Below are 72,089 nucleotides of genomic sequence, written 5' to 3' on the forward strand. Positions count from 1 at the left end.
TTGTTTTCTCCTGTGTGGTTCGGCGTGGCTCTGCATGCCCTGTTATGAACTGGGCCATGGGTGACCCACACCTACACAAGGAACTATATTACAACACCGTGTGGCCTCCCTGGCCTTCACGTGCACGGGAGCGGCAAAACCTGGAAGAGCAGCGTTTTGGTACGCATGTGCGTTCTGGCACCCAAACATCCAGTTTCCAGCACAGGCATGCATGCGCCCGATGAACAGCTGGCCATTGCGCATGAGTGTGACACACTGCTCTTCCAGGTTTCAGCCCTCTTGCGCACATGAAGGCCAGCTGACCAGTGCACGTGTGTTCACAGGAACATGAAGAGGAGCCAGTGGGGCTGTGCATCTACTGGCTCTGTGTGTTGCTTCTGGCACGCATGCCATAAATTCGCCACCATGGGTGTTCTAAAATATGTGAACTCACCTACAGGATATTTTGGCAGGAGAGAAACACTTGCTGGTTTATTCCACAAGCTCGGGAGATCATTCCACTCCCTCTGATTTTCAAGAAAAATCAATACAGTCCATCTACCATGCATTGAAAACTTCTCCCTCCTTTCCTTTTGCAAAGGACCTTCAGACCTCCTGTGGGGTAGGGGGGAGATTCCCCAACCTGGAATCCTTCAGATCTGTTGTTACATCGATTGTCCTTATCCAATGAGGTTGACAAAGGTTGATTACCATGGACAGGTAAGGTTCCAATTTATTTTCTTTTTTTCCCCCTGAGTCACCCTTTCCCTGTTTTCTTCCTCTGCCCTACTGTTGCAATAATCACAAAAAAATGTGTGCACACACATGGCAAGGATCAGACATACCTGCCACACCACTGGTTCATGGTTTTTTTTCCCTTTTTACCCTCTCCTTGTAAGTCTCCACACAGGTATTCTTGAAAAACTGGAATGACATCAAAGATCAACAACACAAAGCCGCAATTATTCTTTTACCAGCTTGCCTGGAAAAGCAAAAATGGAATAAGGACTGCCTGCCTGAGATAACATTGAATGGAACAGATAATTTACTGTCTTAGGGCTGAATGGTAAAGGCCTCCTTTTATGTACAGAGTCAAGAGTTTCTTATGTCACCGCATGGGGAATGAGGGCCTTCCCCATAGCTGAAATGAATCGCCTCCACCCATTCCTGAGTCAGCAGAAAACTATATTGACATGAAATTTACTGACCCCGCTTACTTTACTGGTAAGACTACATTTAGAATACTGCATTCAATTTTGGTCACCACAATACAAAAAAAAATATATATGCTGAGAGCAGGGAAGAATAGCAAGGAGGATTAGGGAACTGGAGCAGAGGTGGGTTCCTACCAGTTTGCACCAGTTCGGTAGAACCGGTTCATCAAATCTACCGAACCGGTTAGAAGAGGTTCCACCAGTGGACCCGGGAAGCAGGCCACACCTACAGAAGAGGTTCCAAAAATTTTTGAAACCCACCACTGACACACACACACACATGCACACATACACAGACTCACACAGAGAGAGAAAGAGAAAGAAAGGAAGAAATAAATAAAGAAAGAAAGAAAGAAAGAAAAAGTGAGAGATGAAAGAAAAAAAGGAAAAAGGGACAGAGAGACAAAAGGAAGGAGAGAGAGAGAGAGAGAGAGAGAAAACACATGACCGGCAAGCCACTCCCACCAGGTCACATGGCCAGCAAGCCACTCCCACAAAGGAGGCCACACCCACAGAGTAGGTTCGAAAATTTTTTGAAACCCACCACTGAACTGGAGGCTAAATTATGCAATGAATCGTTGTGAGAACTAGGGATCTCTAGTCCAGGAGTTGGCAACCTAAACACTCAAAGAGCTATTTGGACCCCTTTCCCACAGAAAAGAAAACACCGGGAGCCACAAAACCCTTCAGATGCCTGACTATTTCCGGAGTGTCCATAAAACTAGCATATGTAGTTGAATTAAATGTTGTTTTCTTCTGAAACTTTTCTTTTCTCGGATTTATCTATGGTTGGCCTACTGGGGGGTCGAAAAGCTCAATGAATCGCATGCCAGCAGGTGTTGCACATTGGAGGTTGTGATGCATATTTTGAGTGACAGGGAGCCGCAGCAGAGGGATGAAAGAGCCACGTGCAGCTCCAGAGTTGCGGGTTGCTGACCCCTGCTCTAGTCTGACACAGAGAAGGACTAGGAATAAGATGATAGCATTCTTCCAATATTGGAGGGGCTGCCACAAAAAGGGGGTCAACCTGTTCTCCAAAGCACCTGGGGAAAGGATGAGAAATAATGGATGGAAGCTTAACAAAGAAAGATCCAACCTGGAATTAAGAAGTTTTCCTGACAGAACAATTTACCAGTGGAATAGCTTGCCTCCAGAAGTTGTGGGTGCTCCATCACTGGAGGTTTTTATGAAGAGTTTAGACAACCATTTGTCTGAAATGGTATAAGGTTCCCTGCTTGAGCAAGGATTGGACTAGAAGACCTCCAAGGCCTCTTCCAAATCTTTAATTCTGATTTGTATCGTGCCTCTGTAGACTCTGTTTTAAATAACCATGATCAACCTACATTCCCTCCAGGGTAATGGATGAAAAAAGCTAACCGAATTCCATTTCTTACTCCTCTTCAGTGGAAAAATACTGTTCCAACACTGGTGTAAGGATTACTTCACCCATAGTCTAGAGAAGAGGTGAAGTCATCATCATGGAACACAACAGAACAAAAGAGATGAAGGTGCAGGAGTGATACAGACAGACAGACAGACAGACAGACAGATTAGATAGATTATAGATATAGATATAGATGATATAGATATAGATATAGATATAGATATATACATGATATAGATATAGATAGATAGATAGATAGATAGATAGATAGATAGATAGAAAAAAAGAAATAGATAGAAATAGAAAGATATATATATATGTGTGTGTGTGTGTGTGTGTGTGTTTGTTTGTGTGTGTGTGTTTGTGTGTGTGTGTTTGTGTGTTTGTGTGTGTGTGTGTGTTTTCTGAGGTTTTCGCGGGTGTTAGTATGTAGATCAAGACCTCCAATTTTACGCGGGAGAAAACCCGAATAACCAAAGACTATATATATATGTATGTATGTATGTATGTATGTATGTATGTATGTGTATGTGTGTGTATGTATGTATGTATATATATATATATAGATAGATAGATAGAGAGAGAGAGAGAGAGAGAAGATGATAGATACAAAGATAGAGAGATAGAGATAGAGATATAGAGATATAGATATAGATATAGAGATAGAGATAGAGATATATAGAGATAGAGATAGAGATAGAGATAGAGATAGAGATAGAGATAGATAGATAGATAGATAGATAGATAGATAGATAGATAGATAGAGAGAGATATAGATGATATAGATATAGATATAGATAGATGATAGACCGATAAATGATCTTAAAAAACTATATACTGGATAAATGTCTAGAAGCAAAAGCAAATGAGTTTAATACATTTATTATCACATTAACTTTCATAGATCAGATACAATGAACATAGTATAGTTCAGGGGTGTCAAATTCAAGGCCTGGAGGCCGGATCTGGCCTGCGGGGTGCTTAGATTCGGCCCACAGGGCAACTCTGGAAACAGCGAAAGACTGGTCCAGGGTGCCTCTGCCAGGAAAAATGGAGCTCTGGAGGGCCGCATACAGCTCTCGCAAGCTCCATTTTCACTGGCAGTGGATTGCAGGAGGCTGCTGCAGCCAAAAACGGATCTCGGAAGCCCGTTTTTTGCTGACAGAACACTTGGGCCACCACAGGCATCCCCCGACATGAGTGACATTGAGCTGAGACATTGAACCCTAATGTAGCCCTCAATGAAACCGAGTACATACTTTGGAGAAAATGTCTGAAAAACTAAAGCAAAATGGTACTTGGTGGATCTCCTAAGATAAGGCATTCCAGACTGTGTGGGCTATGTCATAAATGAGTTACCTTCACTTTATGGACAGAATATTGAGTTTGTACATATAGAAGAAAGAGGAGAAGGAGGAAAAGGAAGTGGAAGAGGAAGAGGAGAAGGAAGAAGAGGAGGTAGAAAATAGAACACATTTTTTTTAAAAAAAACCTGTGCCCGTTATTTTGTTCATTTCTGACTGAAAGCATATATATGTTTGCCTACAATAAACAATTCTCAGGGCAGCTTGCAAGGGGATTCACTTTTCTCTCTCTCTCAACAACAGTCTAATGAAATGCATCACATTTAATACAGTAAAGAATGAAAATATGCCTCCTAAAAAGTCAAGATGCAAAGAATAAAACTATGAGGCTAAAAATCAAATAAAAGGCTAAGAGAGGTTGAAATGCCAAAGGAGAAAAGGAAAGGAGATTGCCTGCTGTCAGAAAGAAAAGAAAGCAGATGACAAGTAAACCTCTACGGAGAAGGTATTTTGAGAACACAAGTCTTATCACCTAAAAGCTCTTTCCAATCAGCCTGCAAGGACACCCGAAAAAGGAAAAGCTATTTATGAAAGATCTCAAAGCCCAAATTGATAGATTCCACAGCCCATGAAGTTGTTTGTATCTCATCTGGTTAAGTCCCACTTATTTTGGTCATGTCACGCAGGGGAAGTCATTGGAAAAACAATTATGTTTGGAAGAGTTAGCAGTAAAAGGAAACCAGACTGCCAAAGGATCTGGTGCAGGGGTGGGTTTCAACCGGTTCGTGGCGCGGCAGTGGCGCAGCGGTTAGAATGCAATACTGCAGGCTACTTCTGCTGACTGCCCGACTGACTGCAGTTTGGCAGTTCGAATCTCACCAGGCTCAAGCTTGACTCAGCCTTCCATCCTTCTGAAGTCAGAAAATTGAGGACCCAGATTGTTGGGGGCAACATGCTGACTCTGTAAACCGCTTAGCGAGGGCTGTAAAAGCACTGTGAAGCAATATATAAGTCTAAGCGCTATTGCTATTAGCTTCATTTGGGAATTTGTCTTATTTCCTTTGCAAGCTGTTCCACACTGTTACTATTAGGTAATTGGTAGTAACATGGAATAACCGTATGTCAATTAAAAATATTACCTTCTGCCTGTCCTGCATCCATTCCCTTCCTTTATTAGCTAATTGTACTCGTACAGGCTTTGCCTTTTGTTACCATTGAGCAATGGTCCAAATTACTATATACAGTATATTAATATAAAGTCTACAGTTGATTGCTCTCCTAGTTTGGCTTTTTTTTAAAAAAACTAACCGAAAGATTTGTACATCTTGTTAGGTTGTAAAGGGAAGAAAAACCATTGACTTTAACAGCTGGAAATTATATTTCTAGAAATGGAGAATTTATAGTCATTCACCTGTTTTTACTTCCCAGCGGGCACAGAGAGAACCTTCGTCACAACATAACTCTACTCTGCATTTGTTAAAAATACAATGTGCATCTCCCAAGTCATTTATTATTCTGTCCAGCTGTGTAGGTTGATGAAGAGATAGTGCCAAGGTCAGTCACAATTTCTCCCCTTCCTCTCTTTTCCCCATTCTTTCCGATCTCTGATTCATGAAACTCAAAAAGGTGCAGTGAAGTTACATATGGTATTTGGGATGGACCAAAGTATTGTCTGTATGAATTTTGGATTTCTTCTCTATCGTGACCCGTCAAAACCGCGGTCGACAAAAGCGCGCTCGGCGAAAGCGCGTACGTGACGTCATCACAGCGCGATGAAAAAAATTAAAAATTGAAATAAAAATAAAATTAAAGCAAGCCGATTCACATAAAGGTAAGGGTTAGGTTTAGGGTTAGGTTTAGGGTTACGTTAAGTATGTTTAGCGTTAGGTTAAGGGTTAGCGTTAAGTTTAGCGTTAGGTTAAGGGTTAGGTTTAGGGTTAGGTTTAGGGTTAGGTTTAGGGTTAGGTTTTGGGGGGTTATGGTAAGGTTTTCGCTTTAATTTTACATTTACTGATCACAGCGCGATGTTTTCGTCGTGCTGTGATGACGTCACGTACGCGCTTTCTTGAGCGCGCTTTTGTCTACCGCGGTTTTGTGGTGGAACCCTTCCCTATAATCAACACAACTATTTTATGGCTTTGGAATAAGGCTGAATTTCTCCTAGCTTTTAGTATCCCTTGATGAGGTATGATTTTTGTTTGCTTAACAAAATGTACCACCAACTGCCAAAGTCAACAAAATGGTGATAGGGAGTCCCGGTTAGTATTTAATCATGTAAATCTCCTGCAATGAGCTATTTCAATGCCGTCCCATGATTAATTGTGGTTTTTATGCTTAAGATCATTTTCTGTTTCTTACAAGATAGTGTTAATGTTTCAGATGGCTTCGAGATTTTACTGCTGCTATCAATGTTTTAATGTTGTTTTATTTGTGTATCACTTCACTGGTGGCTTTCTAGATCAGTGTTTCTCAACCTTGGCAGTGTTGAGAAACACTGTTTTAGATAATGCCAAAGAAACAACAGCAATAATAATAATACAAATGGCATTATTTCTCTCTCCCATCCCATCCCAATCTGAAACAACACAGTCCAAGACTAAGTCTCACTTGGGTAAGAATTAAACCCAAGCTCTAAGCAAAGCTTAACAACAAATCTCCAAGATTTCCTCCTCTTCCACCATTGCTACATTTTCCTCTGCATCAAAATATTTTACACAAAATCCACCCAAAACTGGCAGGACATTCATACAGGACAGTGATGGCTAAGCTTTTTTGGTGTGCCCGCACACCCATAATGCAATGCACATGCAAGATCAAGGAAAAGCCCAAACCACATACGTAGGTTTCAGGAAGGTGTCTTGCATGCTAGCCTGGAGATTAATGCAGACTCCTGGAAGCTGTAAGAAAACATTTCCCAACCTCGTTTATAGCAAGGTCATTAAGGTGGAGTCTCTTTGAATGAATTAAAATGTTTCCTCCCACTTGGCTCAGTTGTCCTTACGAAATAATCTGTCAAGTGACTCATCTTGATTGTTTATGTCTTACTCTCCCTTTCCTTCCCTTTCCCAGCTACCATCTCTGATCCTGCAGCTGCAGAAGCTGCCTCGCTGCTCCTCCTATTCAGCCCACACTTTCAATCTGTGCAGGAGAAAAATGCAGGATTGACAGCTGGAGGAATGGAATGAGTGGAAGTGGGCTCAAGAAATTGCCAGTGGGCAGGGAACAAAATAATGGAGGGGCCTAAGAGAAGAGCCCTCTAGGAAATGCCTAGACAACCCCTTAAGTAGATCCAGCACTCCCTGATGCCTCTAGGTACCTTGTAAGCAATATCAAGCATTATCATTATCATTATTATTATCATTGTCATTGTTATTGTTATATACTTTATTCATTAAACATGAAACTCAGCCAAATGAACATTCAAAAATGCATTACAAATACCAGTGACTGGTGCTAACGGTTGATACGGTTTGCTGCCAGCATCCTAGGTATCAACCAAGTACCTTATTAAAATATAAGATGTTCCGAGTAGCACGGTTTTTTGCAGTTCCTCTGGTGTTATTGCAGGAAGCTGCAATTTGTGGATGTATCTTGTAAAATTCTTGGACATGGTGCCAAGTACCCCGATGACAATGGGTATCACTGTTACATGCTTCATCCATAGCTGTGTAATTTCGATGGCCAGGTCATGATATTTCATGATTTTTTCTAGTTGTTTTTCTTCAACTGGCATCTCCAGGAACAGCGATATCAATAAACCGTACACTTCGGCCCTCTACAACCGTGATATCTGGCATGTTGTGCTTCAAATGACGAACCGTTTGTAATCAGATGATTGAATACTGAATTTGCCAGTATCCTTGTACAAAGTTTGAACGTTGTTGGCAGACAAGTAAGTGGGCGATAGTTGCTTGCTTCTGTGCCTTTTTCTGGATCTTTCACTATCAAGTATGTTCAGCCAGCTGTTAACCGTTCTTCGCTTGTTGCATTTTGAAGCATTTGATCAAATTGAGTGGCCATGCGATGATGGAGGCTTGTCAGGTGTTTTAGCCAGTATCCATGTAGTTCATCCAGGCCAGGTACACTCCAGTTCTTGACCTTCTTTGCTTGTTTTGACACCATGTCAGTTTTTATTACAATATTTTACATCTTGTTTTGTGTGGTTTGTTGTCGAATATCTTTGATCAAGGAGGCAATGTTGTTGTGTTCCACTGGGTTTTCCCACAGTTCTTTCCAAAAGTTCAAAGTTTTTTCTTTACATGGGTGAATATTAGTTTGAATTCTATTTTCATCAAGGGACTGGTAGAAGAGGTGTTGTTGTTGTTGTTGTCGTCGTTATTATTATTATACAATTGTATCACAGCGGCCAGTTGTTTCGCCGGATTTGGCATTGGTTACTAGTCGGGCCCCACCCAGGGGCCTAGGACGTCGTAACGTATTTTCGTAAGATGCATGCAGATCCAAGCAGTGCGGCTTTTTGCATTTGACTGATGGTGATTTTGTCAATTTTTAACTGTTTTAAATGTAATTCCAGTGCTTTTGGAATGGCAGCCAGTGTGCCAATTACCACTGGAATTACCACTGCTGGTTTGTGCCATAGTCGCTGAATTTCGATTTTTAAGTCCTGGTATTTTGCAATTATTATTATACAATTGTATCACAGCGGCCAGTTGTTTCGCCGGATTTGGCATTGGTTACTAGTCGGGCCCCACCCAGGGGCCTAGGATATTATCATCATCATCATCATCATCATCATCATCATCATCATCATCAGCATCAGCATCAGCATCAGCATCATACATGATTTTTGGAAAGATTCCGGTAAAGGGTTGCACAGCCTTCTGCATGATCCTCATCCCAGAAAGGTCCTTGTAAGGACCCCATTGAGACATTCTTGCATCACACAGCTGGATATACAGTAGTTGGATAGCAACATATTATCACCTCTCCAGATGTTGATGCTTTCCGTTAGTCATTAGTTTGTGAGAATAATTAGACATTCCCACTTGCCTGTGTCGCTGTGCTCGGCTCCTAGCAACTGCAGTTACAATCCTATTTAAGTATTTTTTTTTCTTTTAAAAAAAAAAAAGAAATGTAATAGAGTAGCTAAGATTGGTAATGTTGCTGATTTAACAGGAGATTAGATGAGTTAAGATTCATAGAGCTTTTGGTTAATGAGAGCGATTTTTTCCCCTTTGTCTTCTAAGGAGGTTTTTGTTACCCAGCAAGGGAAGGAAAATCACATCCTTTTCTTCCGTTGGCAACGTAAGGATCAAAAAGTGAAATCTGTCTTCTAGCCTTGGCATTCAAAAAGGCAAGGCTAATGTATAATAAACACATCTAGCAAAGGTTTTAAGAGCTCCACAGGACACATTTAATTAGCAGCCATTATTCTCTGATCCAGATAGCCATTTCCTGTTTATTCTTCTGTTAATCTTTTACAATGCAACGCGATTTTGAAATGCCACCTTATCTCCACCAAAGAGATCTCCTTTAGGGAGACTTATCAGAGTTGAGGCCATGCCATTGGTGGGCTTCTCACAGTGTACAAGAATGCAGGTAAAAACCTACAATGGAAACTATACGGTCCCGTTCTCAACTTTGAAGATTTGTAACCCAACCCTGCCATTTTTTGATGGCTATTCTCAAATGCCAGAAGATTGAGGATTATTTCCATAATAAAGGTACAATAAAGGTTTCCCTTGTCCAGTTGTGTCCGACTCTAAGGGTTGATGCTCGTCTCCATTTCTTAGCCAAGAAAGCCAGAATTGTCTGAAGTATTAGAAATTCTTAGAAATATAGTCCTAAAAGAACAGACAGTGCACAATCCACATGTGCTTTTCTGCTTAACTGCAACATGGAAGCAGGAAAGCACATGTGGACTGTGCACTGTCTATTCCATAGGGCTATATACAGAATAGCCCTATGGAAGCATACAGATTATGACCCCCGTCATAACTAGCTACAGCAAATAAGTGCAAGATACAGCAACAGAAAGAAGACTGCAACAGAATAGAGGGAAATGGCCAGTAATATAGCTGCAATAAAGCTTTCATTTGAAAATCTAACACAAAGGATTTTCCGTGGTCATGTGGCTGGCATAACTATATGCCAAGGCAAATGGAATGCTGTTGCTTTCCCATCGAAATGTATCTATTTATCTACTCACATTTTCATTCTTTTGAATTGCTAAGTGAGCAGGAGCTAGAGCAAGTAACATGAGCTTACCCTGTTGCAGGGTGCTTGGGTCTCGAACCTAGGCGGTCAGCTTTCCAATGGACAAGCTCAGCTTCTTCAACCGCTGAGCCATCCTGCCCCATTATAATGATAATCTTTCCATATTACCTTTTAAAAACAGAAATCTATTATCAAATATTACTACATTGAGCTTCTGTTTCTTCTTCTTTCCTTGTTTTAATTCTGCTTTGTGGAGTCAGTGGTTTTCTCTTCCAGAACTCTGGCTAGATTAGCTATTATTGAAGACCTTTTCAAGTCTTGTTTTTACATTTCCTGGCAAGAGCCTACAGTACTTGAGAAAGTACTACAGAACTTCCCTTTATTTTTGTAATATTCCCGACTTACTTCAGAATCTGATGTAACAGGTTGCCAAATGCAGCTCTACCTCTTTCAAAGCAAAGCTACCAAAGCTACTGAAAACAACACTTATTTTTCATCAAGTATTAACTGCCTCTTTCAAAGAAATGTATCTACTTGATGCTTCCCATCTGCACTGGTATTGAAGATTTTACATCTCAAAGACATTACTCCTAGGGCGTTGATGGCTCACCTTTTTGGTGCCGAGTGCCCAAAGTGCAGGCGCACACCTTCCCAAAATGCAATGCGAGCACCTCCGTGCATGTGCCACACACATCCCTCTTGCATTTTTGGCTTCCAGGATGGCGCAGGTGGGCTTCCAGGCCCAAGATGGGGTGCAGGGGGAACACATGCACAAACCCCAAAAATGCAATGCGACCTTCCCCTGCACAGTCTCCCTCCTGTGCATGCACGGACACATCCCCCACATGCATCCCACCCCCGTGCATGTGTGTCACAGACCCGAAGACCCACTGGTCAGTGGGAGGCATGCGTGCATGTGCAGTGAAGCTGGGCTGGGGTGACAGCTGGCGTGCCCACAGAGAGGACTCTGCATGCCCCCTGTGGCACGCGTGCCATAGGCGTGCCATCATGGTTCTATAGTGTTTTTAGCACCTGTATAACCAGCTAATTTAGGTACAAGAACATAACATCTGGGAAATCAAGCCCCAATCCCATTTTCACAAGACCCATACAGCTAGTCTCCGTCTTACGATCACAACTGGGACCAGAATCTCTGTTGCTAAGCGAGGCGATTGTTAAGTGCGTCATGCCCAGCTTTACGACCTTTTTGCCATGCTCATCAAGCAAATCACAGTTCTTAAGTGAATCACGTGGTCGTTAAGTGAATCTGGCTTCCTCCATGGATTTTGCATGTCAGAAGCAACTTGGGAAGGTCACTGCAACGGTTGGTAAATATGGTACATGCTGGTTGCCAGGTGTCTGAATTTTGATCATGTGACCATGGGGCTACTGAGACAGTTGTAAGTGTGAGGAGTGGTTATAATAAATCCCTTTCCCCCCACTGCCACTGTAACTACAAATGGTCACTAAAAGAATGATTGCAAGTTGAGGAGTACTTGTAATCATTTCAGTCTCACTCACTCTCTTCCGCTAAAGCAGGACTGTCAAACTCACGTCGTCACGTGACGTATCACAATTCCCCGCCCGCTTTACTAAACCAGGTGTGGGCGTGGCCAGCAGGTGACGCATCCGGCCCACAGGCCGCAAATTTGACAGCCCTGAGCTAAAGTAACAGTGATAAAGTAAATAAAGCAAAAGTAAGCTTTTCTTAAAGGAGTCCCTGTGGATTTTACTCCGCTAGTTGTTGCCGGCTATAGGGGGCGCTGCTCATCTCCATTTCAAGGCCACAGAGCCAGCGCTGTCCGGAGACATTTCTGTGGTCATGTGGCCAGCATGACATCACAGAGCACTGTTACCTTCCCACCAAAGTGGCACCTATTTAACTATCTGCATTTGCATTTACTTGTTTTTGAACTGCTACATTGGCAGGAGCTGGGGCGAGGACGGGAGCTCACCCCATAGTGTGGTACTGGGGTCTTGAACCTGGGCTGCTGGCTTTTCAGCTGACAAGTCCAGCATCTTAACCGATGAGCCACTGTACAACCCCTATCTATGTATTTTGTCAACATTTACTTGAATGTTCATTCTCTGTATTCATACATCATACTAGGAGCAAAGGCTGATGTGATGTGATTTGGATTTTGACTTTGCATTCCACATCTCTGCTGTCTCAAAGAAATGGTTGGTTAAATAGAAATAAGTGTTCATCTCTGCAGTAGCAAATGTCTCAGAGCCGAGGTGGCGCAGTGGTTAGAGTGCAGCACTGCAGGCTACTTCAGCCGACTGTTAGCTGCAGTTCGGCTGTTCAAATCTCACCGGCTCAGGGTTGACTCAGCCTTCCATCCTTCCGAGGTGGGTAAAATGAGGACCCAGATTGTTGGGGGCGATATGTTGACTCTGTAAACCACTTAGAGAGGGCTGAAAGCCCTATGAAGCGGTATATAAGTCTAACTGCTATTGCTATTGCTATAGGGTTTTCTTGAAAGATGGCTGTAAATAAAATGTTTACTCGTGGCTTAAAATCATGCCAAGTCAACGACAGGGCTCATATAATTTATTTCACTTATTTATTTATTTATTGAATTTATATTGCCGCCTATTCGCCCAAGGCTACTTAAGGCGGCTTACAGAATATAAACATAATATAAAAATATTATATTTCCCAGGATAAGAAATGGAGAAACACGTTTTTTACTCACTCTTAATAGCCCCTACCCTCCTCAACAGCCCACAGCACTTAAGAGACCAGCTAGGTCTATTCATAAGCAAATACTCTCACCCAAGATCCAACAAAGGTAGGATTAGCCCTCTACCCATCTACCAACAGAACTCACCACATGGCACCTGGGAAGATTACATCAGTGTTCTCAACCTTGGCAACCACATGGCACCTGGGAAGATTACATCAGTGTTTCTCAACCTTGGCAACTTAAAGATGTCCGGACTTCAACTCCCAGAATTCCCCAGCCAGCATTCGCTGGCTGGGGAATTCTGGGAGTTGAAGTCCAGACATCTTCAAGTTGCCAAGGTTGAGAAACACTGGATTACATCACCCAGCAAAGCTCAACTGTCTACTGTGGACCTCACCCCTTTCCTAAGAGGTCCTCAGGACGGTGCATAAGCCCGCCTGTCCTACTGCCCCCACTTATTTGTATCCATTCCCTGTATTCCTAATCTTGTTTATACTTATATCTGTTATCTCCTACATGCTTGACAAATTGAATTAAATGAAAGAACTCCCAGAACCGCTGGGAAGCCTCTTCCGTCAGACTGGGGAAAGGTCACCCTAGGACAGTGTTTCTCAACCTTGGCGACTTTCAGTCCTGTGGACTTCAACTCCCAGAATTCCCCCAGCCTGGGGGAATTCTGGGAGTTGAAGTCCAAAGGACTGAAAGTCGCCAAGGTTGAGAAACACTGCCCTAGGAGACCCTCCAGACAGCACGCCAAACACATCCAGAGATGGCCTTCACACGCCTGCCTCCCTTAATATAACCAGAGCAAGATGCAACCCGGGAGATTATCCGCCCCTCTTCCTTCTCCTCCTCCTCCTCCTCGTTCCCGGGGCTCGCCCAATTCCCACATGCTCCTTTGCCCTGGCTTTTTTTTTTTTTTTTAATTTTTTTTTGCACGCAAGCAAAGCCCGGGAGCAGCCAGGCGCGGCTGGGCCTCCCCGCACCCGCGTTTGCACAGCCTCTTCAGCTGCAGGAGGAGACGCCGGTGCCGCCGCGCCAGCCAGCGGGCAAAGCCAAGCCTGAGCCGCCGCCGCTGCTTCCCATCCCCCGCAAGCCTCGCCGGCACAACCTTGAGAGCTCATTTTTGCTCGGCTGGCCACCTCCGCCTGCCAGAGATTGATTTCCCCCCCCCTTTCCCCCCCCTCCTTTGCTCAGTCATTCAGACTTGGAAAGTCAATAACAAGCTGACATCATCAGTGCCTTGTGTATTATTACACTGCTACTTGCAAAAAAAAAAAAGGAAAGAAAATACCCATCGTCCTGGAAGAGAGGCGCACTGGCGGCGCCAAGCGCCTAAGAGAAGCGCAGGAGGATTTTGGAAGCCTTGCTGGGAGAGAAAGCGGGAGGGGAGGGGGGGGGGCGAAGCGACGTTTTCCCAATGCTTTCCTTCCCCCCCCCTATTTTCCACCGGGCTATGGATGACCAAACTCCCTCGTGGCGTTTGGAAGATCACAGCGTTCCCACCGTTTTTAAAGAGGCTTTGCTTGCTTTTATTTTTATTTTTTTGTGATTCAAGGGAGAACCTGCTAAGATCTCAGATCTCAGTTCAGTTTTTCTCTCCCCACCCCCCACCCCGGCCGTAACATGCAGGAGCAATAGCAATAGCAATAGCAGTTAGACTTATATACCGCTTCATAGGGCTTTCAGCCCTCTCTAAGCGGTTTACAGAGTCAGCATATTGCCCCCAACAACAATCTGGGTCCTCATTTTACCCACCTGGGAAGGATGGAAGGCTGAGTCAACCCTGAGCCGGTGAGATTTGAACCGCTGAACTGCAGAACTGCAGTCAGCTGAAGTAGCCTGCAGTGCTGCATTTAACCACTGCACCACCTCGGCACGTGCATAAGTGCAACAGCGTGCCTAACGTCCTAATGTCCCCATTTATTTGTCCCCATTTCCTGTGGGGGTCTTCATGTTTTATTCTTAGTCCTGTTGTTATCTTGTACGCGAGGGACAAACTAAGTAACTTAACTAAATACAAATACATTCCCGCCCCCCAACACTGGTGTGTGACTGCGCCCGCTTATCTGGTGTTCAAATTAATCTTCACACCAAATTTTCTTTCGTTATTGAGAAATAACTAAAAATAAAACGCCTCTCTTCTTGCGAAGCGTCGGAGGCTTTGTGGTTTTTCAGGGCTGATACATATCTCACTTTTTAAAATTTAATTTTCTGAAAGGAAAAGAAAGAGAACAAAACAGTTCTCGCTTAAAAGTGGGGGAACCTGTTTGCACAAGCAGTTTTTAAGGGCATATCAGAACAAAGGTACATCTCATTATCCGAGCCCTATTATCTGACTCTTCATTGCTTTATTCGTGTTCCACAGGTATTCCTCATCTGAATGTAGCTGATGAATCAAAATGTTTTACACCTTGTAAATACATTTAGTTAGAACATTTACATGGCCGCCCAACTCACTCACAGTGACTCCAGGTGGCTAAAACCTCGAATACGAGGCCCAATAAACCTCCATTCCTTTCCTGCATGTATGAAAGCTTCACATTTCACTTTGTACTACATAGATATAAATGATCGGATCAGCCAGAAAGGAAATTGTAGTAAAGTAAATACTGGTAGTGCACTTTGTAACACCATTTAATCCAGCCGTGTCCATGTCTCTCTCTCTCTTTTCTGTGTGTGTATATGACAAAAAAGTAAGATAACAGCTCCAAGAATGCTACTCTTGATAAACTTGTTTATTGAATCAACCGATGTGTTCTCTTTACATCTACATCAAAACTATTGATGATCGGGCGGGCATTATATGAATAATAAAACCCTAACTTTCCTAATGCAACAGGCACAAATTTGCTATTAATATATGCGAATGACCCCCGAGCCAATGATTTTGAATTTGATTTGAAATCTTACATGTTGTTAATTAAAAGGGCTCCCTCTCTCTCTTACACCCCTCTATCAATTTTCGTTTGCATTCACCTATCCTTGAAGCTCTCGTGCAGTTTATTCTAATTTTTATTTATTTAATTTATTAGATTTGTTTGCCTATTTGTGGCAACAATAAAAGTCACTAAAACCATGAAGATTAAAATCTCCAAGGGATGGGATGGCAATGAATACCATTGCTGTGACTGACTTCTTCAAAACTTGCCTTACTGGCTGGGGAAAATCGTGGTCAGCTTCATATTTATTGCTCCTTCCACTTGGGTATTGTGGTTAGCACTTTGCTGTTGTTATTGTTGTTATTTCTTCCTTTTTTGGGTAGATTGCTTGCAAACACCTCTGCGGAGGTGAGCAAAGTTGTGCAGCTGCTCCATGATCACAACACTATGAGTTATGGAGGCTTGACACCTTAAGCTAGGCTGTTATGACAATTGTTGGAAGAAATGTCCTTCTGGGTTCAGCTCAAAGTGAGGAAAAAGACACTGGAAACATGGAGGCTGCTTGGAAAGATGGTTTTAATGGTGGACAGGACCACATGGTTTGAGGTCTTGTGGGAAAAAGGTGATCACATGCCTCAAGATGTTGGGTGAAGAAGAAAAGAGAGTGAGATATTGAAAGTTGCTGGTTTTATGCCCTCTCTGGGCTTTGATCTTGATCTTGTATTCTGATTGGTTGTCAGACTCCCATGGGCCCATGGAGGGACAACTCTCTAGACTATGTTTTGAGTCAAAGTTTGGTTGAGCATTGCTTCTTCCCAGGTGCCCTGTGGGTGAGATGGGTAAAGGGCTAATACTATCATGCCTTAATCCCATCACCCTGGAGCTGAAGGAGGGATACCTTTGTTATGTAGAATAGACTGGCCTAGGCTTTTTAAATGGCCCATTAAAAGGTGGGGTTATTAAGAGTGAGTCTGCTTCCTGCCTAAAAACATGTTTTCCATTTCTGATCCAGGGAAATATAATATTCTGTCTTCATAATATTTCCCAAAATATTTCATTTTTTTCTAGCAGAAGGTTTTTTTAAACTTCCTTCACTTTTTCCCTACTTTTGCAAGCAGGCTATGAATTATGAAGATGAGCTTCGGGGTTGGGTGACCGTTCAACTATCTGTATCTATGCACCCACCTGCCTGACGCTGAATGAATCTGACCAATGCCACCACCTCCATATCCCTTTATGGAGCTCTAATGGTTTTATTTGTTCCCCAAAGTATTTAATTGACTTTGGCTTGACAACAGTGCTATAGGATAGGCTTGAGTAGATTGAATGAGGCTGTCCTATTTCCACATTCATCTACCTGGACTGTTTAGCATATGCTATTACAGGCTTTGGCAAACAGTTCCAGAGAAAGGGAGTTGATAGTTGTACTGTTTTCCCACAAGTGGTTTAGATAGGACAAGGCTCCAACTTCCTGAAGGTGGCTTGATGAAAGCTAAATCAGAATTCTGACAAATGTCCAAGACTTTCAGGGTGTGCCTTTGTGAAATAGCTGCTCTATGCCCACCCCAGCTGTCTTTCTGGGAGAAGGCTGGGCATGCAAACCTTGGGGTGTCCCCAGACTGTGGGGTGGGAATAGTTTTGAAAGCAAATTTCAGGGGTATGGCATTTGATTCCCCCAATGTTGGATGCAGGCAAGCTTTGTCAAGGTAGTGGCTCTAGGCACAACTGTGCACAATTTGCGGCTACTCGGATTCCTTCCCTTTCTAGCAATAAGTCCTTTACAGAGCCCCAACCCACTTCTGTCCCACACAGGAAATTCGGCATGCTTTTGTAGCCTTATTTCCTCCTCATCCAAAAGTGACTCTTCCCAAGGTTCTTCTCTGTTGGGGAGGGGGGGAACAGTATTTTTCAGAGTATAAGACGCACCAAGATTTTGAAGAGGTAAATGTAAATTGTTTTTGCTTTCTGCAGACTTCCCAAACTCTCTGTATGCCTCATTTTTTGTGAAAAATGGCATGCAGAGAGTTTGAGAGGCCTGTAAAGTAGCCTTTAGGAGGCTTGTAGAGTGTTCCTGGAGGCTGGGGGGGGGGGGGGGGCAAAAAAAAGCAAAAACCGGCCCATTTTCCCCTCATTTTTGCCCTTCCCAGCCCCCAGGAGCAATTTGCCTCCCAAACCCTCTGCACGTCCATTTTTGTCAAGGCGCGGGATTTTGGGAGGCCAAAAATGCTGTATTCAGTCTATAAGATGCACCCAGATTTTCACCCTCTTTTTGGTATTTCATGCTAGGCCCTGGCACTCAGTCTGTTGTAGGAAGTTAGCACCCACCCCTCGCCTAAGGAAATGAAATATTTTAGGAAATATTAAAAGGACAGAATATTTCCCCTAAAAGGGGAGACAGAAACTCACCCCCCCCCCCCCCCCGTTCCACCTTTGTCAATGGGCCATTAAGGCCTGGTCAGTCTATTCTGCATAACAAAGATCTGCCTCCTTCAGGCAGAGCCATAGTAGGAATTGCCCAAAAGCCCTTTCATTACATCATCGCCCAGCAAGAGTCAACCAAGCCTGGGATTCAGGACAGCCTGCAGAGTTGCCCCATGGGAGTCTGACAACCAATCAGAATACAAGCTCAAATTCAAAAGTCCAGGGAGGGCATAAAATCCAGGCACTCTCACCATCTCTTCCCCTTTTTTGCTTCGCACAAGATCTTGAAGCATGTGATCTTGTCCACCATTAATCCTTCTTTCCAAGCAACCACCATTGTTTCTAGTGTCTTTTTCCCCACTTGGAACTGAACCCAAATGGGCATATCTTCCAACATTGTGCACCTACACCAGTCATCCTGAGCATTGTCATTGAAGTTTCACTGATCTGGAAGAAGCAGAAGAGATGCAGGATTTGGGCTGTCCTAAGCAAGTTGTGTAAATCCAGTCCTCCTCCTCTTTTGAGGGTCACCTAAACTCTGGATTTCCCGTCAACGTCCTCCCAAGCTTAACCCTGCTTAGCATTTTGAGCTCAACACAGGACAGCCACCAAACTCCACCCCCTCACCAGATATAATCAATACATTTATCTGAGAGACCTTTCTGTCCTTGCTAAAACGCTATCCTCCACCTCCAATGCTTTGTTGGAAGAAATGTCCATCTGGGTTCAGCTTCAAGTGGGGAAAAAGACACTGGATTCATGGAAGTTGCTTGGAAAGAAGGTTTATTGATGAACATGATCCCATGGCTTGAGATCCTGGGTAAAAAAAAGGGAAGAGATGCCGAGAGTCCAGTGGTGGGATTCAGCCGGTTCGCACCTATTCGGGAGAACCGGTTGGTAACTTTCTAAGTAGTTCAGAGAACCGATTGTTGGAAGAAAACTTCTTTTGTTTTTTCCCCACTTTACAGGACTAATCCTGTAAGGAAGGCAGGAAGGAAACATTCTGGTGTTGTTTCTAGCCTAATCTTTATTGCTCTGCTTACAGAAACTGCCATTACATTGTAACAGCTAAGGCGAAGCGTCCATCAACCTGAGTGACTTTGAGTTGGCCACGCCTACCCCATCACATGACCACCGAGCCCCACCTACCCAGATGGTCATTAGGGCAGAGAACCGGTTGTTAAATTATTTGAATCCCACCACTGTGAGAGTCCCTGGGTTTTATGCCCTCTCGGGGCTTTTGAATTTGAGCTTGTATTCTGATTGGTTGTCATGGGGCCCTGCAGGAGCAACTTTGTAAGTTGTCTGTGTCCCAGGCTTGGTTGAGCTGCTTCATTACATCATCACCCAGCTGGGTGATGATGTAATGAAGCGGATTTGGGCAATTCCTATTATGGCTCTGGTTGAAGGAGGTAGATCTTTGTTATGTAGAATAGACTGGCCCAGGCCTTAATGGCCCATTGACAAAGGTGTGTGTGGGGGGGGGATGAGTTTTTTTCCTCCCTTTTAGGGGAAATATTCTGCCCTTTTAATATTTCCTAAATATTTCATTTTTCCTAGGAGAGGGGTGGGTGCTGACTTCCTACAGTTTCATACAAATATGAAGTATTTACAGATCTGGCTCTCCCCTCTTCCTCCTCATGTTTTCTCAAGGGAGATGGCTTCCTCAAGACATAAGGATAAGTTCCAACTTGCTTCCTTTGATGGAAAGAAGCCAGGCTTGCACGGAGCTCCGTGTCCTTCCTCCATATATGGCCGTGAGGTTCTACATTTAACCTTCAAAGCTAGAAACCTGCTTACAATAAATCAAGCAAAACCTATGTACTCATTTGGGTCTATGGAGACATAGAATACGAAACCCAGGTTTGGTTTTAGTGGTGGGGAGTGACGTTGAGGCACTTTTTGACTCCTAGCAACTGCCCGGACAGTCCCTGTGGTTTTCTTGACAAGGTTTCTCTCTCTCTCTCTCTGTGTGTGTTGTTTTCTTGCTAGGACTGAGAGTAAATGGCCCCAGGCCACAGAGTTGGTTTGTGCACAAAACAGCACTAGAACTGATGGTGTCCTGGTTTCTACTAGGCCATTAGGAAATAGCACACAGAGCACACAGAGCCATCTAGTGGTTGTGTTGTGTTGCCACAAGAGGCTACCCAGGTCGGTTCAAAATCTTGATGTTTAGGTTTCGTTTTTTTTTTTTTTAATTAGGTTTCGTTTTATTTATATGCCGCCCTACTCCCAGCGGGACTCAGGGCGGCGCACAAACCCAAGGTGGGGAAGGGAAACACAAAAACTACAAATACAAGCATTTAAAAAATAACCAACAGCCACACAAATCGAGAGGGGAAGGGAACTCATCAACCCCAGGCCTGCTGACACAGCCAGGTTTTAACGGCTTTTCGGAGAGAGGTTTAGGGCCAGTTGAAAGGGAAGCGGGTGATATTCACTTACTTTCCCTAATGTGAGCGCCCCCCACATCCACGCATGCGTACACCCCGGTCCATTCATGCACTCGGCATTCTGCACATGTGCTTTGTTCACACATGTGGCTTGCACGCATGTGCGAGGTTTGAAAACATGCCTAAATAGGATAGCATAGAACTGGGGCGGGTGGGGGTGAGTGGGCAGGAGCGGCGGGCCCACCCATAATTTCCACTACTGGTTCAGGCAAACCGGTCCGAACTGGCTTAATATCACCTCTGAAGGGGAGCTATAGTGTTTCTCAAGCTTGGCAACTTGATGTTATGTGGACTTCAAGTCCCAGAATTTTTCCAGCCATCATAGCTTCAAGTTACCAAACATTGCTGCAGAGGCTGTATTTGACAAGCGTTAATGGAGATTAAGGGCGAATAATAAACTGAACATCGCACGAATGCCATGAGAAATGCAGAACAAGCATGTGAGGAGGCTGGGAAGGATCCTCTTTGAGCAGAAGGTGTGAATTCATGCAGAGACAAAGCACATCTTAATCAGTCCCAAAGGGTCAGGTGAGCCAAAGGGAAGGAACTTAATTTATGGAAGTTTCCATGAAGGACATTATACGTACTAAAACTGTGAGAAATGACAACATCTGAATTTTTGGAGCCCATTCAGATTGTGACATCCTAAGCTGGCATTTCTCAATTTTGGCAGCTTTGAAGGCTGCCTGTGGGTTTCTGGGAATTGAAGTCCACGCATCTTCAAGTAGCCAAGTTTGAAAAACACTTCCCTAAGCTCTAAGCTGTAGTCTAAATAATGCCTAAATCCAATTCGGCTCAAAGTGGCAAGTGTACAAGCTTGGCTAATTTAAACCTAAATTGGTTTTTTTTTGTGTGACTTTAATATATTCTTCATAGCCTGTCAGTATGAAACCTATTATCTTCCAAGGGGTGATGTGATTAGGTTCACGAAAGATGCATACTAGCTCTGGTAAATAGACTGCATAACCATTGACACAATGTGTTAAACTTGGGGGGCATTAAACTTGGTTAGCTTTTTTTTTTTGCAGTGTAGTGAGTTGTTTTGACCCTGAACATTTGCTAATGGTTAAATGCATTGTGCAAACTGCTTCATTGAGTAATCAGAATAAAAGTCTGTTGTGTAATTATTACATCCTGTCCCTTTGCAACCAGCCAGTAGGACAACCAGTAGCAACTTTGGCCTGTAACGTAAATAGCATTTTTAATCAGAAACATATAAGAATATATCATCTCACTAATCCTATTGCTATATGCAATGGTATCTTTGTAAAATTCAACTCCCCATGATGACCAAGGCTTTGCTGTTAAGTTTAAAATATCATCTTGTAAAATATAGATCACTTTTATTTTCCCCATGTTGAATATTGGAATGAGGTTCTCTGAGTCATTTCAGTAACTCTTACTGTTGGGCTATGATGCGTTGTGATATTATCTATCCTTAGCATTTGCCGAGCTACATTTCTTTTCAGTGGGGGTGGGTGGGTGTTAAAATACACAGGAGAATATTTAAGTCACACAAATACAACAGACACTAATAGAAAAGTGTGACTATTAAAAACAAAAGACTAAAATGTTGAAAAAGAATAACTTGATAACAACTATGGGGAAGAGACAAACTACCCAATATTATAGAATAGAATAGAATAGAATAGAATTCTTTATTGGCCAAGTGTGATTGGACACACAAGTAATTTCTCTTTGGTGCATATGATCTCAGTATACATAAAAAGACAAGATACATTAGAATCATAAGGTCCAACACTTAATGATAGCCGTAGGGTACAAATAAGCAATCAGGAAACAATCAATATCTATAAATTGTAAGGATACAAGCAACAGTCCTGCAGTCATAAGTGGGAGGAGATAGGTGATAGGAACGATGAGAAGACTAATAATGTAAAATCTCAACAGAATAACTGTTGGGCTGAGCTAGTACATGGATTGAATATGTAGTGGTATGTGCAAATGATCTTGGGAGACAGGATGCAGGATGTAATAATGATGCAGCCTTAGTGAATTGTTTGATAGTGGTGAGGGAATTATTTGTTTAGCAGAGTGATGGTGTTCAGGGAAAAACTGTCCTTGTGTCTAGTTGTTCTGATGTGCGGTGCTCTGTAGCGTTGTTTTGAGGGTAGGAGTTGAAACAATTTATGTTCAGGATACGAGGGGTCTGTAAATATTTTCATGTCCCTCTTTTGATTCATACAGTGTACAGGTCCTCAAGAAAACTCGGGAGGTCCCTTCTGAAACATTTCCAATCATCCCCTTCTTCTGTGGACTGAGATATCTTTTGCACGACAGTGATCTGATCGGCGGCTCTTCCTTCTGTCTCCCAAGATCATTTGCACATACCACTACATATTCAATCCATGTACTAGCTCAGCCCAACAGTTATTCTGTTGAGATTTTTCCTAGCTGGAAAAACCCTAGAGCTGAGCAGATCTTGGTTACCTGGTTATATCTATCTCTTCCCACTTATGACTTATAACCATGTTGCTGTATCTTTCAACTTATATTGTTTTTATTTGTTTCCTAGTATAATTTGATAGCTTATTAGTAACTATCTAGTAGTAGTAACTTGACTAGCACTAAGTATTGTATCTTTTATTCTTGATGAATGCATTCTATTCTCCTTAAGTACACTGAGAGCATATACACCAAAGACATTCCTTGTGTGGCCAATAAAGAATTCTCTTCCCTTCCCATCCCTTCTCTCCTATTCCTATTCCTATTCCTATTCCTATTCCTATTCCTATTCCTATTCCTATTCCTATTCCTATTCCTATTCCTATTCCTATTCCTATTCCTATTCCTATTCCTATTCCTATTCTATTCTTGCACATTTCTGGCAGCATTATAAGAAATAGTTTGCTTGTTCTACTATATCTTTTGACTTCCTGTCTACCCTAAAGCCCAGGACTCCTGAACATTCTCCCATCTCGCTATTCAAGAGGTCCAAAGCTGCTTAACTTCTGTATAAAGACAATATTGACTAGAGGCTGCCATCTGCTGATATGCTTTTCAAGTTCAAAAGAAGGAATTTAAGTATGAGGAAGGCTAGCTGGCCAATATGGCTACTGATAGTTACTGTGTTGCTTTTACTTTAGAGATGGATGAACTTTTTTGACAACAAAACCATCCTTATCCTCAAGTCAATGGTGGTTGGTTTTTCTTTTTCTTTTTGCAAATTGCTTTATAGTATTTATCACGGTAACACAATTTAGAATTACACAACTTTCCAAAGCTACTGCTTGTTTTATTAGAATTGCCAAACAGACTATTTGCTTATCATTGTGTGGCACAAATTCAACCAGAATGTAAGTGCCATTGCAGAGCCTGGAGCCTCTCCTAGGTAAGAAAAAAAAAAATGGTGTGTGCTTTCTAAAGTTGCCTAAAATTGTAATTTTCTGCCCAAGCTTTTTAATAATCTCATTCTACCGTTGATTTTCCAGACCTCTGTTCCTAGATAACCAAGATCCAGACTGACTAAAAAAAATAACTATAAAATTATAAATGGAGACCAATATCGGGATCGGTAACATAAATTTGATACAAAGTACCAAATGTCAATCAAACATTGAGCAAACCAATAGTTTACAAGCTATTTAAGTTAATACAGTCTTCCTCAATATCAACAACCAACTGAACTGGAAGATTAAGGAGGTGAGTGTAACGTTTATTCATTTGTAAATACTGAAAACACAAACCTACAAAGCCACCAACAATTAGCGATTGTCTTGATGAATTTAAAGCAAGCTTTTTATTTAAGCTAAAGAGATAGAGTAATCCAGAATGCAGCCGCGCGAGCGATTGTGGGTGCACCTCGGTACACCCATGTTACACCTATCCTCCGCAAGCTGCACTGGCTACCGATCGGTCTCCGGATACGCTTCAAAGTGCTAGTCGTAACTTATAAAGCCCTTCATGGTATTGGACCTGGGTACTTGAGAGACCGCCTGCTGCCAATTACCTCCCAAAGACCCGTCAGATCTCACAGAGTCGGCCTCCTCTGGGTTCCGTCCACCAGCCAATGCCATCTGGCTACTACCCAGGGGAGGGCCTTCTCTGTAGCAGCTCCGGCCCTTTGGAATGAACTCCCCGCGGAGATCTGGACCCTCACCTCTCTCCAGGCCTTCCGGAAAGCCGTCAAAACCTGGCTGTGCCGGCAGGCCTGGGGTTGATGAGTTCCCCTCCCCACTCGACTGGTATGGCTGTGTGATTTTCGTGTATTTTAATTATGTGTACTGTTGTTTATGTTCCCTTTCCCCCTGAGTTGTTCGCCGCCCTGAGTCCCTCCTGGAGAAGGGCGGCATACAAATAAACCAAATACAATACAATACAATACAATAATTTCCTAGGGATGGATCCTTTTTTTAATCCTTAAATCAGAGGTGGTATTCTGCAGGCTTGCCCCAGTTCGGGCGAACCGGTAGTGGCTGTGGTGGTGGGAGGTTCCACCGACCAAACCCAGACGTCATCATGGATGCTCTGCACATGCACAGAAGGTTCTGCGCATGTGCAGAAGCACCATGCGTGAACAAACCAAGTATGAGCACATACATGATCCCTGTTCCAAACCAGTAGCGAAGGTAAGAGAAAACCATTACTGCCTTGATAGTATTAAACTGAAAGTTCTCACACTGGGAACTTGAATTGGCTCTCAGCCTCAGCAACTGTATCAAAAGACCATGATTCGACTAGCCCCTTAACCATTATTCTGTTGTTGTTTTTTATGATGCTGTTTTCCCTTTAGAAGGTGAAAAAGAAGGACATGCTGATTATTTTAGGGTAGATTTTTTTAAAAAATTGTAAGCCATCTGAGTCACCTGTGTATGAGTCAGGAAGCTATATAGATGTGTTTAATAAATAATGTGGTGGCTCAGTGGCTAAAACGTTGAGCTTGTTGATCAGAAAGATTGGCAGTTTGGTGGTTCGAATCCCTAGTGCCACGTAACGGAGTGAGCTGCCATTACTTGTCACAGCTTCTGCCAACCTAGCAGTTCGAAAGCATGTAAAAATGCAAGTAGAAAAATAGGGACCACTTTGGTGGGAAAGTAAGTGTTTCGTGCGCCTTTGGCGTTTAATCATGCTGGCCGCAAGAACACAAAGACATCTTCGGACAGCACTGGCTCTTTGGCTTTGAAACAGAGATGAGCACCACCCCCTAGAGTTGGGAATAACTAGCACATTTGTGCGAGAGGAACCTTTACCATTAATAAATACATAATGATATAAAGAAAAGGCAGGTTTTTTTTAATGAGATTGTTTACCTGAAGGCTTCATGTGGTTCCCGGCCAACTTAGATGTACTATCGTATTATTATGGGAAAAGAGTGCAAAAATGTAGTTAGCAAACACACAGAGGCATTAGGAACAGAAAGCTATCAGATCAAGGCAATCAATCAATCAATTACTATCCAAATAAGCCACTTAATAACAACCACTAAGAACTTTCTGTGTCTCTCTACTGCCATGGAGTGGATGTCTAAATTTTTGCCACCCAGATCTGGCAACCATAATTTCATTTCTTTCTGTTGTCACTCATGTTTTGTACTCATCCCAGGAAATTTTGAAGCTGCAGCTCTAGCACATGTACTAGAAATCTCACTGAATGTTCAGTAACGCTGAATTTTAGGAAGCGCCCTTTAGGAAGTGCTTTGTGTTTTGAAGGAAGTTAGCACCCACCTCTCTACTCGCAAAATGAAATATCCTAAGGAATATTGTATTTCCCTGGATGAGAAAAGGAGAACGTTTTAAAGGCAAAGCAGCTTCCTGCAGCTCCCTGTCGTTGTCCCCTCCCCTCAGCTCCAGGGTGATGGGATTAAGGCATGGCCCTCAGGCAGGGTTGGGCTTCAAAATTTTTAGCAAGGGGTTCTCTGCCCGGTTGCTGGGTGGGTGTGGCCATGTGGGTGTGGCCTAGACGGCCTCCTTCACCATGGGGGTTGTTTTTGCTCTCCCTGGGCTCTGGAGGCATTTTACAAACCTCTGGGAGGGTGAAAACGGCCTCCCGGGGCTCTGGAGGTCTTCTGGAGGCAAGAAATGGACCCATTTTCAGCCTTCCCAAGCTTCCAGTAGGACTGTTTTTCAACTTCCCCAAGCCTCCGCACATGCCCTGCATTTTCCTGCATCCAAAATGGGCCGTGTGGGGACTCCTGGGAGGGAAGGAGTGGGCGTGGCCAGCCAGAAGTGGGATTTGGGGGAGGGTTCTTTGAACTGCATAGACTCTTATCTAGAGGTTCTGCGAACCCCCAGCAGTCCACCCTTGCCCTCAGGATGTGATAGAATTAGCACTCTACCCATCTACCAACGGATTTCACCACATGGCTCCTGAGGAGATAGCATGACCCAAGCCTGGGACACAGATAGCCTGCAAAGTTAGCTATGACCCCCACCCCTTGGGAGTCTGACAGCCAATGGGATACATTTCTTGGACAGGAACAGGAAACTCTAAGGTGGGCCTAAGAGAGGGTATAAAGCTCAGGCTCTCTCAGCATCTCTCCCTTTTTTTCTCTTCAAGGCATGTGACCCCCTTTCCCCCCAGGACCTCAAACCAGGGGTGGGTTCCGGCAGGCACTGCTGCCGGTTTGCATGCGTTCATGTGCATGCGCAGTGCAATTAAAATTGTTCTGCGCATGCACAGAAGCAAAAAAACAAGATGGCGCCACCTGTGCCACCACCCAGAGAACCAGTTTGGTTCCGGCAGGCCAACCCAGGATGTGGCAGGCCTGGGTTGCTGCCGGTTCCAGCGACCCAGACTGCCAAACTACTACCAGTTCGGCTGACCCGGTCCGAACTGGTAGGAACCCACCACTGCTTCAAACCATGTGGTCCTGTCCACCATCAATAAACCATCACTAAACCTTCTTTCCAAGCAACTTCCATGAATCCAGAGTCTTTTTCCCCACTTGGAACTGAACCCAGAAAGATACTTTTTCCAACAGTTTGCTAACATTGTCAGACAAAAATCACAGTGGCATGGCTTTTTGAAGTTTAAGCACATGAAAGGATTTCTTCTTCCCTCCCCCATACTTCAAATACAGCCACCTCATTTCTTGTAGGGTTGGCACAGTCCCTTGCGTGACATGAGCAAAGCCAAATCGAAGGAAAACAGACATGTCTGGGGAAGTTCTAGAAATATAAACAAAAGAATTCCTCTCTTCCATGTTATCAGTTATATAAAAAGCTCAGATCCTTTTCCTCAGCCAAGAGGTTATATCAGAGGGTGACAAAATTGATGGCAAAGGTTTTGGGAGGAGGGTGCAGTCGGGGAAAACCCAGTTTATCTTCCTGTTGGGTTATGAAGTTCAGAAACCAGTTTCCTCCTTCTAAGGAATTCCTTTGATGGCTTTGTTATTGCTACATGATTAGTAACTAGCTTTGTCCAAATTTTTTTTTCCAAGAAAAAAGTTTCTCTCTCTCTCTTCTCTTTCTTTCTTTCTTCCTTTCTTCCTTCCTTCCTTCCACCCTCCCTCTCTCCTTTCTCTCTCTTTTTCTTTCTTTCATCCTTCCTTCCTTTGTTTCTCTCTTCTTTCTTTCTTTTCTCTCTCTTCCTTTTCTTTCTTTCCTTTCTTCTTTCTTTCTTTCTTTTCTCTCTCATACTCACTCTTTCCTCCCTCCCTCCCTCCTCCCCTCCCTCCCTCCCGTCCTCCCTCCCTCCCTCTCTCTTAACATTTCAGCCACAAGCCTTTCTATGGGGTTTTCATAGTGATGATTTCCCACCACATTATCCTCCAATTATAAGATCTAGGCTAACCCCAAAAGTAGAAATATAGAAATACCTCTGATAATTGGAGGTTGATGGAGGAACTTAAGATACACAGTAGGAAAGGTTCTGCTCTATTGATGAAATAATCATTGATGGCTAGACATCCTGTACTGTACTGATCCTATAGGGAATCACCCTATCCAGAGTTCTACATTGCAAGCCAATGAAAAGAATAGATATTGATCACAATTACTTTCTTCTAGGATTGAAAATACCGATGGTGACCTAATGGTTGGTGTCATTTTTTGATGCTTCTAAAATCATTTCATTGTGGTTGATAATACACAAGGGATTTATTCTCCAAAACTTGGTAGAATATTTTGTAGGGTCATCAGTCTGTTGGGAACTGGCCATTATCATCATCTGCAGTGTAAACTAAGGCATCATCTTAACCATAACAGAATTTTCTTTACTTGGACATCCGTATTTTTTTGGAGTATAAGATGCACCTTTTTCCCTCAAAAAGAGGCTGAAATCTTATACACTGAATACAGCAGTTTTGCCTCCCGAAACCCCGCCCCCTTCACCAAAATGGCTGTGCATTGCCTTTAGGAGGCTTTCAGAGTGTGCCTGGGGGCTGAGGAGGGCAGAAATGAGTGAAAAATGGCCCATTTTTTGCTCAATTTTGCCCCCCAGCCCCTAGGAGCACTCTGAAAGCCTCCTAAAGGCAATGCATGCCTTTTTTTTTTTTTTTTTTTTACAAAAAATGGGCCCGTTTCACAAAAAATGGTCTGTTTTTTGCTCGTTTTTGCCCCCTCCCCCCAGGAGCACTTTACAAGGCTCCTAAAGGCTATTCATGCCTTTTTTTTTTTTTTTTTAGAAAAAAGGCCTGTTTTCATGAAAAACGGGCCATTTTTTGGAGGTCTGCAGAGTGCAAAACTTTTTTTTTAATTTGCCTCTTCAAAATCTTGGTGCGTCTTATACTGCAGTGCATCTTATACTCCAAAAATACGGTATATTACCTTTGGCATCATTTTTGTTAACCTGGTTTCGGTGTGTGTTGTGAATCCAGCTATAAGGTTGTAATTGATGTCAACTACTTTGATATGAACCTGAAAGTTTTACTTCCGAAGTAGACAGTGTTAGTGTTCGATAAAAAAATAAGTCAATCTGCATTAAACACTTCCTGTAAATGGGTAACAGAAATGAGCTCCTGATACAGTTGAAAATGATATATAATCAACAGTAGAAAAATTCAACAAGCCCTTGCTATGTTAGTTGACAGGACGGAGTCACATTGGCACTCCATATATTTACATGAAGTGAACTGTTTTGGGAGTTGCATAACATTTTTATTGACTAAACGCCAAACCACTTGAGATCCAGTTGGAATGAGAATGTTGCAAAATGGGGATCTAGCACAGCTGCTTCTCCCCATGTTGTAATCTTATGTTTTCTCCTATGACACAAATGTAGCGATTACAAAGGATCACGTTGAACATCTTTGAGTATGAAATGGGTGCAGGTAGTTCTTGACTTACAACTATCTGTTTAGTGACTATTCAAAGTTACAAAGCTACTGAAAAGCTGCCTTATGACCCATCCTTACACTTATGACTGTGATAGCTTTCCCTCTGGTCACATGATCAAAATCCGGGTGCTTAGCAACCAGTGTGCATTTATGATAGTTGAGCATCCCAAAGTTCATGTGATTGACATTTGCGGCCTTCCCAGGTGACTTTCGTCGAGCACGGTCAATGGAGGAAGCCAAATTTGCTTAACCACTGCCTGGTTCACTTAACAACCAAAGCAATTTGCTTAACTAAAGGATTAAAGGTCAAGGTAACCCATGCACATATATGCTAGTTGTTCCCGACTCTAGGGAGCGGTGCTCATCTCTGTTTCAAAGCCGAAGAGCCAGCGCTGTCCGAAGACGTCTCTGTGGTCATGTGGCCGGCATGACTAAATGCAGAAGGGCATGGAACATTGTTACCTTCCCATCATAGTCATCCCTATTTTTCTACTTGCATTTTACATGCTTTCGAACTGTTAGGTTGGCAGAATCTGGGACAAGTAACGGGAGCTCACTCCGTTATGCGGCACTAGGGATTCGAACCGCTGAACTGCTGACCTTTAGCCACTGAGCCACTGTGTCCCTCAGATTAAGGGATTACAGAGTCATAAAAGGGAGTTTGTTTTACGGTGGGAAAGAGATCATAAATCCGGGGCAACTCATTTAACAATCACCTTGCTTAGCAATAGAAATTGAGGTCCCACTTGCGGTCGTAATTAAGGACTACCTATACTACCTATGTATAAGGAAAAAGAGTTTTGGGAAATAAGATTTACACTTTTCAACTTTTGAGATAAAGCTAAGCCTGTTGAGTGGAGGTTCATACTTCCTCTCCCAAAAGTCCTTTGGCTACACCTTGGCCTTCTTCCTGCCCTTGTGTAGCTGCCACCCAGGGATGACATTCAATTTTTTCCCCTACTGGTTCTGGGGGGCGTGGCTCAGTGGGGGAGTCCTGTGACTGATTGGGCCAACTCGATGTTACTCACGGCCAAGCCCACTCAGTCACATGAACCCCCCCACCAAGCCTGGTGGGAAAAAAATGTGTGTATGAGAACAAGAAGGGCTCATAGTGAATGTTATGGCAGAGAGAATCCAACTTTTCTCCCTGCATTCACAGCGGGGCTACTGCTCCGTTATGATCACCCCAGCCCCCTCCCTCCCGGGGGACTACCTTAAAGGGACAGGCTGCAGCCGCTCTGCTGTGAATGGAGGGAGAAATGTTCAGATTGGGTGGACAGGGTCGAGCGGCTGGAAGGGCTGAGCTAGTGGCCAGAAGAGATGAGCGGCACCGGGAGACTGGGCAAGCATGGGTGGGTAATTTTTACCGGTTTGGCGAACTGATTCCAATTGTCCCTACCGGTTCACCCAAGCTGGTCCGATACAGTCGAATTTCACCCTTGCTGCCACCATTTATCTTCCAGGTGGTAGGACCCCAGCTGTCCAAAACATAGGTAAGGCAAGGCTAAGTTGTATATATCCAGGTTAGGAAAATACTACGGTTCTCCCAATTTCAGCTGTCCTCCTTTGTCTTTAGTTCAGAGAAAGCGCTCTTCTCTGAGCCAGAAAATAGCAAATAATAAAGACACAGCAAAGAAAAATAATATTCACCTTTCATTCTTGCCCCTGAGTGAAATTAATAAGCACAATATACACCTGGAATAGGCAGGATGTAGCTGTCACCAAAACAGCAAGCTGTTTGAAATATATTGAACACAGGCTTATTTAGAAAATGCTTCACCTGCTGCTTAAATTTTCTTTTGCGATAAATTAAATCGGGCGAAAGAAATAAATGGAAACAGCAGACTTTTCCTGCAGAGGGAACCCCAACTGTTAAACCTCCTGGCAACCAAAAGAATTGAAAGTCATTTTTCTTAAATATGTAGCTGTCAGCTGCTACTTGCTCATCTCCAGTTTCACCAGGGATAGATAGATGGAGATGGCCTTTCTCAGATGACGAGATCATAATCCAGTCTCATTGGTCAGGAATCACAGCTGCTGACCTGTCCAAACAACGGATGAAGGTGCAGGAACTTGGTGTACCAATCTAGGAAGATTTGTAAAAAGAGAGAAGTGGCGGTATAGAGGGCAAAATGGCTTACATCTGCGATTGCTTGCATCTGGTCAAATGAAGTCCAAACTAAATGGAACAGCAACCCATTTGCATACACAAAAGTCTTCTTAATCACCTACAAATCAGAGGTGAGTTGCTGCTGGTTCGGCCCAGATCGGCCAAACCGGTAGTAGCAGTGGCAGGAGGCTCCACTCACCACCTGATGCTCTGCCCAATCAACCCGATGTGACTTCCGTTTATCCGTAGGGCCGTTTTTCGCCCTCCGGAGACCTTCAGGTAGCCTCCTGAAGGCTCCGGAGGGCAAAAAATGGCCCCTTTGGACAAACCGGAAGACACAGTTCCTCAACTTCCGATTGCCCAAATGGCTGTTTTTTGCCCTCTGGAGCCTTCAGGGAAGCCTCCTGAAGCCTTCGGAGAGCCTCCGGGGTGGGGGGGCAGCGGTAGGGAGAGGCTGTTCCTTGCCCTCCCAGGCTCCTAGAAAGCCTCTGAGCCGGGGGAGGGCAAAAAGGGTCCATCCAACGCCAAAAATGGGGTCATGCACGCATGTCGAAGGGGGACTGTCGCGCACACAGCATTATGGGTGTGGGCACAGTCATGCATGACCCCCTGCGCTCCCTCCGCTTTAGTCACACGATCTGAAAAGGTTAGCCATCACTGACCTAGATTGTTGGGGGCAAATATGCTGATTCTGTAAACCGCTTAGAGCGGGCTGTAAAGCATTGTAAAGCGGTAAATAAGAGTAAGTGTTATTCCTATTGCTGCACGATTTATGCAGACATATTGCCGTGGGAGATCTGTAGATCCTGTTCTATGCATGCCAGGTAAGTTACTAGTTCCTGGGTAACCGGAGATTTTGGGTGGATATCCTGAGCTCAAAGTATGATAGGTGATGGCCATTCCTTCTGTGGTGAGGACTATGGTAGTGGTATTCATCACCCCAAGGGCAGCCTCCGCATTTAAATTTTCATTCCAACACTCAAAAAATATTCGTTATAGTGGGACCCCAATAACACACGAGTGATTGGCACCTGATATTTTTATTTCTTCCATTCAATCATGTTCGATTATCAGATACTGCCTGGATGAATCCCTGCAGTTTTCTTGGCAAGTTTGATCAGAATTGGTTTTCCACCGCCTCCTTCCTAGGACTGACGGAGGGACTGGCCCAAGGTCATTCAGCTGATTTTATGCCTAAGGCAGAACTGGAACTCACAATGTCCTGATTTCAAGCCTGAGGTCTTTACCATCATACCAAACTGGTTTTTTAATGTGGAGATATAATCCATTTTAATTCATAAAACATGCCTGCACTTGAGTAACTGTTGTCCTTTCACGGCACTTTAAACCTGGTTCTCATTGAACCACAGTTGCAACAACCCGATACAACACAGCCACTTAACAATAATTGCTGGAAAGTTGAATTCAGCACTAGCAGAGGGCCTCGTATTTTGGCCTTAAAAGCTGCCTCTTCAGCAGGGGAATTCTGGGAGCTGAAGAATTGCCAAGACTAGCTTAAACCGATAATGAGCTTGTATTTGTTGCATACACGTTTGCTATCAGCATTTGATAATAAATTGCAGGTCTGTGGCTCCATTCTTTGTGGATTTGATTTATTCATTTCAGTTTTAAAGCCTGATAGCCTGATACAACTGGGAGCATTCAGATCTGAGATCCACACCGAGGGAGGGGTCGATTCACCAAATATGTCAAATAAGCCTTTGGCTGTACATGTTCTTAGATAAATGATTTATAAGCCATGTGCTGAGAAATATTAATGGATCCTCTGCTGCAAGAAGAATTAATGGATTTCTCTGAAAAAGTTATGTCACCCTTTGGGCTTGAAACTGGTTGCAAGGGAAACCAGGCAGGCTGTACTATGAATTTACTATGAGTTCCCCCCGCTTCCCCTACCTTTCTTCCTTGGTCAGTAAAGAGGTTTTCTTCCTCCTCCTCCTCCTCCTCCTCCTCCTCCTCCTCCTCCTCCTCCTCCTCCTCCTCCTCCTCCTCCTCCTTCTTCTAAAAACAAAACAAAACAAAACACCTCAAACTTATTTTGGTATAGATATGACTGTTTCAAATAGGCAGGAAATGCCACTGCTGATTTTTGGCAATTGTGGCAATTGCCAAGAAATTGAGAGCTGCGTCATCAGATTGCAGCCTGAGTTTTCTACCATCACCTTGAAAATGACAGGTTTAGACCTCTCAGGATACAGGAAGAGTTTATTTGGCAGCCAGGTTCAGAAAGCTAACATGTTGCTAGCATTGAGAATTCTGAACAACCTTCATTATCGAAGCACACATTCTTATACCTTCTCAAAGGCGGCGCAACCGGAAATACTTAACCTCATTTCTATTGGTTATTTTTGGGGGAAAGCCTTATAAGTAGATGGGGGTCTTACATCTCCTTTTGTCTTGGGACACAGGTATGGACTACGTGTCTTTAGCGAAGTTTAATTGAACCTTGTGGTTTGGACTTTTGACATAGGGATGTTGGCTGGAACATCTTGTGGTTAGAGGCTGATGACATTACCCTGTCCCTTTAAGCAAGCTTCTAACTGTCCCTTTTATGCCACGTCTTCACTCTTATATTTAAATTCATATTTATTCTACTTTAACCTGAAATGGATGGCATATAAATTTAATCTATTTATCTACCTATCTACCTATCTACCTATCTACCTATCTACCTATCTACCTATCTACCTATCTACCTATCTACCTATCTACCTATCTACCTATCTACCTATCTACCTATCTATCTTTGGCTCTTTGTGTGTGTGTGTGTGTGTGTGTGTGTGTGTGTGTGTGTTCCAGCATAACTCTGGAACACCTCAAGCAATTTCAACCAAAATTGGTACACAAATGACTTACTCTCTGGAAACAAATACTGTGGGGGAGTAAAACACCCCTAAACCTCTTGGGGTGGGTGTTCTGTTAAAATACAGCCTGTTGTGCCTTAAATGGCTTGTATTGTACTGCCATAAAATGGCTTCTACTGTGCAGCGCAGTGGAGTTATCATGGTAACAGCTTCACAGTACTCCACAAGGGGGCTCCCTCTGGTAGGGGTAAATCCAATACTAGAATTATGTTTGATCTGGACATTATCCCCCTATAAATAAATACCTGGGGAATGCGAGGTTATTGGCTAGTAAATAAATAAAACCTGAGGGAATCAGATAGTTCACCTGTGCCTTGCTTTAGAGCTTGCAAAGAATGGAAGTCTTCTGTATAACTCACATCCCCTTAGTCTGGCCTCTTCTTGAATGGACCTGGAGGCAAACAAAGAATCACTACACACAGGATCATTTTCTTATTTATCTGACCAATTGATTGGGCAATGATCTATGCTCTTTGAAGTGATAATGTGACAAAAAACGTTATTTCTCTGCTCAGATTGTGCACACGGAGACTGATTGGTGGCCCTATTTAGGGTACGGAGGGACATGAGAACATTTATTTATTTTTATTTTATTAGTTTGTCAAATGTGTACAGATAGCAGGTATACGTATAAACATGGATATGAACAAAGGAAATGATTACAAATAAACGAGGACAGTAGGACAGGGACAGAAGGCATGCTGGTCTGCTTATGCACGCCCCCTTTATTGGACCACTTAGGAATTGCATGAGGTCCACAGTAGACAATTTAAGGTTGAAGCTGTGGAGGTTTGAGGATGTAACAACGGAGTCAGGCAGAGCATTCCAGGCATTTGTTGCTGAAGTTGTATTTCCTGCAGTCGAGCTTGTTGCTATTGTTTGCCCGTGTATTATTGAGGTTGAAGCTGAAGTAGTCGTTGACAGGTAGGATGTTGTAGCAGACAGTTTTATGTACTATGCTTAGATCAGACTGTAGGTGGCATAGTCCCAGGTTGTCCAGGCGTATGTATGTATGTATGGCTGGCTGTGGAGAGGACTATTTTAGGCAGCTGTCTGATAAAGTCAGTTAGATTCCCTTGGAGTTGGAACCTAGTTGTACAAGTACTAAAGAGTTGCCTTCCCTGTTTGGGAAGAGTTTGACTCTGACTGCAGGAGGTGACTGATGGTTGAGTCCAGGCAATGGTCAAATCTCAAGCCTGGACTGGGAAGTAAAACATTCTGGGAAATAGATAATTAAGAAGATAATTTGAATCCCTAGCGCCACATAACAGAGTGAGCTCCCGTTACTTGTCCCAGCTTCTGCCAACCTAGCAGTTTGAAAGCATACAAAATGCAAGTAGAAAAATAGGGACCACCTTTGGTGGGAAGCTAACAGTATTCTGTGCACTTTCAGCATTCAGTCATGCCAGCCACATGACTATGGAGATGTCTTTGGACATCGCTGGCTCTTTGGCTTTGAAACAGAGATGAGCACCGCCCCCTAGAATCGGGAACAACTAGCACATATATGCAAGGGGAACCTTTATCTTTTTAACCCCAAGATTAATGTCAGACCAACAATCAAACAGTAAACAATACCCCATTAAGAAACTACCAGCTCAAAGCAACAATGGTAAACAACAGCCTAATCAAGGAACCACTCAGAACATTCCTACCAGCACTGACAGGGCTACTTGTATATAAATAGCAAATCCCATTCTCTTCTAACACTGATGATGTTATCTAGATGGATAATCAAATGTCTGCAAGAAACCAACCAAGCTCATAGAGCATCAAAGATCTCACAGTTTGACCCTAAGCTACAAGTAATCTTTTCTACCAGTATCCTGGAAGGAGAAGTGGCAAACCATTCCATATAACGGTGGAGTAAAGTACATGAACTACATGAAGAAATCCATGGAAGTACCAGAAGATAATCTTGATTTGAAGGAGACCTCACTTTCTTTTTTGTCATAATAGTTTGTTGCCCAAATCTTCAGCATTATTTCTGAAAGTGTTAGGAATGTAATCTAACGGTTGGGTTGGCAATATATAATAATATAACAATGCTATAACTGTTTCTTTAAATCATACTGTAAAATGTGATGGGTTGCTGTTTTCCTCAATCGGCCATAAGAGGGAGCCAGAATGACTGTTAGCTCTCTGTTTGTTAGATGCTGGGCTGATCTGATCTGAGTGTTTTGTAAGCTGGCTGTTAGAAAGTGCTGTGAGCTATTGTAAGTTTTGCAACTGCTAGGAAACTTTGAGTACCAGACTGTTTGTATGATTATGGATTATGTTATTTGGATTATCCCTTAACTGAAAGATATTGATGACTGACTGTTTTGCCCGTGTATGACTTGGACTGTTTGATGGACTCTGATACCTCTATTTCCACGAAAGTAAAAGCCTATTTAAACTGCAGTGCCTCTGTATGCTGGTTTGTGTGTTCTCCAGCACAACTCTCACAACGCTTCTCTGAATGCATTTGCTCTCCCAATGGGGAGCTTACCTAACAGAAAGTCACACAGTAAATTGCTTATAGGCTACATATGACCTGTATGTTCTCAACCCTTATGCTTTTACTACACCTGGTACATTTTTCTTGCTTCATTCTAAATAAAAATCTTGATTCAGAATTTTTGTGGCATCAACTGAATATGTCTTGACCCTTTACATAAATTAAAAGGCTGAAGTGTTGGTTTTTAAAGAGCGTATTGTACAGAGTTTTGGAAGATTTTTTCTGGGTGTGACAACTCTATTTACACTTGAAGGAGCAGCATGCAAACTTGTTCTACTCCCACTCCCACTTCTACTTTCCTATTTTCACTATTTTCAGAAAATATGTACATTGCTATTCTTCAAATTATCTCGGTGAATAAGGGTGGATCTTGAGCTCTATAAACTGTGGGTGAAATTGCACCTTTGCCCTGGATAAACACAAACTGGCTAACCGACTTTTGTAATCTCTCTGTGTAAAAAGGCAATTCCTGGATCACACTCAACAGTGCTCAAAGTTCAGCCACACCCATTGGGCCTCTGCAGCTATGAAGATAAAAGGGTGGAGTTTCTACAGAGAACCTGGGAAAATACTTAGCTTTACCTAGTGAATTCTACAGAGCATACCGTAGTAATTATTATTATTTTTTTGGATCCCTCTTCATATGAGTTTCAGCATCAACATAGGTTGATAACTCATGTGTTGTTTGGGTCTTATTGTTTCTGGTATAAATAACAGAATAACAGAGTTGGAAAGGACTTAGAGGTCTTCTAGTTCAAGGGTCTGCAACCTTAAACACTCAAAGAGCCACCCCCTCTCTGTATCCCTCTCTCTCTGTATCTTTCTCTCTCTCCTCTCTCCCCACTCTCTGTATCCCTCTCTGTATCTCTTTGTGTCTCTCCCTCTCTCTCTGTATCTGGATTTCTCCCATGGATAGGAACTTCCTCCTTATCCCACTTCCCCTCCATGGCTCCCACATTCCCCTGTAAAAAGAAAACTGTCACAATACCACCATATCTTCACAAAGTTTGCAGATGGACCCAACAGTGCTGGGTCTCATAACTGGAGGGAATGAATCAGCATACAGGGAAAAAGTCCAGAAGGTATCCACATGGTGCTCAAAAAACAACTTACATCTAAATACTAGTAAGACAAAGGAGATGGTGCTAGATTTCCAGAAGCACAGAGAGGAACCTGCCCCACTGTATATCGAGGGGGAGGGCTGTGTGGAGAGGGTTTCCTCTTTTAAATTCTTGGGCGTGCTTATTAGTCAAGATCTCACCTGGAAAAAACAACATGTTCCTGGGGATTGGCAAGGCCCAACAGAGACTTCATTTCCTTAGAGTCCTGCGAAAAAATCAGGTGGAACAACGGCTGATGACCTCTTTCTATTGGTCCACCATAGAAAGTGTCCTCACATACTGCATTATAGTATGGTATGTTGGTTTAACTGCTGCAGACAGAAAGGCACTACAGAAAGTGATAGGAAGGCACTACAACTTGGCACAAGAAACCATTGGTTGCCCTCTAACCCACTGGATGACATCGCCAGGTCTCGCTGTTTCAGCAGAGTAAGGAAAATACTTAGAGATGAGTCACACCCTGGTCAGTGTCTCTTCGCACTTCTACCATCGGGCAGAAGACATCGAAGCATAGCCAGCCGAAAACATAGGTTTAAAAATAGTTTCTATCCTTGGGCTGTCAGACTCTTAAACACAACCGCAATCACTCCACGCACACGCGGAAACGTACGAATAGTTTTTTCTTGTTCTTTCTTTTCTTTCTTCTTTTCCTCTAATTACTTGCATTTTATTCTTTATACTATTTATGTTGTTTGTATGTGCTGTCATGGATTGCACCAGTGGGCTAAAACCAATTTTGTTGTATTTATTTTGTACAATGACCAATGTAACCTGATTTCATGTACAATGACAATAAAGCGCAAGGATATATATGTATGCACATTGCATTTGTGCTGATAAATAAGTAAAGGGTGACTAGTATAGATCTATTCAAGCTATTTAGCTCTCATCAGCTAGCCATACCCTTACTGGGATTTGAACCTGGGCTGATTTTTATATGTTAGGCAGTTGTATTAGCCATTAAGCCACAGGCTCTCCTCCCTTATCAGCTGAGCCAAGGAAATAAGTAAATGTTATGTCAAAGTACCTGGTATGCCCAAATATGGGAGTGGGCATACTGCTTCCCTTTTGCTTTTCAGCTCCACCCTTGTGGCTTAGTGGCTAATACAACTGCCTAACATGTAAAAACAGCCCAGGTTCAAATCCCAGTAAGGGTATGGCTAAATAGCTTGAAATAGATCTCTAATAGTCTCCCTTTATTTATTTATCAGCACAAATGCAACACAAAAATGGTTTCCTGCCTGGAAGGCTCCTAGGGTGGAGCTGAAAGGCAAAAGGGAAGCAGTTTGCTCCCTCCCATATTTGGGCATACCAGGTGCTTTGACATACCACACACACACACACACGTCCTAAAAATGCGAGCGTTGCATTTACATCGCCTGATGTAAAAACAACAAAGCTAATTAAAGGTGGGAGGCGAGTGGATGGGCCTATCAAGTGCGCAATTGCCAAATTGATTAACATTGTATAAAGGCAGGTATCTCTTTAATGGCTTTTACACTCTGACGATGTTAGCAGCTCAACTCAAACTGAACAGTTTCATGGTCTCTCTTACAGTAGACATATTTATTGATACAGAATATAGAATGCAGAATAACATGGTTGGAAGGGACCTTGGAGAACTTCCAGTCCAATCCCTTGCCCATGGCAGGAGGTTCTACATCAGAGTGGGCAATTAATTTCCCCCAAGTGGCCACATGAGAAACTCGAACTGTTGTGGAAGGCTGAACCAATGTAACCTGATTTCATATTCTTTAACTCCATCACCTCAAGTCCTCAGGCTGTTTATTTAGATTTGATTTCTAATTTCTGAGTGATCTCAAAAGGACTGGATGGATGTCACCTGGGGCCAGTAAAATGCCCAGGTCTGCCATATATCATTCCAGACAAATTACTGTCCAATCTCTTCCCAGAAATCTCTATTAATGGAGCCTCCACAACCTATGGAAGCAAACTGTTCCACTGATAAATTGTTCTCACTTCAGAAATTTCTCCTTACTTCTAGGTCCTTATTTTTTTATTTCCCATTTAAAACAAATGCAGTGGCATAAGATTGAGGTTGTGTGGTTGACTGACTGTCTGACTGACTGATGGATGGATAGAGATAGACATATAGATAAACTAGGGGTCGACAACCTTAAACTTTCTAAGAGCCATTGGACCAGAAAAGAAAAAGAAACAGCCACAAAAACACTTCCGGTGCTTGACTATTTCCTGAGCGGCAAAAAAAAATAACATATGTAGTTGAATTAAATGTTCTGAAACTTTTCTTTTCTTGGATTTATCAATGGTTGGCCTACCAGGGGTTGAACAGCTCAACAAATCGCATACCAGTGAATGTTGCACATTGGCAGTTGTGACACATATTTTGAGGGAAAGGGAGCCGCAATAGAGGGATCAAAGAGCCACATGCAGCTCCAGAGCCATGGGTTTCTGATCCCTGCGATAGACAGACAGACAGACATAGACATAGACATAGACATAGACAGATAGATAGATAGAGATATAGATAGACATATAGTTAGATAGACAGACAGACAGACAGACAGACATAGATGTAATTACACAGAATTGAGCTCAATTTAAGGTTGTCTTCACATCTTATTGGTCATTTGTAGAGAACAGCAGTAACAGTAGATGCCCTTCACTGGACATCACAAAACATTTCTAAGAATTTAGGCAAGGAAACCAGCATTTCAGGAAAATTCTCAGAACCATCTTTGGTTAAAATAGCACAGCTTCAGTCAAGTGGAACATGACAACCTGGTGTCTTTCCACAATCCTTTGCTAATAGCTTTGCCAACTGGGATTGATAACAGTTGAAGTCCAAAACATCTGGTGGGCATCAAATTGCAGTTCCCGAAAATAGAATTGAATTCCTCTCTGTCTGTCACGGTTTAGTGAGATTATAGCTAAGCCTTATGCTTGCAGCATGAACGTTAATAAGAGCAAGATGGCGACTCTGTCCCATGTAATCATAAATATTTCCATTTTGTGCATATTGATATACACTGTTTGGGGGTCCCATTTCTTTTCAGCAGTTCACAAATTGTGCCCATAATCCATCTTTATCCCTATCTTTCTTTTACCTCCCCCTTCTCCCCCCACCTCTTTCCATTTTGTGCATGTAGGTTTTATAATCATCTGTAACGGTCATAAAAACTTAGAGGATTTTAAATTGAACTGTAGTCCCAGTAGCTTTAAAAGCATTAGCACTGCATAATTGTACCCGTTCGCTTGCAAATAAACCATGATGTACAGCTCCAATATTCTCACAGGGAGATGACTCAGGCGCTTTCTGCTGGCTTAGATGTTGCTTGAAAGCTGGTAGGGTACTTGATAATCTCTTATGTAGATGAAGGCAGATGAAGGCGAAACAAAAGGGGAAACAGAATGTGTGGGAGTTTAGAGGTGGAGAAATCAAGAACTCTGTTTATGAGGATCATTATAATTCATTTCACATAGTTGCATAATTGAGAATTAGATAGCAAAGGACAGGAAGTACGAATGCCTTTGATGCTCTGTAACCATGCCGTGATGTGCATCTGCAACAAAATTATCATTCTTATCACCATAGTTTCTTGCCCCCAGACTGAAGGATCACACATATGAAGCCAATGACAAGGTTTTCCGACTGCTGGCTTACCATTCTAGTTTTTAAACCATGGTTTAAGCCTTAGAATTATTTAAGCCAACCCACTGTGGCCAGTGGCGGGCTTCACATTTTTTTTACTACCAGTTCTGTGGGCGTGGCCTGGTGGATGTGGCATGGCTTGGTGGGCATGGCAGGGAAAGGATATTGTAAAATCTCCATTCCCTCCCCACTCCAGGGGAAGGTTACTGCAAAATCCCCATTTCCTCCTGATCACCTGGGACTCGGGAGGCAGAGAATAGATGGGGCTGGGACCAGTCAAAGGTGGATTTACCGGTTCTCTGAACTACTCAAATTTCTGCTACTGGTTCTCCAGAACTGGTCAGAACCTGCTGAATACCACCTCTGGATCCCACATATGAAGCCAATGACAAGGTTTTCCAACTGCTGGCTTACCAGTCTAGTTTTTAAACCATGGTTTAGGCCTTAGAATTATTTAAACCAAACCATTGTGGCTTATTTTACACCAAACAATGCACTTTCAATGATTTGTTGGGTTTTGATGTATTTTTTTTACTCTTTGTTACTTATTCAGAGTCACATGGTATGTGGGCAGTTGTCTACATCAGATAAAAATAAATCGTAGTTGAATATGAAATGATGTAGGACAGCCAGAATGTTTTGGAATAGCTCTCACTGGTATGGTATTTCTTCTAACTATTAGTCAATTCCCACCCAAGGATTCTATGCGTAACCCTTGGAGGAACAGAGCACACATGTTTTCCATTCCTCTATGACAGACTTTGCTATCCTATAATCATAGAATTGGAAAGGATCTTGAGGTCTTCCAGCCCACCCCCAGAGCAGGAATCTTCACACCAACCCAGATTAATGGCTGTCCAACCTTTGCTTGAAATGCTCCGATGGTGGAGCATACAAAAGTCAAAAAGCCAGTGGTTCCACTTATTTGATAGCTCTGATAGTCAGAACATTCCAGTGGTGGGTTTCTGATCCCGTTGCAACTGGTAGGGTGGAACGAGGCTCGGCTCCCCCCACATGCAACACACGTGCACACATGCGCAGCGCACGCATGCGTCCTTACCTCCACGACGCCTTTGTGACACTCCAGCTGTTCGGTGAAGTGTCGTGTAGGCGCCATACGCTGAGTGCGCGGAAGAGCCAAAGAGCTCAAATACAGTAAGGAGCTTGGGCGGGTGGGTGGGCCCTTCGGAGCACCATACCGGAATGGTACCCGGTGCTCCTGGCAGGCACTGGTATGCCTGTACCGGGGTTTACCTCCTGCAACCCACCACTGGAACATTCATCCTAAACCAGCTTGTTTAGTTAGAGGTAAGGGGAAAAGGGGACAGTAGAGGTAAGGGGACATGATGGTTCAGTGGCTAAGACTCTGAGCTTGTCAATAAGAAAGGTTGGCAGTTCGGTGGTTCAAATCTCTAGTGCCGCCTAAAGGAGTGAGCTCCCGTTACTTGTCCTAGCTTCTGCCAACCTAGCAGTTCAAAAGTACATAAAAATGCAAGTAGGAAAATAGGAACCACCTTTGGTGGGAAGGTAACAGCGTTCCGTGCACCTTCGGCGTTGAGTCATGCCAGCCACATGACCACAGAGATGTCTTCGGACAGTGCTGGCTCTTCGGCTTTGAAATGGAGATGAGCATTGCACCCTTGAGTCGGGAACGACTAGCATACATGTGCAAGGGGAACCTTTTACCTTTAGCTAAGGGGAAAAGTTATATGTAGCTGAGGGATTTAGATTTCCAGTTCTCAAAAAGCATCTCAGGTTTTGGATTAAGACTTTCCTTCTAATCCAAATATCACTTAATAATCACTTAATAACTTTCCCCTTAATCCAAATATCACATGGAACTGCACTTGTGGGTGTTTTATAACTGTTGTCAGAAACTTCCAGACATCATCTCTTCAAAAAAAAAAAAACACCAACAAATTGGTAGAGAATTTGAAGGCAAATTTGAGATAGCTGGGAGACTGAGAAACATTATAAGGAAATCATTCAAATCCTTCTTGCTGTAGAGAACAAAATGTGCCACCGCCAGATACATGGGATTGCGAACCCCCCAAATCCTTATTAGCACATAGAGTATCAAATCACAGAAGTTTGTGCTAGAATCTAACAATGCAACAGGAAGCAGAACAACAAAAAATAATAGGTATAAAAAGATGATGCTACAAACTTGGAATTTGATCTAAGTTTGAAAAGTAGTAAAGTAGAGGTGTCCATTCTTAGCAACTTTAAGACTTAAAGACTTCAACTTCCAGAATTTGTAAGGAATGTGTGTATGCTGTGAAAACACTCCAGAGGTCCTGCAGAATTTGGGCAACCTTAAAAAAATGGCAACATTAGCAGTCGTACTTAGGATGTGGCTGTTTTAATGAGTCGATTCATTAAAGCAGCCACATCTTTTTCCATGCGTGTGCAGATGTCTGGAAAAAAATAGAGGTTCCTTTTATAAGAGGGGGGCCATGATTTCAAGATAAATCAGAAGTGCCTAGAGACGTTTTGAAGTATGTCTGACATATTTTCAGAGCATGCGCCATTCTAAAATTTTGATCAAAACAGATGCAATCAGGCACAGAGTTAAGCTAAATTTGCCCAGCCAGTCATGTTATGGTAACAGTTAAACTGAATCAATTGGCCCATTTATATACCTGCTGGAAAAACAAAATTCATTATTATAGTATAGAACTTACTGCCTGAGCTTGATACAATGAAATGCCCTTTTTAAAAATCAACCTGCAGCTGCAGCCAAACCATATTCATTATTGACCGCTTGACTGATGTAAAAAGCACTAGTTATGTAGACTTGGCAATGGTTTCCAGCAGAAATTGTTCACGGGAGACCAGATATTTTCTTCAGAAAATGGAGAGAAGTCCACTGACTCCAAAAGGGGTGACTTTTTCCCCAGGTTAGGGCAATTGTGAGCTGCAAGAACCAACAAGTAGGTCTGTGGCTCATCAGATCATCCATATAGAAGGGCCACTGTAAGCATATATACACAACATAATTAAATTGGTTTAACAAGCTTTGTCCTCAGGAAATTCTACAGGAATGTCCACAGGAGTGGGTCAAAAAAAGTCAACATAGGGGCTCCAGCCATGTGATTGCAGAAATGGGTTCCTATTGGTTCAGTAGGTAGTAACTTAGCCTGCCATGCCCCCGAACTGGTTCTATCGGTGGTGCCATAGGCACCGCCATCTTGATTTTTGATTCTGTGCATGTGCAGAAGCATTTTTTTACGACTGCGCATGTGTTTGTGTGCTTCAAAGCGAACCAGCAGTAGCAGAAGCCAGAACCCATCCCTGTGTGATTGACGGAGTGTGTGTGTGTGTGTGTGTGTGTGTGTGTGACAGAGAGAGAGAGAGAGAGAGAGAGAGAGAGAGAGAGAGAGAGAAAGAGGGAGGGAGGGAGGGAGGGAGAGAGAGAGAGAGAGAGAGAGAGAATGGTCAAGATACTGGTCACAACTGACTGATCGAAGTTCTGAAGTGTTTTACATGTGGGACATGGCTTTGATCCCATGGTTAAGAGTATCATTGTTTTCTCTTCTTTGAAAATCTGAATCCTAAAACCCACTTCCATTTTGTAGTCCTTGAGCCGTGATGGAATATACACCCAGGAAATCAGTGGGTGGAAGTTTTAGCAACACAGAATTTTCCCAGGGAGAAGGCTATTAATCTCATCAGAGAGAAGCTGAAATTAAAATATTGCATTGATCCAAGGACGAAATGGGAAGAGGTCCAGGCTAGCCACATCCTAGAACTTCTGATGATATATCTAAGAAGAGAAGAAGGTTATAGCTTTAGTCTGGCAAGATTCTGTCCATTAGGCATAAAGAAATAAAGGATTTAACTTGGTTGGAGTTCACTGAGTCGCCTTTGGGTTTGGGTTAATATGGATTTCATGTTTAGCTACAGTTCATGGGTTATCTGTAGAGGGTCAAACAAGTCAAGTGATAATGACATTTCGTCTCCTCTCCCCTTCCTTTCCCTTCCACTCTTCTACTCTCCTCTCCCCTCTTCTTTTTCTATTCTATAAAAAGAAGAGAGAAAATGACGAAGACACCAACAACAAAATTTTGCATATCTCCACTACTAAAAAAACCTATCACCTGTTTAAACTTATTTCAAAATAACATGTTGTTCATAATCTTTTTGAAAAAAAAAATAATAGCAGAAAATTAGGATGTCAAATCAAATTAGGAAATCCATAATTCTACAATAGTTCTGAATAATTCTTTTTTTTTGTGGTCAATCTATAGTTAATTTTTTAGGAGGGATGCAATGGCTCAGTGGCTGAGTTTGTTGATCAGAAGGTTGGCAGTTCGGCGATTCGAATCCCTAGTGCCTCATAACGGAGTGAGCTCCCGTAACTTGTCCCAGCTTCTGCCAACCTTGCAGTTCAAAAGCATGTAAAAAAATGCAAGTAGAAAAATAGGGACCACCTTTGGTGGGAAGGTAAGTGTTCCGTGTGCCTTTGGCATTTAGTCACACCGGCCACATGACCACGGAGACTTCTTCAGACAGCACTGGCTCTTCAGCTTTGAAACAGAGATGAGCACCACCCCCTAGAGTCAGGAATGATTAGCATGTATGTGCAAGGGGTACCTTTACCTTTGCGTTTTTTTTTAAATCACATAAAAAGAAATTTAGGGGGAAAAAGTCAAGGACAAGAAACCTAGCCACATGTGTGATAAAGCTAATTTACTGGTACATTTTTACACATTATGGCCCACCCCAGCTTTAAAAAAGAGTGAACTGAGATCTGTGTCAAGGAAGGCACCCAGATCTGCCTCAATTTACTTATTTCCCAGACTCAAAACAATGAGTTTTATACCTGTCTTTGCTGTCTTTTAGTACAATAGTTTGGGGGTTTTACAAATTGCAATGATGCTCACCTCAAATGTAAAATAATGCGATGGGAAGGACCCTGCAAATATCCATCCTCTAAAATGCAAAACTTGCATTTTCTAATAGGCAAATTTTACTCCAGCCCTGGGTAACCCCACAAAGCCCCATGGAAGCCTGTTAACAGTTGGAAATTTCCTTTTTTTTTCTCTTTTGCAAATCAAGCTGACAGTCTTTCAGGATTAAAAAGTAGCTTCCCCACCTTCTTAGGTTGAGGAATGAGATCAACCTCTATCAATCTTTTCTTTTTAAAAAAAAAAAACAAAAACCCAAGTTGCGTCTTATTCATTTCTCTCTTGGTTTGACAATAAATTATCGCATGGCTCATCTAATTCCCCATAAATCTCCAAAAGCAATCTACTAAGTGAGGTGCTCAATGCATGGCAGTGACTTCAATTACAATCCTTGAAAAGAAACCAAGGAGGGGCACCCAAAATGTTTGCGCTGAGGAAACTAACACTGCAGGAATCTCTTAGGACAGGGGAAGTACTCGGTCACTCTCCCTACTGGTTCGCAAATGTGAGCGTGCATGCATGCGCGCATGCGCCCCATCCACCCATGTGCTCAGCCTTCAATGCATGTGCTTTGACCATGTACATGGCTTGCACGCACGCACACGGCTTGCACGCACGTGCACGCACACGCACAGCTTGCACGCACGCGCACAGCTTGCATGCACGCGCACAGCTTGCACGCACGTGCACAGCTTGCACGCACATGCATGGCTTGCATGCACGCGCATGGCTTGCATGCATGCGCATGGCTTGCATGCATGCACACAGCTTGCACGCATGTGCACAGCTTGCAGGCATGCACATGGCTTGCACACATGCGCATGGCTTGCATGCATGCGCACAGCTTGCATGCATGCGCACAGCTTGCACACATGTGCACAGCTTGCATGCATGTGCACAGCTTGCAGGCATGTGCATGGCTTGCACACATGCGCATGGCTTGCACACATGCGCATGGCTTGCACACATGCACATGGCTTGCACACATGCGCACGGCTTGAAAATGTGCTACGTAGGACGGCATAATGCTGGGGCTGAGCCCACTCACAATTTCCACTACCGGTTCGGGTGAACTGGTCTGAACCGGCTGAATGCTACCTCTGTCTTAGGAGCACTTTTGTACGAGCAAAGCATGGCAGGTGAGACACAAGGGAAGAATTTAGGCAAGAAAAACAAAATGTACAGGTACAGGATAGGTGGTACTTTGCTCAATAGTAGTAACTGTGAGAGGGATCTTGGAGCCCTAGTGGACAACCATTTAAATATGAGCCAGCCGTGTGCAGCAGCTGCCAAAAAAGCCAACACAGTTCTAGGCTGCGTAAACAGAGGGATAGAATCAAGATCACGTGAAGTGTTAATACTACTGTATAATGCCTTGGTAAGGCCACACTTGGAATACTGCATTCAGTTTTGGTCATCACGATGTAAAAAATATGTGGAGACTCTGGAAAGAGTGCAGAGAAGAGCAACAAAGATGATTGCTGGAACTAGGTATGTCTAGTTTAATGAAAAGAAGGAGTAGGGGAGACACGACAGCAGTGTTCCAATATCTCAGGGGCTGCCACAAAGAAGAGGGAGTCAAGGTATTCTCCAAAGCACTTTGAGGGTAGGACAAGAAGCAATAGGTGGAAACTAATCAAGGAGAGAAGCAACTTAGAACTGAGGATAAATTTCCTGACATTTAGAACAAGTAATCATTGGAACAACTTCCCTCCAGAAGTTGTGAATGCCCCAACACTGAAAATCTTTAAGATGTTGGATAGCCATTTGTCTGAAATGGTATAGGGTTTCCTGCCTAGGCAGGGGGTGGACTAGAAGACCCCCAAGGTCCCTTCCAACTCTGCTATTGTATTATTGTATAAGTGCAAAGCAAGAGGGTCTTTGAGGCTGAACTGAAATTCACTGCTCATAAAATTATTATTTTTCTGGGATCTTTCTTGACCTGAAGGCTACAAGTTCAAATTTGGAGTATGGGGAATCTTTAGCTTATGACCATAATGGTGACTGCCTTTCTATGAGTGTGTGTGGGAAGGAAGATTGGTGGTGGGACCAAACATGAATCTTCTTCTAGAGAAGAAGTGGGCCCTTACTCACTTTGCTTATTACAGATAGTCCTCGACTCACAACGGTTCATTTACGGATTGATCGAAGTTACAACAGTGCTAAAAAAGTGACTTATGACTGTGTTTCACACTGATGACTATTGCAGCATCCCAGAGTTACGTGATCAAAATTCAGGCGCTTGGCCACTGACTCATATTTTTATGATGGTTACAATGTTCCTGGGTCATGTAATCCTCTTTTGTGACCTTCTGACAAGGAAAATTAAGGGGGAATCCAGAGTCACTTCACAACCGCAGTGTCCGGGTTCCAAATAGCATCCAAAATTAAATAAGAGTACGAGGCAAAGGATTCCTCAAAGTTCCAATTTATTAAGAGAGCCAGGTTGGCACATCGGAGAAAACCCGAATCTGAAAGCTTCCCAGTTTCCCCTGCTCAGTTGAAAGTTCAAGATCTTGCCCCCACACCGACAAGTCCATCCCATGGTCCAATCTTCCACTGCCATGCTGGCAGTTCCATCCATCCAGTTCCGGTCAGGTGCAGAGGTGCAAAGACAAAGGATGACCTTGGGTTTCTAGAAAGAATATTGTTATGGCTACATATCATCTAACTCCTTACAATCCCCTCTCCCACTTTTTCCATAATAGAAAATGCATAGTAAAATAATAGAAAGTGTGGCAGGCCTAATGTCCAAAAGAAAAGATGGCTGCAGGCCTGACACACATTAGTAACTTAACAACTGCAATGATTCACTTAACAACCATAGCAAGGAGGATTGTAAAATTGGGCCAAACTCATTTGAGAATTTTCTCCCTTAGCAACAGAAATTTGGGGTCAGTTGTGGTCATACGTCGAGGATTACATGTATGCTAATCCAGCGGCCAACCTTTTGAGCACCAGGGACCACTTTGGTGGAGGAAGGTTTTTCTGTGGAACGGATGGGGCATGGTTTGGTATGCTGCCTGCATCCCACAGATGGGGCTTCACTTGTTTGCACAGCCCAGTTGCTGGCATACTGCAGTCTGGTGCCGGTCCATAGACCAGGGGTTTGGGATCCCTCCACGAATTGATTATAGAAAGTTAAAAGCAAAGATGAGAAAATGGGAGACGGAGCCTGATATGCTTTCCTGGTCTAATATTATTATCACTACAGCTGTTGAGCTGCATAAATCCAAGACACCACTAAACTGCAGCAAAGCAAGGGTTGGGTATCCCTTCACTGCCCTCTAGTGCTTGTATCGAGTCTTGCAGCCAAGACCAGGCAGCCTTGTGTTATGTTCTGTTTATGCCAAGAAAGAATGAAAGACAAAAAAAGAGAAAGAAATTGATATAAAAATAAGAAAGAAACTAAATGAAGGATAGAAGGAGTTAATCAATAGAAGCTAAATGCTTTTCACTTTACTTTTGGGGAACAAACCTTGTTGGACAAGCTTGTTGGATTTCTTTCATTCCTGAAGGCAGAATTGTCTGTCAAGCAATCAGTAATGGCATTTTTCAGCCATCAAGACAGAGAAGCTGCACTTCAAAAAATGAGATTGTGCAGCGAACTGTGGACTCAAATATGTGCTAATGTAGGTCAACCTGTTCACGATAAAAACACTTATTAAAGAGGAGCAGTTGTAACCACTAACGTTTATCATTTAGCTCTTATTATTTGGAAGAAAGTTGCTTAGGACAAGAACCTAATATGATTGATGCAGGTGTGCCATGGTGATGGCTTGGGGATAGGGTTAGGGTGAACTTTTATCCTGCATCAAGTTATTTTTTATAGAACAGTTACATGAATAAAGGGGGTCATGTCTATCAATGAAGTTTCTTAGAGGGATAAGCCAGTGGTGGGATTCAATTTTTTTACTACTGGTTCTGTGGACGTGACTTGGCTTGGTGGGGGTCACTTGGTGGACGTAGCACAGGAAAGATATTGTAAAATCCCAATTCCCTCCCCACTCCAGGAGAAGGTTACTGCAAAATCCCCATTTCCTCCTGATCAGCTGGGACTCAGGAGGCAGAGAATAGAGGGGGTCAGGGCCAGTCAGAAGTAGTATTTACCTGTTCTCTGAACTACTGTATTTTTCGGAGTATAAGAGTATATTTCGGAGTATATTTTTCCCTCAAAAAAGAGGTTGAAAATCCGGGTGCATCTTATAAATGAATGCAGCATTTTTTGCCGCCCCAAACCCTGCCTCTTTCACCAAAATGGTCGTACAGAGCCTTTAGGAGGTTTTCAGAGTGCTCCTGGGGGCTGGGGAGGGCATAAATGAGTGAAAAAGGGGCCATTTTTTGCTTATTTTTGCCCCCCACCCCCAGGAACATTCTGCAAGCCCCCTAAAGGCTATTCATGCCCTTTTTTGAAAAGAAAAAGCAGGCCAATTTTAGCAAAAAATGGGCTGTTTTGCGGTGGTCTGCAGAGTGCAAAAACTTTTTTTTATTTGCCTCTTTAAAACCTTGGTGCATCTTATACTCCAGTGCATCTTATACTCCAAAAAATATGATACTCAAAATTTCCACTACCGGTTCTCCAGAACTGGTCAGAACCTGCTGAATACCACCTCTGAGATAAGCCATCCAACCAAACAGGATACAATCCATCTTGAGTAAACTTTTCAAAATTCTTTCATTGTACAGACATAATTACATTCAGACTAAATATGTGATTGGAAGACAAAAATCACGAAACTGAGCTTCACTTACTTTGGTCATGTAATGTGCAGGAATTCATTGGAAAAAGTGATTTTGGTTGGAAATGTTAGTGGTAAAAGGAAACCAGGCCACCAGAGAACAGGGCGGCTAGATACCCTCAAAGCTGAAACCAGTCAGAGCATGGAAAAACGCAAACTACCATCTTTCCCCTAAAATAAGACCCTGTCTTATTTTCTTTTAACCCCTGAAATAAGCGCTTGGCCTTATTTTCAAGGAGGTCTTATTATTTTCAAGGTGCAGGAGGCGGTGAGCGTAGTTACCTCATGGCTGCTGCTGTGTTGCAATATTTTCAGGGAGAGTTTGTTTTTTGAGGAGGGCTTATTTTAGCATATGGGGTTCAAAAGCCTGATTGGGCTTATTATCTGGGGGTTCACTGACAAATGCGCGCTCGGCAAAAGCGCGCCGACAAAACCACGGGGAAAAAACCGCAAGTTCAAAATCGCGCCGATGAATGTGTGCAGAAGTGTGCCGACAACAGCGCGCCAAAAGAAGTGCGCTCTAAACCTAACCCTAAAGGTAACCCTAAAGGTAACCCTAAAGGTAACCCTAAAGGTAACCCTAAAGGTAACCCTAAAGGTAACCCCAACCCCAACCCCAACCCCAACCCCAACCCCAACCCCAACCCCAACCCTTAACCTTACCTTTACCCTAACCCTTACCTTAACTGTAATCATGCTTCTGTCGCCGCTCTTTTGTCGCCGCTCTTTTGTGTGCAGAAGCGTGCCGACAACAGCGCGCCAAAAGAAGTGCGCTCTAAACCTAACCCTAAAGGTAACCCTAAAGGTAACCCTAAAGGTAACCCTAAAGGTAACCCCAACCCTAACCCCAACCCCAACCCCAACCCCAACCCCAACCCCAACCCCAACCCCAACCCTTAACCTTACCTTTACCCTAACCCTTACCTTAACTGTAATCATGCTTCTGTCGCCGCTCTTTGTGGGTGCGCTGTCGACATAGCGATTTTATCGCCGCGGTTTTGTCGATGGGCTGTTGTCGGGCGCGTATTTCTCGGGTCATGTTATCTGGGGAGGTCTTTTTTTCAGGGAAACATGGTAGAGCAAAATAGGAAGATATGGAGAGACCTGCCCCATAAAAACACCAAGAGTTGGACACCACTGAATTGATGTCATCATCGTCGTCATCATCATCATCATCATCATCATCATCATCATCATCATCATCATGTCCTGATCCAGCCTCTATCTGCTATTACTTTCCAAGACGCCATATCTTGTGGCATTTTTCTCTCTGAACAAGCAGTGTAACTGCATCGATTAGTCATCAGAGAAAGCACTATAAAGTATTCTAATCTTTTCTTAAAGTCATCTAAGCTAGTGGCCATCACCCTATCTTGTGTTCGGGTGTCATGTTAGTGAAATTTCTTTCTTTAAAAAAATCTTAATGAAACAAGAGTCTAAAGTCAACTGATAGAATAATCAAGCTCCCAAAGATTGTTAAAAGAACTCGAGTTTCATTGGGGCAAAAATCTTTCCATCATCATGGCCGTCATCATAACATCATCATGACCATCATTGTTTTCAAGAGAGAAGACAAAAGAGATGGGAAGGGGAAGGTCAGAAACAGCTTTTTCCCTTTTGTTTTCCTTTCAGTGCCCGCTTCCCAGCTTTTCTTGAAGGTTAGAAGTGCAAAAATGAAAGAAGCCTGCAGAAAGAATGTTAACCCAACGCTAAAAAAACTAAGCATAGATCATTTCTCTGCTTATTTGCTCAGCAAGACCAATTTGAGAATGCTCCATGCTGTTTCCGTGGGCAGCACGAAGGATGGCAAAGCTATTTTTGTCTCGCTCTTCCCTTCCACCTGATTGTAGCTGGATGCTAAGAGGATGCAGCCAGCCGAGCCCAGAATCTGATGGCACCAGGGTGAAAGAACATGTGCTTTGCTGCATGTGGGCAACTTCACATTCAGTCCCTGCCAAACGCAGCATGATTACAAGCACACCTTCCAAACAGCGCTTGCAATTTAGGCCTTTCCTCCTCCACAACAACAGCTGCAAATCTAACGCCTGCCATTCTGATTCGGGATCATTGATTACAGGCAGTTAGATAAGACCAAATGTAGCCCGGATGGCAATTTTACCCCTGTCTGTGTGGAGAGACTTCTGTTTATGCTTCTCACCTCTTTTGCTTTTTTAAATAGTTACTTGATCTTGTGGCTGATAGAAAGTGCTTGGATTCAGTTGGATTACCATATTTTTTGGAGTATAAGACACACCTTTCCCCCCCTAAAAGAGGGTGAAAATTTGGGTGCATCTTATACACTGAATGTAGCCCCACCCCACCGACCAGCCCCAGCCCTTTGGCCTCTGCCCTTTTTCTTGTGCTAATCAGGCTGTTTGCTGCAAGGAGATAAGTCAACAACTATAAATGCCTATAGAAGGTTCAAATTAGACTTATTTTTTTAAAGACTGCTTTATTATTGTTTAGACAACTTAACAAAATAAAGAAGCTTTTAAAAATAAATGCTTGATCTGAAGAGGCCCAGTGCTATTGTATCTTCAGAGAATAGCATATACTTCCAGAAAGCACATCAAATTTTAACAGCATCTGTACAAGTATAGTCTGAAATGTAACACTACGAAGTGTATATTGTCTGTACAGTTTGCTGTTTGTTGCAAGGAGGCAAATTGCTGGGAGGCAGAGGCAGATATTTTCCCTTTGTTTTCCTCTCCAAAAGCTAGGTGCGTCTTATACTTCGAAGCATCTTATACTCCAAAAAATATGATACCTTCCCCTTTTGCATTCTATTAAGCACTTGCTGAACTAAAGAGCCTTCCATCAGCGGTGAGGGGGAACACACAATTGGTTGTGACCATGAAAGGGGGAATGACTATTCCATATCAAATTCTGTCTGCAGAGGAAGATTAATGATGCATTTTGATGCATTCCTACAATCACAGAGCTGGAAGGGACCTTTTAGTCCATAAAGCCAACCTCTGCTCAATGCAGAAATCCAAATGACAGTGTTTCCGATAGGTAGCTGTCTAGTCTGAACACAGCCAGTGAAGGAGAGCATATGACCTCTCTAGATAATGAGGTCCACTATCAAACTGATTTTATTCTTAAGAGCTTCTGTAATGGTATGAGGGAATGACCTTGGGAGACGGGAGGAAGGGTCACCAACTAGACAAGAGGCAGATAAAAAGCAGCTGAGTCTACAGAAGAAGTAGGGTTATGGGGCAAAATCTCAGAAGGAACCCTCCCTAGTTTCTTGGACAGCAAAGGAGGGGGGGAGATGTATAATTTCAGATTCTGTTAATATAACCTAACAATAAATTTGAAGCTACTAATTCTCGGTGTGTTTCTTGTTCTGGATTTTCTCACAAGGTTGACAGTTTTCCCACCATCACTGCCACTAACATTTAATTGGAACCTGCTTTGCTGTAATTTATATCCATTATGTTGTGGTCCATTGGCAGCCTGTGGAGCTGGCAGCAGAGTCGGACAGTGAGTAGGTTGTGGAGGAACATGGGCCAGTTCTGGAGCCTCGGGAAGGATCTGATGAAGCTCTGCATCAGAGGCAGAGAGGGGGGCCAGGGCCATCTGGTAGTTATGTGCTGCCTCCGGAGCCTCCGGAGTCTGACATCAGCGAGGCAGAGGAACAGGGGGAGCCTGTTCTCAGTGCATGCATGCGCAGAGCTGCCAGAAGGCAAGAACAGTTAAGACAAAAGGGGCGACTCAGGAGTAAGGCTTGGAGGAGATTGGCCCCTCCCATGGGACATAAAGGAGGAGCAAACGGATGTGAGCTTTTGCAGGAAGCAACTTTGTTCCTTCTGACCAGTTTAAACTCTGAAGCTCTGTTTAACTCTGTGCTCCATTTGGCCTATCAAAACTAATTGGCAGCTAGGTCTTTGCCAGCGTTTTAAAGGAGATAAAGGTGGGTGCTTATCAGCCTTACCCTGAAAGACTGTGGCAGACTTCTGTCAGACTCTTCGCAAACTGTGAATCATTAAGGGCTATGAATGAACCTAATTCACAACTGTTTAAATAATAAAAAGGGGTTTGGGGGCTAAGCGTGTGATTTTAACAGTCTCAGGAGGCCTAGATCAGAACACATTGTTCCATAGTTTACAATCTGGAATTAATCCAGGCAGGATTGCTTAGATGATTTGCCTGAAACCCAGAAGGACAGCATACCAGGTGGTATTCAAATCAGGGAGAAAGTCATTAACTCAACTCAATCTTTTGTGCTTCCTTTCATCTTTTTTTATCCCCCATTACTGGACATATTTTTGTGTCAGGGCACATACATCCTATCAAGGAGAAGGAAAAACTCATCTTGAATCTTTTTCTTTCCATCTGTTGTTGAAATTGCTCAAAAAACCACCGAGAGGGAAGGCAATCAGCTCTGATCTTCTACCTAACTTGCCAGCCTTTTATTTACCCCCTTATGGACCAAATTTGAGCCCAGCCACTGTATCCCCAAGCAGAGAGAGACTTGTCAAGATTTCTCAGTTAACCGAACTGCAGTTAAACCCTCAAGAAATTTATTGGGTATTACAGGAACTGAACAAAATCTCTCCAATATGTTGCCTTCTTAGACTTTAGAAACAGAATCTTCCACCAAGTCCCTTGGAGCATCCTTGCTGATTGGGTTTCACAACCTGAAAGAACCAGCCAACTGTAATGACCCAGGAAATAGGAATAAGTGTTTCCAATCTATAGCAGAATGAGAGCAGATGGGCTTTCCTTTCATATACTCTAAATAGGTAGCAACCTCTCCCAGACTCACCCTGGACAGGAGACAGATAGAAAGAAGATCAAAGACATCAAAGGAAATTCCACCTTAATTTAATCACAGATAAATGTGGGTTAAGGTATATAGGAAGCTTGCTTCCCATTGTTCAGGATAATGCTTATAAGCGCTATGTGCTTAGAGCTCAAAGCATTGTTAGAGACCCCACATATCCGCTTTGCAGTTTGTTCAGGGGTGAAATTCAGCAGGTTCTGACAGATTCTGGAGAATCGGTAGCGGAAATTTTGAGTAGTTTGGAGAACCGGCAAATAATACCTCTGACTGGTCCCAGAGTGGAGTGGGAATGGGGATTTTACAGTATCCTCCCCCAGGAGTGTGGTGGGAATGGAGATTTTGCAGTATCCTTCCCCGGCCAAGCCCACCAAGCCACGCCAACAGAACTGGTAGTAAATGATTTTGAATTCCGCCACTGGGTCTGTTTCTATTGCTCCCCTCTTGGGGGGGGGGGAGGTTTCGAAGTATTTCTAGCAGGACTACCAGATTGCGTAACAGTTTTTCTCCCTAGGCCATCCATCTGGTAAACTCCCAAGATTTGTTTTTCTCCCCATGTATACACCTGAACCAGACTGCATTGTTTTTCTGTGTCATATAATATATGTGGGTGTGTATTAATTAATTAACCAATTAATTAATTAATTTTGTCAAGTTTATGTTGGAGGTGGTGACCCTTTGAGAGCTGTATGCAATGAAATTTCATTTTAATGAATGCTGATTAAAAAGGTAAAGGTAAAGTTTCCCCTCGCACATATGTGCTAGTCATTCCTGACTCTAGGGGGCGGTGCTCATCTCCGTTTCAAAGCCAAAGAGCCAGTGCTGTCCGAAGACGTCTCCATGGTCACATGGCCGGCAGGACTAAATGCCAAAGGAGCATGGAACGCTGTTACGTTCCCACCAATGGTGGTTCTTATTTTTCTACTTGCATTTTTACATGCTTTCGAACTTCTAGGTTGGCAGAAGCTGGGATAAGTAACAGGAGCTCACTCTGTTACGTGGTGCTATGGATTCGGACCACCGAACTGCTGACATTTCTGATCGACAAGCTCAACGCCTTAATCACTGAGCTACTGCATCCCACTGTATGCCGATTAGTGTACATTTAAAGTGACAATAAAGTTATTCTTAGTCTAAGATGCACATACCTAATGTCCAAGAATGGGTAACTTAACACCCCCTTTTCCCTTGCAGTAAACCAAACGAGACTCTGAAGTTGTCTAGTTGTCATAGTTGTGCACTACTGTTGGAAGCCTGACAACAGCTTTATCTGATCAGCTGGCTCTAAAATCAGACAAAGAAGCAGTATGATTATAACTATCCTTTCAAAGGTATTTCATTCCTTTTATATAATCATCTTAATCTCCAGCTCCAGGAGATTGCTGCTTTAGGAAGCCAATGACCACAGGCAACAGACATAACCAAAGACCAGCTGTTTCTTCTTTCTTTGCCAACTGCTGGAAGGTTTATCTTGTGAAATTTATAATTTGCTGCAGAACCAGACCAATGACATCAAAAGTGACTTCTTTTTTTATTTCTCTTGCTAGATCTCACTTCCTAATCAATCCAGAAATATTGCCTCTTGTATATTCCATTTCCAAGCAAAGCAGTGTCTGTGCACTTCCCTTACATGTGTGTATGTGTGCTTGTGTATCAGAGAGGACAAAAATTGTAATTTTGTGAATACCTCTCCTGTCCCCCCCCACAAAGGACGAAAGCTTCATAATGGATACCATAAATTGAAAGTCACAGATTAACACTAGAAAGAATTTAAGAAAAAAAAATTAGTGGACAAAATACTGGAAGAAGATCTTGGACATTCTGTAGTCTTAACATTCAACTCTTATATGCGTCATTTGAGTGCATGTGAAAATAATGTCTTAAAGATGTGTGAATGGTTGCAAGTGAAACATCAGGATTTAATAAGAATCGTTTTCTACTGGAAATATGTCACTTGAATTTTCTTCTCTTTTGTTTCTCTGAATAAAACAGGATGAGATGTACTAAGTACTAAGTTCAAGGGCAAATGCTTGAAATCTAAACCCATTTTCTGGTCTCAGATTTTGTCAAAGACTAGGATACGGGCATTTGAAAACCATTCCCTTTGTTTATACTATATCCTTAGCGGTTGATTTGCTGAACACGACATAATACAATCCCCTTCACCTCGTTTTGTTGGAACCATCCACAAAAAAATAAATAAATAAATAAATAAATAAATAAATAAATCAGTAATTCTTCTTTAAAGTCTTTGATAACTTTTGAGACAATTGAATTATCCAAAGAACCATAGAGTTCAACTTTCAGAAGGTCTCTGGAGGCTTCTGTTTCTTGCTGAGGTAACTGCCCTCCTGCCTAAGAGTGAGTAGAATGCAGAACTCACCTCATTCAAGCTCTGTCCAAGGTTCTGACAGACCCTCCTATAAATTGTACAGTTGCTCTATGGTAGGGCTAAGGGTCTTCACTTCTGTCAGATGGCGAGCACTGATGAGGCAGGATATACACCAACTGGAACGAATAGATTAGGATCATGTTCACTACACATACTGTATTTTTCGGAGTATAAGATGCACCAAGGTTTTGAAGAGGCAAATTAAAAAAAAAAAGTTTTTCAACTCTGCAGACCTCTCAAAAACAACCTCCGTTTTCCCACAAAAATGGGCCCATTTTTTGTCAAAAAAGGGCATGCCTAGCCTTTAGCAGGCTTATAGAGTGCTCCTGGGGGCTGGGGAGGGGGGAAATTGAGCAAAAAAACAGCCCATTTTTCACTCATTTCTTCCTTCCCCAGCCCCTAGGAACACCTTGCAAGGCTCCTAAAGACTATGCATGGCCATTTTGGTGAAGGAGATGGGGTTTGGGGAGGCAAAAAATGCTGTATTCAGTGTATAAGATGCACCCAGATTTTCAGCCTCTTTTTTGAGGAAAAAAAGGTGCGTCTTATACTCCGAAAAATATGGTAGCTTCTGTATGTTGTACTGTGTAGTTTGCACTTTCCTTTAGTGCAGAGGTGTCCAACCTTTCATCAAATTGAAAATTGCTCACCTGCCTAGAACCCACACTGCATTTTGGACATTAAAACATTAGAGAGGGTCCAGAGGTATTTTACAAGAAGAGTACTCAACTCCTCTGCTCGTAATAAAATTCCTTATACCACCAGACTTGAAATTTTAGGCCTGGATAACCTTGAACTACACCGTGTACGTTTCAACCTGAGCTTAGTGCACAAGATAATCTGCCACAACATCCTACCTGTTAATGACTACTTTTACTTCAACTGCAATAACACAAGGGCTATCAATAGATACAAACTAAATATAATCCATTCTAATCTTGATTGCAGGAAAACTGATTTCAGCAATAGAGTAGTAAATGTGTGAAACACCCTACCTGATTCTGTTGTTAATTCCTCTAACTCCCGAACCTTTTACCTTAAACTGTCTACCATGGACGTTATGTGTTTCTTAAGAGGTCCTTAAAGGGACGTGCATAAGCACACCAACATGCCTACCATCCCTGCCCTACTGTCCCCATTTATATGTACTCTTTTTATGAGTTTATGGCTATGCTTTGCTTATTTATATCCATTTATTTGTGCCATTTTTTTCATACTTGTTTCTTCATACTTGGTGACAAATACATGAATGAATGAATGAATGAATGAATGAATGAATGAATGAATGGATTAGTTAATTAGTTCTCATCAATGGTCATGCTGACTGTGGAATCCTGGAATTTGAAGTCCACAATCCTGGAAGTTCCTGCCCCACAATAAAGCAGCATTCTTAGAATCCTTGCAATGTCTATGCTGCTGTTTCTTAACCATAAGAATGTTAAGGTGTATGGACTTCAACTCCCAGAATTCCCCAGCACTTTTAAGAACTTCAAGTGAAATAATTGAATTTTCATTAGATAGATCCTCCAACACATTCCTCTTCATTGATGAGTTAACTGTGTTGTAGGAACATGTTGATGTAAGCATGAGACCACTTTTCTGGAGCCTTAATTATTTTTCATTTCTATCCTTCATATCACTTTGACTATTGACGCATCCCCAAAAAAGAAAAACCCATCACAAAGAGAGTCAGTTTGATACAGGGGTGAACGTGTTGGCTTAGGAATCAGGAGGGACCAAGAGATTTTAGGCTCTGCCTTAAACATGAAAGCTGGTTGGATGACTTTGGGCTAATCACCAGGAGACTGTGAGTTCTAGTCCTACCTTAGACATGAAAGCTAGCTGGGTGACTTTGGTGCAGTCACTTTATCAGTCCTGCTCACCCCCTAGGCCAGGGATCAGCAACCTGTGGCTCTGGAGCCGTATGTGGCTCTTTCATCCCTCTGCTGCAGCTCCATGTCACTGGTTGGCTCCACAACTGATAGGGCTTTTGGTTAGGACAGGTAGAGGAAAAAGGATGCCGTGCTAGGAGGAGACTCTATGGTGGGGGAACTGGACTTCCAGTCGACTTCAGAATTGAGCGGGGAGCTTCTGATTAGGACCTTTGTGGCTCTTTGCGTGTTTAAGGTTGCTGACCCCTGACCTAATAAAAATGGTGGAATAAAAAAATTAATTAAAAAAAGTTAGGTATAGTACCGCATATCATTTGAGTGACATGGTGGACTAGTGGTGAAAACATTTGCCTCCCACTCGGAAAGTTGAGAGTTCAATTCTAGGTAGCAGCAGATGTATCTCTCTTAGCGTACAAAGAAAAGATATCAGGAAGAGCATCCAGGCAGTAAATGCTCATTTCCATCCCGTCGCCCTGACTCTACCCCAAATTAAGGGATTATAGGATCATTAAAAAAGGAGTACTGTATATCACTACTTAAGAAGGGAAAAATAGTTAAACAGCTGAGAAAAGAGTTTGTTTACATCAGCTAGGAATCTAATATCTGTTACAGAGAAAGAGAGTCAGAAAGACTTTTATTTTCCCCCCAGATTGGCAATTCCTTTGGCTGTAACAGACTTCATTGGGAAATAATAAAAACCCATTTTAGTCAGGCTGTATCTAGCATAGCTACAGGTCAAGGCACGCCTCCAACAGGCTGTTGAGCAGCATAACACATTACTTTGTTACACTGGCACGTTCCGTTCTCTGGGGATTTCTAACCATTTGGAGCAGACTTGAGAAGGTCAGGGTTTCTCACAACTTTAGGGACAAACTTGGCTTTCACAGCCTTGAACTTTAGCAATGTTGTTGGATAATGGTGGAAAAACAGTACTATTTTTATCCTTGAAAGCACAGCATTATAGCCATTGTTTATTAAAAAAATTACATATATGAAAACATTGGGGTATTTTTAGAAGAAGAGGAGGAGGAGGAGGAGGAGGAAGGGGAAGAAGAAGAAGAGAAGGAGGAAGGGGAGGGGGAAGGAGAAAGGAGAAGAAGAAGAAGAAGAGGAGGAGGAGGAGGAGGAGGGGGAAGGGGGAGGGAGAGAGGAAGGGGAATGGGGAGGAGAAAGAGGGAGGGGAATAATAATAATAACAGCAACAACAAATACAGTCAAAACTGTTTCACATTTAATATATGAATGCAGCAAAATCGCACAAACTGATTACAAAGCTAGACATGACCGAGTTGCTAAATTAATCCACTGGTCATTATGTAAAAAATATGATTTACCTGTATCCAGAAAGTCATGGGAACATAAAGTGGAAAAAGTTATTGAAAATGAGAAGGTGAAGATCTTGTGGGACTTTCGAATACAAACAGATTGTCATTTGGAGCACAACACACCAGATATCATGGTTGTAGAGGGACGAAGTGTACAGTTTATTGATATCGCTGTTCCTGGAGATGCCAGAGTCGAAGAAAAAGAACTAGAAGAAAACCATGAAATATCACGACCTGGCCATCGAAATTACACGGCTATGGATGAAGCATGTAACAGTGATACTCATTGTTATCGGGGCACTTGGCACCATGTCCAAGAATTTTACAAGATACATCAACAAATTGCAGCTTTCTGCAATAACACCAGCGGAACTGCACAAAACTGTGCTACTTGGAACATCATACATCTTAAGAAGGTACTTGGTTGATACCTAGGACGCTGGCAACAAATCGTATCAACCATTAGCACCAGTCACTGGTACTTGTAATGCATTTTTGAATGTTCAGTTGGCTGAGTTTCATGTTTAATGAATAAAGTATATAATAATAATAATGGAAGAAGAAAAAGGAGGAGGAGAAGGAGGAGGAGGAGAAGAAAAATATCCATGCGTTATCTCTCTGCAGTAAAGAAAGAACAGCGGCCAATATTCAATCCAATATTAAGTTGAATGTTCCCAATTCTCCATCTTTTGAGTTCTGCCAGTAATTGCTGCTACAGTGTGGCATTTGGAAGATATCGGCCTGGCAACTCTCCAAGCCTGATAAAGGTCTTTAGTTGTGAAATCTCATGAAAGACTGTTTGCCGGGACTTTGCTGGAGAGGAATTCCCATTAACCTAAATAAAAAAGGTTTTATCGGGACAAGGAGTTTGCTTCATGATCTTGGGAAACCTAGGTCGGAACAGAAATCACCATCTCCTGGTTTTTAGCCTGATGCCTTCACCACTACCCAAAACTGACTCTCGGATCCAGCCGATTGTAAGATATATGCCAATACATATTAAAATACTTTAGATACATTTCTAGGCACAGTAGGAGATTCTGATGGATCTCTACAGGAATTGGGAACAGGATGAGAATGGTACCCTATTGTCAAGTGCATCTGCGCCTATTGACAGTTGGGTGCTCAAAAAAACCCCAAGATGGTGGCTGTGACCGTGCAGTTTTTATTTATCAATTTTAGATCCCATCCATCTCATTCACCGTGACCTGACAAATGCGCGCCTGACAAAAGCGCGCTGACAAAAGTGTGCCCACAAAACTTCACCCACAAAAGCGCAATTAGGGTTAAGGTAAGGGTTAGGGTTAGGGTTATTATGTTGTTTTCGCAATGTTGTTGATGGCGCACTTTTGTTGGCGCTCATTTGTCGGTGCGCTTTTGTGGGTGCGATTTCGACATCGCAGTTTTCTTGCTGTGGTTTTGTCGGCGTGCTTTTGTCGGGTGTGCATTTGTCGGTGAACTCTCATTCACAGTTGAGCACCTACCCATCATCCACACATGATTTCACAGTCATGGCTACCATCTTGAATTTTTGACCACTCTCTGAGGAGAATCCTGCTATCTCGATGGGAATCCAAGGCATTTAGAGAGCAGCTTGGAAGGACTAACTCCTAAGCCAAAATACACGGAAAACATGTATATTCCAACTGAAGTTCTGGAAATCTGGGAAAGAGGTGTGGAGCTGTGGGGGTCCAGAGGTTAGAAGGATGTATTGCAGGCTAACTCTGCCTATAGGTGTTCTGACCTAGGCTTCCCCAAACCATGAAGCAGACTCCTTGTCCCTACAAAAAAACCCTTTTATTAAGTTACTGTGAATTCTTTTCATTATCATCCAGCAAAATCTTTCAAGGGTGAATTTACTGTCACAGACCTTATCTGGCTTGGAGAACTGCCAGGCCAATATCTTCAAAACTTGTCAAGGAGTCTCGGAGAGTCATGAACCAATCAAGCAAACTAATTGTCTCCTGCAAACTCGACTCTCCTTTTGCTCTTCTTTTATTCCCTATGGGAGGGGCCATTCACCGTCCACCTATGGCCTTACTCCCAAGTCGACCCTTGTTCCTTAGCTGTTCCCTTTGTCTGGCAACTCTGCACATGCGCACACTGGAACAGGCTCCAGCTGTTCGTCTGCCTCACTGATGTCTGAATCCGAAGGCAACTGATAACTGTCGGATGGCCCTGGCCCCATGCAGAGCCCTCATCAGAACCTTCCCCAGACTCCAGGATTGGCCCATGTTCCTCCCCAACCTCCTAACTATCCGAATCTGCTGCCAACTCTGTGGGCTGCTGGCGGGCTACAATAATGCCATGAGTTTGATCCTAGATCAGTTCAAGTTTGACTCAGCCTACCATCCTCCTGAGGTCAGTAAAATGAGAACCCAGATTGTTGGGGGGCAATAGGCTGATCCTGTAAACCACTTAAAGAGGACTGAATAGCACTATGAAGTGATATATATGTCTAAGTACTAAATCTGGAGGACTCATGTGAACTTAAATCCACCTTGTGAAACTATTTAGAAAGCTTTAGAGCGAAAGGCTTCATAGGGATAAACCAGAGGCATTTTTTTTAAAACCAAGGCTTAGATTAGAACAATTATGATATCTAACACTTTGACAACCTTTGACTTCAACTTTCCTATTTCTGGACTGACAATAGCTGGAGATAGAAATGTTCTGTTTATGTCTGTTTTTTCTTTTCTTTTTTTACACACATGCTACACCTATCCTCCACGAGCTGCACTGGCTCCCCATTGGTCTCCGAGCACGATTCAAGGTGCTGGTTATTACCTTTAAAGCCCTACATGGCCTAGGACCCGGATATCTACGAGACCGTCTTCTGCCGCATACCTCCCTAAGACCGATAAGATCGCACAGGATGGGCCTTCTCCGGGTGCCTTCAGCTGGACAATGTCGGCTGGCAATGCCTCGGAGTAGGGCCTTCTCTATTGCCGCTCCGGCCCTATGGAATGAGCTACCCCCAGAGATCCGGACCCTACCGAATCTCATGGCCTTCCGAAAAGCTATTAAAACCTGGCTATTCTGGCAGGCCTGGGGCTGTTGACCTCTTGATTGAGGTCCAGCCCCGCTTAGACTGGGTGCATGTTGTGTTCTTTTAACCTGCTGTGTCTTATTTGTTTTAATCTCATTTTTAAAAATCTTTTCTTAATATTTCTTGTTTCTGTAAGCCACCTGGAGTCCTTCAGGATTGGGCGGCCTATAAATTCAATAAATAGAAATAGAAATAGAAATTTTAAAAGGATTTCAATATTGCTGATTCCACAAAAGCCCTTGCCCCTAATGAGAGAACTTTTCTAATGACTAAGAGATTTTCTAAATTAAAAGTAAAATGCTTATTGCTGAGATACCCTGCTATTTTGATTATTGTGCCATTTGTCCCTTGGATTCAAAAATGTTAACTCCTGTGGAAAATGATCTTGGGGAAGCTGCAATCAATCTGCGCTACAGGCCCCTTTATGGGTCTGACAACTTGGTCATTTGGCAGCCGAGAAAGTTCTTTTTATTTGATTACTTACACTGTTGATAATTGCCATGGCTTTCTGGCAGCACGGAACCATTATTTTGCAAATTGCTCCTGAAAGTGTGTAACTCCCCAATCCTTGCCAGAGCTCCCATAGGAGGTTTTTTTAAAAAACATAATAGCTAGGAATGTTGACACTCAAAGAGGATCCTATTCAGAGTGCTTCAAACTTGTAATTTGGGAGAGGCAACATATTACCCAGCACCGGAACTCAAGCGTTAAATGCTCTAATCTTTGCTACTGGTTTGGAAATGGGAGCGCAATACTTTCTGTATTGTTTATTTGTTAAAAAGCTGATATTTGCATTCGATTCTACAAACACACCAGTGGTTTGATACCAGTACTGGTACATCCCAGTACTGGTGCCTGCTGGGAGCACTAGGTACCATTCCGGTATGGTACTCTGGTGGGTCCACCCGGCCATCCCCCTTACCGGTATTTGAGCTGATTGTGGCTTCCGCGAATGGAGCGTACGGTGGCTGCGTGATGGTCCACCGAGCAGCTGGAGCATCGTGGGCTGTGAATATGCTTGCACGTGCTGCGCGCTTGCTGCGCATGTGCATATGGTGGACGCCTGGCCCTGTTGCAACGGGATCTGGAACCCACCACTAAAACAAACATATACACATACTCCCCCCCCCACCTTATATTATTCTAAAAGTTTCCTGAAAGGACAGGAAAGAAAATGCTTGATTCATACAACCTTTCCAAGTTTCTTGGCTTTACTGTTAACTGGCCAAGTATCTCGGCTGTGTATATTGATTTTTTGGATGTTTGTATTAGTTTTTAATGGATTTCTATTGTTTTTATACTTTTGGAACTTTAAAGCACCCAGAGTCATGGAATAAGATGAGCAGCTACAAAAATCGAATGAATAAATAAATAAATAAATAAAAAATAAAAGTTGCAAGGAATCTTTGATCTCTTACCACAAAACAGGGCACTATCACCTGTATAACCTTTTGATCACATCACCGGAGTGCAATTCAATTTCTGTAGTTCTGGGTTCAGCCATGGGATCTAGTTACCGATAGTCAGTTCTGGTTTGAAAACAGACGCTGCCCTGCAGACCAAGATCGAATTCATTTCATTTCAGGGTTGGCAATGAGATTTCCAGAGTTGTTCTGACCTAGGATTCCCAAGCAGGGATGGGTTCCTATACCAGTCGTTACTGGTTCGCTGTGTGCACACTTTTCATGCTCGCTGGCCACGCATTGCTGGTGCATGCACGATTGACTAAATATTGTTCTGTGCGTGCACAGAAACATGCCAGCGACAGCATAAGAGATCAAGGAACTGGTTCGGGGGCGTGGCCAGCCTGGGTCGCTGCTGGTTCTGCGACCCAGGCCACAATTCCACTACTGGTTTGTCCAAACCAGACTGAACTGGGAGCAACCCACCTCTGCTCCAAAAACCATGAAGCAGACTCCTCGTCCTGACAAAGCCTCTTTTATTTAGGTTAAAGGGAATTCCTCTCCAGGCCTATATCTTCCAAACACCATGCTGTAGCAGCAATTACTTGGCAAGAAGTCAGGAACAGATCTTCACCCTAATGAATAGAATTAACCGTCTCCTGCAAACGCCTCTCCTCATTTGCTCCTCTTTATTTCCTATGAGAGGGTCCATTCACCATCTACCTGTGCCTTTACTCCCGAGTCAGCCCTTGTTCCTTAGCTGTTCCCTTCTCCTAGGTAGCTCTGCACATGCGCACATTGGAAATAGGCTCCGCCTGTTTTTCTGCCCCACTGATATCTGACTCTGAAGGCAGCTGATAACTGTTGGATGGCCCTAGACCTATTTTTGCCTCTGATGCAGAGCACTTGTCAGAGTCTTCCCCAGACTCCAGGACTGGCCCATGTTCCTCCCCAACCTCCTCACTCTCCGAATCTGTCGCCAGTTCCACTTGCCACTGGAGGGCCACAACAAGAGTCAGCCATTACACAGATGGAAAGCAAAGACCGTATCTATAAAATAAATTGTACTGTAGTGGGATAAAGCCAGAAATATATGATAATACTCATTAAAGTATGGTTCTATCCAGCAGGATAGGAAATCTTAGTTTATAAATTACTTATAATGAAAGGAGCTAATAGAGGTTGCCTTCAAAGTGGCTCAGTACAATTAACTGACAGAGAATTCCTTCACAATGATATTAGTCTGCCAGAAAAAGATGAACTCATTGTACTACTACAACTGTCTTAAACAAGAAATGTCCACAGGTGTCCTTGAGTTATGACTCTTAATGTCTGCATCAGGGAGAGCAGGGATGGGGGTGGTTAAGCAAGGTGATCACAGTGGGTGCTTCCATTATGGTCATATGTGAAGGACTACCTGTATATGCTGTCATAAAACTTTCATGGGATTGATTTTCCTGGAAGATTGTATAGCTGATGCATAAATACTGAGGGGATAATATCATCTGTAAACTTTATAAGACCTATACAAATCTTGCTGGCCAGGTTTAATCTTCCCATGTAACACAGAAGCTTCTTGGCCAATGCAATAGAATATTAACTGCTTTCTTTGCCAACCTAAACAGTCTTTAACATTAGCAAAGGGAATATATCAGAGGTGGTATTTAGCCAGTTCTGTCAGGTTCTGGAGAACTGGTAGCGGAAATTTTGAGTAGTTTGGAGAACTGGCAAATAGGCTGGCCCCGCCCTCACTGCCTCCTAGCTGATCTTCTTTTGTTGCCCTGAACAGGAGAATGGAGCAGGTTAGTGGGGTGGGGATGGAATGTGGATTTTGCAGTACCCTTCCCCTGTCACACCCACAAAACCACACCATGCCCACAAAGCCACACCTACAAAGCCACGGCCACAGAACTGGTAGTAAAAAATTTTGAATCCCACCACTGGAGTATATATACTCTTCAGAGCAATTGCTTATTTTTACAGGAGAAATGCCCCATAGGAGAATTTTTAGAAGCTTGTTTGGAGTAAAGATTAGCACATAAACCCACCAAAGCACTTTTACTATCCCTCAGTAACTGAATTAGTATTTCTTTCTGTATAAATATTTAATAGCTGACAGTTTATTTTCCTAAGGAGAGTAGGAGAGAAGAGGGCAATGTTCTGTTTGCCTAATCTAATACCATATTTTCTACTTCAGGCTTTTATGCTAATATCCAGAGTGACACCTATTGCCACTGGGATAGCAAAATGTTGGAAGAGTCCATTTTAGTTGGTCCAATATGGATTTATTTGTTCCCTATAGAATTGTATATATATCTCCTTGATTTATTCAAACTTCCACTCAAGTAATAAAACAATCTTAAAAAACAATCTTAAAAAAACAACAACAATGTTTTTTCATTGCTTGATTGTATAACCCAGGGCTAACACCTATCAAGCATTTTTTTAAAAAATGTGGTACTTTTATTGAAAGTTTTTTTTTAAAAAATTGGGTAAAAATTAATGCTGAAAAGAACTCCACATTGGCAACAGGAAAGGCATCTGGCCAGTAAACACTCAGCTCCATTCAGGGATTATTAAAAGAGTTTGTTGATGATGATGCATTTGTTCTTGGTAAAAATGGATTTTTATCTCAGAATTCAAGTGCAGTAGAGCTGAAACTTCTAGGAAAGGCCTAAAATAGGAAAAAAATTCCCATTCAGAATTTATTTCTAACGTCCAGGAGGGAGATGCTTTTGAAGATGGTTGCATTACATACTAACATGTGGCAATGGAAACTATGCTTGAAAAATTGGCTCTGGAAGGTAGGAACTAATAAAATGAACTGGATCTCTGTTTGCGCACATTTCTTTGAATTACTCAGCTAAATTGTTTGGCACAATAACTGTTGAATTTAGTTGCTGACCCAGCACTTGTCTACACTTTGAAACATCTGTATTCCTTCATAGTTAGGGTGTCATGTAGCATAAGACCAATATAACCATGCTTATAAGAAATAAATGAGATATATCAGTGACCACTTTATTAATTATGAATCTTCCCATCTGCTCTGGTCATCAACAGAAGGCTTGTTGAAAGGTTTAGGCCCCACGGGGAGTAAGAAGATTGAACCAGAAGGCAGGCCTTTTCTGTACAGCCCTAATTTCTATTCCTGAAAGGAATCTACAGTCCCTAGGTTGTATCAAAATTGGATCCCCTCCCCTCCACTGCCCGAAACCAGTAGCATACACACAGGGGTGGGCTACTGGGGGTTTGCAGGGGTCTGGGAGAACCTCTAGATAAGATTCTGTGCAGTTTGGAGAACCCCCCAAATCCCACTCCTGGCTGGCCCTGCCCATCCTGCCCCTCCCAGGAGTCCCACATGGCCCGTTTTAGATGCAGGTTTTTAAGTTCTACCAGAATGATGACGGAGGAGTGTTGATTCAACAATTCTTTATTAGAACAGCAACGGTAACAGCTAACAGATATCAGAACAGACAGAACAGAACCAAAGCAAGGAACCGCCTGACAGCTATTTATACTGGCAGCTGTCAGGCGGGGAACCAATAGGAGGACCGCAATTCTCCCGCCGACTGGCAGCCGCGCCAGAGCCAATCAGGGCTTCTCCCTGATCTGGCTGAGGCTGCTGGTTGTATCTGTGAGGACATAACACAGGTAAGTGCAGGGCGCACATGGAGGCTCAGGGAGGGCAAAAATGGGCCTCCCGGAAGTTTGGGAAGGCAAGAAATGGCCTGTTTCCGGCCTCCAGAGGACCTCTGGAGCCTGGGGACATCATTTTTGCCCTTCCAGAGGCTCATGGAAAGCCTCTGGAGCCTGGGGAGGAAAAAAACACTCCCCTACACACACCACTGTAGTGCAGAAGGCCAACTAGGCCATCCCCACCATGACCATGGTCACCCAGCAACTGGGCAGAGAACCCCTTGCTAAAAATTTTGAAGCCCACCCCTGCATACACAACTAGAGTAAGTTGAGGAAACCGGTGGGAAGGATAAATTGAGGTTCCCCAAGATCTTTTGATCTTTTGAGCATGTTTATATTGATAAGTTAGGAAAGGCAAATGAGATACCAATCCCACGGCCGTGTGAAAGTCATCAAGAATTAACTAGCTTTTTGTGAAGGTGGGCTCGTTTGAAGAATGCGTCATGTGCAGTCTGACAAAATGGATGTTATGAAAAGGGTGTCAGCCACTTATACCATACTTACCAGCAGAAACACTGAGGACATTAAGCTTCATGTTTTCTTCTAGCTTCCTAGATGTTTTTTTACCCTTCATCTTATCTTTTTTCCCCTTATACTTATATTTGATTCATTTGGCCAGATGGGGTTTAGACTTGCAGGGAATTTTTATTTCTGGTACAAAAGTATTCGCTTTACTTGCCAAACAACAGAATATAATAATGATGAGAATATAAAGAATATAGCCAATAAAGGGAGAAGTAAAAATAATGTGGGAAAAAATGTCCATCTGGGTTTCAGTTCCAAGTGGGGAAAAAGACACTGGATTCAGTGTTTGGAAGGATGGTTTTAATGGTGGACAGGACCACATGGTTTGAGGTCCTGGGCAAAAATGGGTCTGTGTGTGGGTGAGAGAGATTTATACCCTCTGTTGGACTTTGAACTTGAGCTCATATTCTGATTGATTGTCAGACTCCCATGGGGCCATGCAGGGGCAACTCTGTAGGCTGTCCTGAGTCCCAAGCTTGGTTGAGCCTTGCTGGGTGATGATGTAATGAAAAGGCTTTGGGCAATTCCTCCTATGGCTCTGCCTGAATGGGTAGATCTTTGTTATGTAGAATAGACTGGCCCAGGCCTTAATGACCCATTAACAAAGGTGTGTGTGTGTGTGTGTGTGTGTGTGTGTGTGTGTGTGTGTGTGAGTTTCTGCCTCCCTTTTAGGGGAAATATTCTGTTCGTTGAGCTTGCTTGTTTTCTTGCAAACATTTTAATACGCTAACTAGGTAACATGATCAGTGCTAGTAATAAACACTGTTTGCTGTCAGTTTATGTTCTGGTGATTGTCTGTGTGAGTGGGGGGCAGTCTTAGATATTATTTGGTTGGGCTGTTTACGGAAGACTCTGGAAGTTTCTTGATGGGGGTATTGCTTACTTGATTGTTGGACTGAAGTTGACCTTGGATTAATCTATGCTGATCTGAGTGGAGTGGAGTCAGTGGGGGGTTTCAAAAATTGTTCGAACCTACTCTGTGGGTGTGGCCTCCTTTGTGGGAGTGGCTTGCCGCCCATGTGACTGGATATGAAGATGCCGACGACACTTGTGAGAACCATCTTAAATTACCTCACATACAGCACTGGCATGCATAAGAATATGAGGTAAACTTGTTTTTTAAAAGGCATCTTTGGTTTGCATTAAAACAACTTCAACACATCCAACGTTCTGATTGCACCACAAACACAGTAGTCATCCTTACCTTTCACAGAGGCACTGAGTTTTATAAATATGAGCATGATAGTGTAGAATAATCATATCCAAGGACCAGTGGTGGGTTTCAAAAAATTTTGGAACCTCTTCTATAGGTGTGGCCTGCTTTCCGGGTCCACTGGTGGAACCTCTTCTAACCGGTTCGACAGCCCTTGCAGAGCATTCGGA

At 42.9% G+C, this 72,089-nt stretch overlaps 2 long non-coding RNA genes across 2 annotated transcripts; both read left to right on the plus strand.

The window, feature by feature from the left end:
- The first annotated feature begins 23,749 nt into the window (after positions 1–23,749).
- LOC116513758 lies at positions 23,750–24,067 on the plus strand. The gene is made up of 2 exons (XR_004256033.1): positions 23,750–23,856; positions 23,957–24,067. It is a non-coding gene; the product is annotated as an uncharacterized LOC116513758 (long non-coding RNA).
- Positions 24,068–31,548: 7,481 nt separating this feature from the next.
- LOC116514289 lies at positions 31,549–33,445 on the plus strand. The gene is made up of 2 exons (XR_004256085.1): positions 31,549–31,980; positions 32,924–33,445. It is a non-coding gene; the product is annotated as an uncharacterized LOC116514289 (long non-coding RNA).
- The last annotated feature ends 38,644 nt before the right edge of the window (positions 33,446–72,089 follow it).

The sequence above is a fragment of the Thamnophis elegans genome, chromosome 10 (genome assembly GCF_009769535.1).
Source record: "Thamnophis elegans isolate rThaEle1 chromosome 10, rThaEle1.pri, whole genome shotgun sequence".
Lineage (NCBI taxonomy): Eukaryota > Metazoa > Chordata > Lepidosauria > Squamata > Colubridae > Thamnophis > Thamnophis elegans.